Source organism: Corapipo altera, unplaced genomic scaffold (genome assembly GCF_003945725.1).
Source record: "Corapipo altera isolate COAL_440 unplaced genomic scaffold, ASM394572v1 201, whole genome shotgun sequence".
Classification (NCBI taxonomy): Eukaryota; Metazoa; Chordata; class Aves; order Passeriformes; family Pipridae; genus Corapipo; species Corapipo altera.
The window spans coordinates 3,339,421-3,398,716 of record NW_020884940.1 but is presented as its reverse complement, the minus strand read 5'-3'; the positions used below and the strand labels follow the sequence as shown (position 1 = coordinate 3,398,716).

The 59,296-nt window shown below is 52.2% G+C and overlaps 2 protein-coding genes and 1 long non-coding RNA gene across 17 annotated transcripts in view; 1 reads left to right on the top strand and 2 right to left on the bottom strand.

Annotated features, from left to right (window-relative positions):
* The window catches only part of EPB41 (erythrocyte membrane protein band 4.1), an 85,949-nt gene extending 75,650 nt beyond the window's left edge, over positions 1–10,299 (bottom strand). For 3 of the 15 annotated variants that reach the window (XM_027661350.1, XM_027661358.1, XM_027661353.1), the window contains exon 1: positions 10,218–10,286. The gene's annotated coding sequence lies outside the window, so the exon portion shown is untranslated. Of the gene's footprint in view, positions 1–89; positions 171–10,217 lie in introns of those variants that run through there. The other 12 variants (XM_027661351.1, XM_027661355.1, XM_027661357.1 and 9 more) reach the window with 8 other exon arrangements.
* Positions 450–7,273, top strand: LOC113955634. Its single transcript, XR_003530608.1, has 3 exons — positions 450–610; positions 914–5,495; positions 6,756–7,273. It is a non-coding gene; the product is annotated as an uncharacterized LOC113955634 (long non-coding RNA).
* Positions 10,300–21,971: 11,672 nt separating the features above from the next.
* Positions 21,972–36,839, bottom strand: LOC113955631 (connective tissue growth factor-like). The gene is made up of 8 exons (XM_027661338.1): positions 36,422–36,839; positions 36,165–36,213; positions 35,622–35,689; positions 33,056–33,876; positions 27,710–27,923; positions 24,111–24,359; positions 23,022–23,230; positions 21,972–22,835 (listed from the first exon to the last, which is right to left on the bottom strand). Exons 4-8 carry the CDS (start codon positions 33,116–33,118, stop codon positions 22,524–22,526), a joined length of 1,047 nt encoding a protein of 348 aa, XP_027517139.1. The 5' UTR covers positions 33,119–33,876; positions 35,622–35,689; positions 36,165–36,213; positions 36,422–36,839; the 3' UTR covers positions 21,972–22,523.
* Positions 36,840–59,296: the final 22,457 nt, after the last annotated feature.

Below are 59,296 nucleotides of genomic sequence, written 5' to 3'. Positions count from 1 at the left end.
CACGGACCCGCCGCCGGCGGACAGGCGGACACGCAGACACACGGACCCGCCGCGCCAAGGCCGCGCGCGCGCTCCCGCGCAGCACTTACCCGGCCGCCCCCGCGCGCGGCGCCCGCCGCCCCTCTCTCACGCCGGGCCCCGCAGAGCCCCGCGCTGCGGTGCCGGGCCCCTCACCCCGGGGGCCGTGCCGTGCCGTGCCCAGCCCAGCCCAGCCCAGCCCCGCCGCTTCTCTCCTCCTCTCGCCGCGCTCCCCGTCCGGCTCCGCCGCTCTCGCCGCTCCGCGCCCGCCGCCGCCCGCCCGCGGCTCTGCCCCCCCAGCCCCGCGCGGCCCCGCCTCTCCCCCCCCACAACACTGTAGTAAGTTCTCATTGGTCCGGGGCGGTGGGCGGGGCGCCAGCGCAGCCTCGCCATTGGCCGAGGGGAACCCGCGGCCGGCGGGGCGGGCGGGGGGAGCGGGCGCGCGCCCCCTCATGGTTCCCCCCTCCCTTCCCCTCACGTTTCCCTCCCGCGGGCGGCCCTGAGGGACCGCCCGGTCCCGCCTCGCTCAGCCCCGCCATAAACGCACCCCTGCGAGGGGAGGCTGAAATGATGCCGACAACACCCCCCCCCCGTAAACCGATGGTGGAGGGGGGGGGGGCGATGGTTTGGCGCCGCACGGCACCGGTAGGAACGGGGCAAGGAGGGGCCCTGCCCGCCGGTACCACTCCCCCTCCCTCCCTGACCTAGATTTTAAATACAGTTCGCTGTCTCCCAGAGAAAGTTGTAGCCCAGCTCTGCAGGGAGACCCGGGGGAGATGAACGAAGGGGGGCCGGGATGAAGGAGGTGGGAGGGATGAAGAAATCAGCGGGGGCGTTGGGGTGTTCTTTAGGCTATTACTGTATTCTTTAATCCTTTCTTTTTTTTTTTTTTAAGCATAAGGCCATTCAGGTACTGCCTCAGTCCGTGGATGGCGAGCCAAAAAAAAAAGCGATAATTGAAATGGGGAGCACTTGGTCAACAAGAAACCCCCCCAGGAGCCCGGCACAGCCCCGCCGAGGAGCCAGACCTGCCCCTGCCCTGCAATCCCGCACCTACGGCAAGGACTGGCTTTTCCCCACCCACAGCCAAATTATAATCGGTTATTTTTCTCAACCAGAGCTGTCCAGCTCTCCCTGCTACGTACATCGGAGCAAATCGCTGCCCGGCACCATCGGCGCTCCCGCGGGCTCCAGCAAGGCTGCTGCCAGCCTGCCCAGCTCGGGGGGCCAAACCCCCCTCAAACATTTGCACAATCCCAAAGGACGCTTGGCACCGAGGCATCTCTGTTTGTTTCCCGAAGAGAATTAAGCTCTCGGGCACATTATTCTGCTTGGATTAAGAGCAACTGCCCTGCCTCTTCATCAGCAGATAATACCCCGGGCTGATGCACACCCTGGTTGGGACAGCTCCATCCTCCTGCTGAGCCCTCACTGCTACTGACCTAGCAAGGACCACTCACACTGAGGGCACTTGTGCTAAACGGGAGCTAAAACCCCTCAATTTTCTGAAAAATTGACATGCTCCTTGCAGCTGTTTACCCCTTCTCCTTTATATGTCTAGGACACTCAACTCAAAAAGAATGGGGGCAGCTCCCCTTTGCCTCAGTGTTGAGACTGCTTGGAAAAAGCTCTTTAAATGAGAGGGAAGACAGGTATTTTCGCCTCAAATCTGGACTATCTGGTGGTTTCCTTGGACCCAGCTGAGCACATCTGATTAAAAGACACAAGCTGGGAAAGGTCTGGCGGCTGCAAGTTGCTGCTCCTACACTGGGGACAGGCAGTTCCCTTGAAACGTGCCCTGAAGCTGACTTCACTCCCCACAGCAATAAATTAACACGTTTTAATAGCCTGGGCTGTGCACAGGAGGAGCCTCAGATGTCTGGTGCTGACCCACCACAACTGCTGCTGCTCACCCAGGGCTGGGCTGAAAACAGATGAGAAACACGAGCCCAAAGGGCTTGGAGGAGAAAACCACCCAGCAAAGAAAACACAATTTTTGGATGGCAGCAACTTCTTGCAATTAAGAAAAAACAAGCAAACAAGCCCACATCACTTCATCATCAGCTGGTTGCAGATTAAGTGGAGGAGAGACCAGGGCAACAAAAACTTCGCATCAAAGCAGTGATTTAACACCACACAGCTCATCATCCACTGCACTGGGATCACCAGATGATCCCCAACTCCATCTGCCAGCAGCTGAGACCAGAGAGCAGCAGCATTCTGAGCCATTATTTCCCAGGTGAAGCATTTATCCCCAGGGAGCAGCACCAGTGCAAGCTGCAGACACGCTGTGCACGAGGGCAAAGGATGCTGCTGTCACCTCTCCAGGCCCCAAACAAATGGCTGAGAGCTCGAGTGGAAGGAGGAGCTTCAAAGCTAAAGAAAGAGAAACTAAAAACTTGGGCTATCAGGTATGAAAAGAGGAACTTGGTCTGTGCCATGAGAGAGCCTGGAAAATGCTCTGTTGGGGCAGAGGGATTTAAGCCAAAGCTCCTTTTGTAGGAAGCAGAAAATAAGGATAAAAAAGGGGAAAAAAAACCCCAAACCCACCATTATTGTGCACAGGGAAATACACTCATCACCACCACACTTCTGTAAGCCACTGACTTAGCTTCTAACCTTTTCCCTCCTACACAGCCCCAAACTGACCTCTGAAATCCCATAGGAAGTAATGGAAATGTCTTAAATTCTTCCCTATAAGAACAGTTTGCCCCGTGCCAAGCCTGGATTGCAAATATTTAAAGAACTCTCCCAGTTACAGCTGGTTTAAGTTGCTTTACAGGAGTCATTTAGAGACTGGGAATTATTTTAGTAAATCAGGATTTCGTGGTATTCAGCTGCTGGATATAGGAATAAGGAGAGGAATTACATTCATTCATTTTAGGCACGTGTTTGGGGTTGCTGAGGCAGAGGTTGGTCCTTGCAAGCTGAAAGGCCACTGGGAGCGCTCAGATCCTGAGGGATTCAGTCAGTGCAAGTCAACTGGGTCAGGGAGGACGATGCCAAACCCTGCCCTCTGCCTGGTTCATGTGCAGGCACTCACAAGCAGCTCAGCAGGACACACTGGAGCATCCTAAGAGCATCCAGACAGTAGATTAAATCCAGCTCAAGTAAGTTCTTCACAGAACAAATCCTTTGAAAGGTGATCCAGCGCTCTGCAGGCGCCACAGGATGCCCTACTGGTAGGATTTGTTGTGAAGCAGGGCTCCCAGTTTACACCAGTGCCAGGGAATGCCATGCCAGGGGCATTACTGGCACAACAACCAAAGGCACAGAGCTCTCCTCGCTCCTCCAGTGAGGAATTCCCAGTCTAAACAAAGCAATTGTGCATCACGGTGCTCCCTCCCCCAGAGCAAGCGGGATTTAAGGTGAAGAGGAATACTCAGGATTATGCCAAATTCTAGGAAAACAGAGGAATTAAGCTGCTCAGCCGAACCCTTTATCCACTCCTGCTCCCCAGGAGCTGGCTGGGGCTGTGTGATGCACACGTATGTGAACACACAACAGGCACACTCCGTTCCTGTGCCACGTTCACGCACTGCACACGAGTGACAGTCCCCAGCGCAGCAGCAGCCATTTCACGAGAGCAAACCAGGTGGGAGGAGAGCAGGTGGCTCAGTTTTGCCAGCTCCTGGCCCTCTGCCCCTGGCTCCTCTTCCCAGTTTTGCTGTCACCGTCAGCAGTGCTGATCTGGCCGGGAGCAGAAGGCCAGGATGAGGAGGAAAGGAAACTGCCATTGGACTTCTCAAGCTTTGTGTCCCTGTAACACAGTGATCTAGAACTAAGATATTCCAGGTAAATGATTCACCCAGAAGGAAGGGATGCCTCAGCTAATGCTGCATTTCTCGTGTGTCCACCCCTCTCTCCAGCACAGAATTCACTCCTGAAAACACCTCTGAACTGCAAACTCATGGAGTTTTCACAAAGGACTAGAACACTCTGCACTGCTTTGCTACAACATGTGTTTGCACAGTGAAGGCAACCTGGAACATCCCCACTCACCTGGCTCTGTATCAACTATTAACCAAAGATTAAATCTAGTCCAGCCCCATACAACACTCTCCAAAACCAACAATCGATTCGTTGTTGAGGAGTTATTAAAGAGCCAAGCAGCCCCCTCTGTAGTTAAAGAGAATGAGTGATTTGGGCATTGGAATCACACTTGGCATCAGGGCAGTCTGCCTCAAGTTTTGCTAAATCCAAGCTGCCTTTTCCATCCATTTCAGTGTGGTTTTCTACTGGAGAGTTTTCCTTTGTTGGCTGTAATTTGTGTCCTTTGAAGGCCACTGATGCTAAACTAAACCTCTGCATCCTCCCCTGCAGGCAGAAGAATCCATTTTTTGGGCCATTAGGTCTTTTTGGTACTGGGCTGGCTCATGGGGATCCCTTCTGGGGAGATGGGGAAAGCAGAGGGTGTGGCAGGGAACTAAGTCTGCACACCCAGGAATTCCCATCCCACCCGGAATCTGGTAAGTGGATGCAAAAAGCTCCCACCGTGGGTTTCACCAGTTTGTGTGAAGTTGATGTTCACTTGAGTCAGTGTCTTGCAGCACAGCAGACACAGAGCTCCAAGGAGAAAGAGGAATAAAGCAGATGAAGAGGAGCTTCAGCTCTCTGCAGGCTGTGTGCCAGTGCAGGGAAGAACAGCTCCCTGGAAAGTCAGCTTTGTTCCAGGGCTTAGAGTCAGCGTGTAAAGCACATTTCTGCCAAGATGCACCACTGTAGATTAGAGGGGGAGGTCAGCTGCAGCCTGCAGGAGCCAGTGTTCACATGGAGAATATTTCTGCACTGACAGAGAAATACTTTTCCTCTCAAGTGTGGGTAGGAAGTGTCAAACGTACAAGTGGCTGCACCTAACGGATCAAGAAAGTGCTTAAAAAATCCTGGAGAATAAATGACAGGTGATGCTGTGAATGCAGGTAGTGCAGGCTCAGGGAAAGGCAGAATCAGTGTGGCACAAGCCTGAGCTCCAGAAACAACCCCAGGAATGGTCTGAACCATGGAAAGAGCCACTGCAGAAGCCACAGCCTGTCCCACAGCACACTGACCTCCACCACCTTGAGAGCTCACCCTGCTTCCATTAACTCACTAGGATTTCATCCCCTGCTGTCTCAGTGAAAAGATGACACAACTAAAACCAGAGGAGAGGGCTTGACTGCCTCCCCCTCATTAAGGAATTCCAGGAGATGCTGTGGGAACTCCCTGTGTTTGGGCAGTGGGAGGAAGTTGAAGCCCTTGCACCAGCTTCCTAAACCAAGCAGGACCAGGCGGGCTGGCCAGAGAGGCAGCTGTCCCTTCGGCGGGGGACAAGCTCAGCTATGCAGCCTTTGTTGAAACGAACCCAAAAATAACAGTGAGTGCCACCTAGGGACCAGCACTCGGCAGGGAGGCAGCTGAGCCACACCACAGACAGACCATGTCGAGGCACATTTCAAACTGCAGCCAGGAGAGGCTCTGGACTCCTGAAATAACACCAGGTGGGTCAGTTTTGAACAGCAGCTTCTCCCCAGAAAGGCACCAGTTCAGTGAAGGAGATTTGACTCCATATTGTTGTGCTGTTGTACGGGCACAGTGCATCCCTTGGCTTCAAAGCTCTTTGGTTTAGGGAAGGGCATTTTCTAGATCAGGGTTTATTTAGGACCAGTGTGTACCTAGCAGTAAGTCAGAAGTAGATACTTGGCAGAGAGCCCTTGGGTTTGCACTAACACATCCCATGTAATCCAAATTCACCCAAGCCATGGACCCAGCATTAGTCAACAGACAGCAGTTTGTTACTGAGGGCTAGACCTGCACATCAACAAGGGACACCTGGCAGGACCTAACACTTATTTAATTAAAACTTGACCCATGGAGAACAAATACAACTTTAAAGCAGAGCTCCCTTGTTTCTTCCACAAATATGAGCTGAAGCTCTGAATCACCTTCTTCAGCTCTGCCTCCCCTGCCTGACCCCTCTTTGGACCTTGCAGGGTTTGTCTTGAGCTACTCAACTGGATCAGACTTGTCACCCCAAGTCCTGCCTAGGGATGATCCCAAAATCTTATAGGCACAGCCCAGAGTCTGTGCCAGTCTGCCCAGAGGCATTTCTGCAGGTGCACAGTGATTAACTGGTGCACATTTCCATATCACAAATTTTAAAAAAAAAAAAAAAAAAAACAAAAAGAAAAAGACCTCAGCTTGCTTGAAATGCAGCATATTAACCTTTGAAACTGGCAGTCATGGATACCAGCTTCAAAAAGATTAATATCAATAGGACAAAATCCCAGAGGATAGCATCCCATTGCTGCTGGTTTTTCTGGAGCAAAAAATAAGGCATTTTTAGCTTTATTTATTTCTTTATCTTTCTATCCTATTCTATAAAGAAATCCCGAAGTGGTTCATATTTACAGACAGAATCCAAGTACTGGAGGAGGGCAAGGGGAATGAGAAGTTGCCAAGGAGAGCTGTGGGTATGGATGGAGCAATGGGAAGGCAAGGGCAGGAGTCCTGCTGCCGTTGTCACAGTTAATTGCCAAGGCTCTGAAAAAGGTTTGTTACCGAAATAAATAATAACTCTGTTAGTTTAGGGGGTTCTGCAGGTCCACTGAGGCTGCACAACAGTAAATCCTTGGAGCAGGAGATGCAGCAGCAGCTTGGAGATGCTGATCTTATACCCTGCACTCGGCGCAGACCGCGTCAGAAAAAAGCTAATAATCATTAAGCTGCCATCTTTTATTTCTAATTATTTGTCTCCACAGCAGGGTTTCTCCAACCATCAAGCAAAAGGGAAGCAAGTCTCAAAGGAGTAACTGTTTTGAAGCGGGCTCGCAGCTGCCACGGCATGAATGGCTCTCCAAGAACAGTAGCAACCGCTCCACAGTGCCCACGGAGCTGGGAGGGAAAGCATCTCTGTTTGGGCTGGTTTTCAATGTCGGTTTTTAGGTCAACTAAAACAGCCTTTCTTATGCAATAGAAAGCTCACTTGCTTTGGGGTTTTTGCTGTCATTTAATTAGATGGTAATTCCGAGGGCAGCACTGCTGTTCTGAACCCCACAATGAGAACTGTTTCACTGCCTTACAAAGCAACAAAGTGAAAACACTGAGCTAAGCCGGCCCTAGAACTTGACACCGCATTGGGAGTCTGATGGTCTCTTCTGAGGGGGTGGGACAAGTGAAAGGGACACCCTGCTGCCACATTTCTATAGACTCATTTAGGTTGGAAAAGCCCTCCAAGATCATGGAGTCCAACCATTGCCCCAGCACTGCCAAGGCCACCACGAACCCATGTCCCCAAGTGCCACATCCACAGGGCTTTTAAATCCCTCCAGGGATGGGGACTCCACCACTGCCCTGGGCAGCTGTGCCAGGGCTGGACATCCCTTTCCATGAAAAATTTTCCCAGTGTCCAACTTGAACCTCCCCTGGCACAACTTGAGGCCGTTTCCACTTGTCCCATCCCTTCTTCCCTGGGAGCAGAGCCCGACCCCACCCCCTGGCTCCCCCCTCCTGTCAGGGAGTTGCAGAGCCAGAAGGTCCCCCCTGAGCCTCCTTTCCTCCAGGCTGAGCCCCCCCAGCTCCCTCAGCTGCTCCTGCTGCTCCAGCCCCTTCCTCAGCTCTGTTCCCTTCCCTGGACACGCTCCAGCCCCTCAATGTTTTCCTTCTCATGAAGGCCCAGAACTGACCCCAGGTTTCATGGTTTGGCCTCAGCAGTGCCCAGCACAGGGGGACAGTCACTGCTCTGGTCCTGTGGCCACACCATGGCTGGTACAAGCCAGGTGCCCTTGGCCTCCTTGGCCACCTGGGCTCATGTTCAGCTGCTGCTGACCATCGGGAGAGGTCAAAGTAGAAAATCTCACTGAGAGGTTGCAAAAGCAGGAGATCTCATTTGTTCTTTCTCCTTGAGTTACATGTAAACAAGAATTAAGGGGAGACCCAAGTTCACAACACAACAAGCTGCTCAAGGGCTGCATGAAGCAATGCCATTCTCCAGGTGACACAGGAGTTATAGGATAGAAAGAAACAACTTCATGTACAGGTGAACTTTATGATCATAACACGTGTCTCCCAGTCACCAGTGCCAACGTATGGAAACACATATCCCAGCCACAGCCCATGAATGGACACACTGCACTTACCACCACAGACAGGCTTGGATTTCTTGACAGGCTTTAAATAATGGCAACATGTGTGAACCTCAGCTTGAAGGTCAAGAGCAAAACCCCCAACAGAGGCTCTTCCTGCATCTTCAGCATTTTCCTTCGCGGTTGCTGCCCTGCAGCTACTCACAGCTTCCCTTGGGGGAAGCTGCTGGTGTGGTACTTTCAGGACTGATGCCCAACACTTATCAGGTCAGGAGGAGAGATTCTGTTACTACAGCTCCTGTGCATTTTATGTTTACCTATGAGATAAGCCAGGCTTAAAGATGGAGAAGCAATCTGAGCCTGCTGTTTTTGCTGCTGGGTGAAGGTCAGGACTGTCCCTGAGCCAGTGAAACTGTACCACACCACCTTGATCTTTGTCATCACTAACATGGTACCACTTGGCTTTCTGGTTCTCTGACCAAGACTCACACCAGGCCTTCAGCAAGCAGCAAATCTCATCTCATAGCAGGGTCAAAACCCCCAAAGCCTGTAACAAGGAGGACCACTGAAATGCAGCTCTCTGCCCTCTGTGTGGCACGTGGAAGACAACAAAAGTCACAGTGAGACTGCTCTGGGGAGAGCAAACCAGGGATTGTCCAGGTTATTAGTGTTCCCCAAGGAAGAAATTCACCCGTGACCAGAGACTTGTCACACAGCCATAACCAGATGGGCCACTGTCCTGGGGGTCTGCTCAGGCATCGAGGATGAAAATCTGCTCCAGACCACGCTGGCACAGCTACAGCCACTGTGCTGGTACAGGTTTGCCTCTCACTGACCCACCCTGACTCTCACACAAGTACAGATGACTGCTGGGTGTTTGATGGGGTTGGGGCTCAGCACCTCTGATCAAGGCAGGTCCTCTAGTTAATTAACAATCCTGCTTTTAGAGATGTGGCAGCAAAGAGCAGCTCATTCAGATCAGGAGGCAGCAGCACAGCTCCCAAACACAGTCCTGCACTCAGTTCTGGGTAGGAACAACAGGTTTGTGCTTGGTTTTGATTCATCTCTCCTGCCCCCCCCGTGAGGCATCGTATAATGATGTTGAGTTTAAGAATAAAGCAATCTGCTCCCAGCAGCTTCCTCTGCTTTCCCTTCAAGTCTTTCATCAGTGACCAGCAGCACATGGAATGCTCAGGCACGGAGCAGAGCTGCTCTAAATATGCTCAGTCCTTTCCATTACTAGGAGAGGAGAGGATGTTACTGGGGAGGGAAGGTGGTGTACAGCAGGGCACTCTGAATTTTAGAAAAAGAAAGAAAGTAAATTTGAAACTTCTGAAGTTTCCAGAGATCACAACCTCGATGCAAAGGCACCAGTGAATCCAGAGAAACAGCTTCACCAAGCAGATGCCCCTTCCTTCCCTCCACCCCGAGCACACACACCTTATCCTGAGAGGCTTTAACACACAAAGTGCACCTCACAGGTTCAGAGCAGACACCAAACCCCTGCAGGGAAGCCACCAAAATCCACCCTATCAGGGCAATTTTTCCCCCATGCAAAGCAGGATTTCCTTGAACACAAACTGAAAACATCAGTGCCTGATGCACTTCTCCAAACTCGACATGCATTTCCCCTCCTCTCCTGCCAGAAGGGCCTCAGGCTCCTCTCCCTGCCCTGCAAAGCCCCAAATATCTGCAGGATTGCAAAGGGGAAGGTGGCCCAGTGCCCTCAGAGAGCCCCTTACACAACCACAGCACTGACCTGCCACCAACAGCTGCCAGGGGAGGAACAGGGGCCATTGCCTTCCACTCCTAAAAACATTTTCACTTCCATTTGCTCACTTGCTGGCACTTAGTGAGCTTTTATCCCCAGGTCAGTGCTCCACAGCCCAGGCTGGCAATAAAAACTCCCACTGGGGGCTTCTTCATATTATAAACCACAACAATTTCCAGGCCAAGGAAGTGCTTTTCAATATCCAAAATCTTCACACACACACAAACACACAAACACACACAATAAATCCTGCTGTTTGATAACAACCAACACTCCAGAGTTTAAGACAGAATAAACGGGTCAGTTCATTACTTAAGTCCAAGCAACTTAAAATTCAGGCATTTCCATCTGACAAAGCAGGTACTTACCCAGAGATGAGACAGCCGGGCCAACCACGCAGGCGAGGCACCAAAATCCATCACGGGGCAGCAGATAGAAGAGAATGGAGAAGAGACACTGGTTAATAAGCAGTTTCAACCAAACACGAAAAAACCCCCCTCACCCACCAGGAGAAACCCCTGGCGCCACAAAGTCAAGTGCTCACACTTGTATCCACGTGAGCCCGGCAACAACCCAGCGAACTTCAGTGTCTGACTCTCCCCAGGACTGAAGGTGGAACCGGACGTTCACGTTCAGCCACTTCTTAAGAATAAGTAAACACCAAGTGGGGAAGGAAAAAAAAAAAAAAGCCCAAAAAACATCAGCCCGGCATTACCTAACGCTGATAATACGGCGGGTGGTGACGCAGGCGCCCGTGCCTGCCAGCCTGCAGTGAGTACGGACTCCGGGGAGTACGGACTCCACTGAGTAGAGCCCCCCGTGCCGGGGCACTGCCGAGGGCCGGGCAGAGCCGGGCTGGAGGAGCAGCGAGCTCCGTGAGGGCTCCGCACTGGCCCTGAGCACTTCTGCGCCCGTCCCGTCCTCTGGCCTTACATAAGTTCTCGTGCAAACTTGTGGAGGGATGGGCACAGCCCAGCGCCGCCGGCCCCGGCTGCACAGGGCTGCCTGAGCCCTCTAGTGGGGCTTCAAAAACTCCGCGAAACACCCAGAGACTTAATTTAATTAACACTCTGCCAGAGGCCTCTAAACCCTAATCCTCTCAACAAAAGGATCATTAACTAAATGAAGAGATTCAAGAGAGCAGCGGTGCTCCCAGCCGAGGCAGGGCCGGCTCTGTGCTCTGGTGGGCACACGCCGGGGCCAGAAATCCAGCGGGATCCTCAGCCCACACCACAGCCCCACCGAGGGTCCAGGGACCTGCTTGACATGTGGCATGATGCTGGAGTCCTCAAGAATCCCCCTGCCACAGCAGAGAATCACAGAATCATGGAATGGTTTGGGTTGGAAAGGACCTTAAAGCCCATCTCTTGCCCACCCCCTGCCATGGGCAGGGACACCTTCCACTAGCCCAGGTTGCTCCAACCTGGCCTTGGACACTTCCAGGGATCCAGGGGCAGCCACAGCTTCTCTGGGCAACCTGTGCCAGGGCCTCCCCACCCTCACAGGGAAGAATTTCTTCCTAATACCCAATCAAACCTAGACCAGGTGGAGAGATGGGCACAAGCCCACACCCATCCTTTGGGATGCACCACAACGCCAACAGTCCCGGTGCCATCACCTCCATCAAGACTGAACCCCCAAACTGCTGAACAGGGATTGTAGCTGGAGCACCAGTTGTTTTTCAAGTGTTATTATCCACTGATGCCAAGAGGGTGCAAGCAAAGAGCAGCTCTCCTTTCCAGAGGCAGCCTCAGTCCCTCAGCCAAAGTTGGGAGAACATCACCTCACCCAGCCCAGCCAGCACAAACAGCAGGAAGGGTTCTCCTCACCAAGGAGCCAGGGTGTGTATTGGCAGAGGAATTTACATCTTGGCAGGGTGAAGTCAAGGAAAATCCTTTACAGCCAAGGGTTCCCAGCCCACACATCTCACCCCAATGGGACAGGGATGGAGATCCTGCCTTTTGCAGGTGGCTCTCTTGGAAAGTCACCTCTAACTCTGGAGCCATGCAGAGGATCCAGAGCAGCTGCGAGGAGCACATCCATGAGACTGCTCATCAGTGTGGTGAACAGGAGCAGAAGAGCTTAATTACAGGGCAGGGATCGTTCCCTCTGGGTTTGGATGCCAGCAGGAGCCTCGGCGGGGCCGCGCTGCCCCACGGGACAGGCGCTCCTCGACAGCACCCGCAGCCAGTGCCACCTCTGCCCGTGGCACATGCAGAGCCCGTGGCCAGCAGGATCCCAGCTGGGGCTCTGGAGGGGCTGCAGAGCCTCAGGCTCCAAATGTGAGAACCCAAAATGAGGAAGAATTTGGGTGTTGCTTGTGAAAACCTTATCTGCCAGCAACGTCTCTACACAGGGGATGCTACTGCAGCCCACCCAGAGGTACTGGTCCCCCAATTTCAGTACTGTGTGTGAGCACCCCAGTCTCAGCAGCAGCTTCTGGAGGTCAAATTGAGCAGTTCACCAGGGCAGAGGCAGCAGTGGCTGCTGGTGGGGCAGAGCCACAGCCCAGAAGCTGCCACAACCTGGGCAGGGCTTTGGGGTGACCAGGAGGTACTTTAGCCCAGACCAACACTGCCTTCCTCGGGACCTCAGCCCTGCAGGGTGCCAGCCAAGCTGGTCACAGCCCCTCCATGCTTGGGATTGGATGGTAGAAAGCATTTGCAGAGGTTTCCAATTTTGGCAAGTGCCTTTGCCCCCATCTCCTCCCTGCAGATCCTTGGGATGTGCCTCTGGGATAGAGCTGACACACTGTGGCCGAGGCCTCCTTGCCCAAAGATGCAGGAATGACTCTTCCCACAGCTAATGAGGTCATCCTGCTCTGACCCGGGGCAGTTTTTGGCACACACAGAGTAAGCAGCATTCTCCTTGTTCACCTCCTGGGATAAATCCCAAGAGCTCCCATCTCCCCAGCCCAGGCAAGAACACAGATGGTCACGGAGATTAAAACATGCAGAGAATTAACCACCCCGAGCAAATGAGCTTCCTCACCCAGCCCAGCACTGCCAGGTGGTTCCAGGTCCAGTGCTTGGATCTGATCATCACGCTTTGCTGAGCTCCCATAACAGCCTCAGATGGAGCAGGGCAGGGGCCAGGGAGCCGAGCAGGACGAAGGCAGTTTGTAGGGAAAGCAGGATGCAAACTGCCAGAGACCACATTCTCCTCCTGCCGCAGCACGAGGAAAAGCAGCAGCACCGGGAACGAGGCTGGCCAGTGGCAGGGATCGATTCTGCTCTCGGATATCCTGTGTATTCCCACTGAAAGGCAGCTGAGATGGAGCAAACAGCGCTGTCACCCCGATGAGAGCCATCTGCCACCCCAGACACTGCTCACAGGGCACCAGGCACCCGGGGGCTGCCAGCAGGGAGCGAGGAAAACCCACGCCAGCCCCCGCTGCCTTTCCTAGAAGGATGAAGTCTTGGCACCCGGCTGAGGTACAGGATCCACCTGGATGGACCGGAAAGGGGCCACGTGACCATCCCAGGAAAGGCAGGGATTCTCCAGGCTGCCTCCAGGGAGGAGCTTCACCCCAAACCCACCAGCAATATTAAGTCTTATTTTACTTTTACTCAAAACCATGGAATAAAATTCCAACAGGAGTGGATGTCTTGCTCAGCCACCTCCCAGCTGCCAGTGGGGATCCTTAGGGCCGGGTTTCAGGCCGTGCCACGATGCAGATGACCCCATTTGCTATTAAAAGCCTGCACTGTGCACCCGAGGAAATCCCCGAGCAGCGCTGACCCCATCTGCCAGCCCCCGGATTGGCCGGGGCCCATCCCGGCCATACGGCAGAGATTCACCTCCACGTCAGCCACGGCACCTCCAGCACAACAGCAACAACACACGCACAAAGTCACGTTACAGCTCAACGTGGCCCTGGGCCGGGCCAACATCTGCCCTCCCTCCTCATCACTCGAGTTCACCCCGGGGCAAGGAGGTGACTCGGTGCTGCCCTGTCTGACACACGCCCTCAGCGCAGAGAAAGAGCTCCCCCCCCGGGTCTGAAGTGCCCATCTTGCCCCATCTCCAAGGGGTTTGGGAGAGTGGATATAGAAATACAAGCACTTAAAGGCTGGTGGTGTCTGGCAAGCACCTAAACCACCGTGGCACTCGGAGGGATCAGCTCACAGATGCAGCCTGGAACACACCCGCTGCCCTAATGCCCTGGTGATGCTTGGAGGCATCAGCCCACCCCAGCTCCCCACACCGGGTTCTCCAGGCTGTAAACCAGCTCAGAGCTTCCCCACCACTGCCTCGTCTGCAACACTTACAGCACTGCTGTAGTGCCACTGCAGTCAGCTCTGAAGGCTCCCAGCACACGTCAAGCCTCACACCCCCTCCTTAAATCCCCCTCAGGTCAACTGTGGCCAGGTGTAATTACCTACATGAAAGGCACTTGAAGCTGCTAATTTAGCCATCCAATAAGAGGATGTATTTGTGCCATCAGGTTGAGGTTGTTCCTCCTCTTCTGCTGCTTACCAGGGTGCCAAAACCTGCCTCACATTAAGTGGACCAGCAAGAACTTCACCTCATCCCTTGCTACCAAACCTGGCTTTCCCAGGAATGGCAGAAATAGGAGCAGAGAACAAGAACAGGCAGGAATAGGAGCAGAGAACATTTTAACAGGGTTTGTTCATTTAACTGAATTAATGGCTTTATTTGTGTTGGTAAAGGGCTTTGGGGTGAGCCAATGGAGGAGCAAGGGCAGGCCCTACACCCTAAAACACTTCCCAAGGGCCAGAAAATACACTGCTGTTGAGCCCATGGCCATCCACAGGCCAGGATGGGGATGGAGTGGCTCCCACAGCCTCAGTGTCCTCCTGGGGGGATCCCAGCTGCCCCAAATCACCAGGTGTGGGAAGTGACCTCCAGCCTGGGAGACACGGCACAGCAAGGTGCCCCGAGCTCCCTTCCAGCCTCTTCTCCTAAAATCTACCAAAGAGCAGCAGCTTTGGAGCCTTCCCAGAGCCACAGGGTCCGACTCGAGGGGGCTCAGACAGCACAAAGCTGTTCTGACCCTGCACTTCTGCCCCAGCACAGACCCTCAGTGCAGAAGCCCAGATGGTGCCTGTGTGAGCCCTGCCCACGGCGCCCCGTCCTCCTCTGGTAGTCCAGGATTTCCTCGGGGGGCATCAGGAGAGGACTAGACACAAACCATACTAATTGGATAGTCCTGCAGCCCTACAAAGCTGCCAGCAGCTGCTCAGAACCTCTTGTGAACCACAAAAAATAGTTTCATCTAAGGAGCAGGCGTGGATTAAACGCCACAAACGCCCTTTTCTTCCCCCTGTGCAAAGTGCATTTTTCCCCCACACCGCGGTCCCACAACAAAACCCAGCCCGGCAGATCAAACCAGGAAATTTAGCAAACTTTGAGCACGAACAATAGCAGGAGGATTTTCCAGACCTTCAAGCTTGTTTGGCAAGTCCCAGATTATGTAAAGCGCCGCTCTGCCATTGTCGGGGAAGCCGTGCCCGCTGCCGGAGCCAGCTGGCACCTCGCTGCCCGCCCGGCACTGCCTGTACCCAGCAAAGGCAGCGGGGCTTGTGCAACACCACAAACTCCTTCCGAGGCACCTTCCACTGCAGCAGCCACTGCCTTTCGTTTTACGCCTAATTGTTACGTGATTATTCATCTTCCCAGGGTCCAGGTTTGTTTTCCAGCCCATCCTGCTCAGGCATTTGGTGCCCTGGACAAAGAGTCTCCTTTGTGTCTACAGGGCGGTTTTACCGCGGCTGTGCCCAGCGGTGAGGGATCCCTTCCATGGCTTAACTAATCCTTGGCTTTTCTGCCAGTTGGGCCATGCCGGAGGGCTGAAGCGCTTATCGCTGCGCACACATCCTCCGGGAAAACAATACGGAAGGCTGAACTCATTCCACATTCAGCGCCCAGCTGGAAAAACCCCGTCGGCACCCCTGAGGCAGGCGGGATGGGAGCCGGCATCCCTGGTACCCGGCTCCACGCACGATCCATGTCCCCTGGCAATGGCCTCGCACATGGTCCTGCTGTATTTACCTAATTAAGACTTAATGAAGTGGGGAGATCTATTGTGGGCCTGGCAGGGGGAGCAGATGTGCCCCCTGAACCCGGGGAAAGCGCACTGCTGTCTCCAGGGTGAATCAGCAGGAAAAGCTCGGGCTGGGATGCTCAGCCCTGCGAATTCTAAACCCCGCTGCTCTCTCAGAGCAGGGACGGAAAATGCTCTGGTCATCAGCAGCCTCTAGTGGGGAGAGGTGGGCAGCGGGGGCGGCCGCTTCGGCCGGACCCCAGAGCCACAGTCAACCCACCCTGGCTGCCCCCACCACACCCTGGCTGTCCCCACCAGCTCAGAAGGGGATAGCATGGGACAGCCCCGACGCTCTGAAGGACCACAGCCCCGGTGGAATGTCCAGGGCGTGACACTGCTCGTCCCCCCCGCACCGGGTGCTGGTCCCGGGCTAAGCAGGGAGAACCGGTTACAGCCCCTCCCCGTGAATCCCAACTCAGAGACTCGCACAAATCACTGAATAAAAGGGACAAGGGACACATCCCCCTCCTTCCCAGGTAGCTCACTGACAGAGGTCTCCGGGCTGATGGTGAGCTCCCCTCCCCAAATCACACCTCAGCTCCCACACCTTCATCCAGCGTGGCCAAGAGCCAATTATCACCCCAAACTTCCAGCCACCTCGAGCCTCTTCCTGCAGCTAAAACACCGCTCAGCAGAGAAAGGACTATTCCTGCCCCCCCAGGGCAGGGACCACCTGCAGCCTGCCCTGCCCTCCGGGAGGTGTCTGGGGAGGGAGCTCAGGAAAAGCTGTCATATATTAAATCGTGACATAACCTCAGAGTGCCCCGCTCGGGGAAGAGCTGATGTTTTGCCTTTCTTCCAAGCGATCCTCACCCTCTGCTGGCTCCGAAAGGCCCGTGCCCGCCCGGGGGGACGCGCGGTGCGGAGCGATGCGGCTGCAGGCAATTCCAGCAGCTGCCAGGCTGCGCGCCGGGAACAGGGAACCTCATTCCAGCAGCACCGCCGCGGATGAGAAGGCACTTTCTCTCCTCAGCAGGTTCCAAACCCTCTCGGGAAGGCCTGAAGTTTCTCTTAAGGGCGAGGGAAAGCCAAGTGAAGGGACGGGGGAGCCCCGCGCCCGCAGCACGGGCTGAGCACCACCCTGGGAAGCGGTTTGGTGCACGGATCAACTTTTGGCTGCCGCTGACTCGCCGTTACCATCCCCACGGGCAGAAGCGGCGTGTGCCTCACTGCGGGAGAGAAGCTGAGGGGCTGCCAGCGCCAAGAGCTGGGGGAGATTCACATCCACACGGGCCCCGCAGCTGGGGGGATGCAAACCGCTTCACGAGTTTCGGCTGCCTCCTCTCAGGGACAGACACGGGGCAGCTGCATCACCACGGGCACAGTGGGCATGAGCAGGGCAGTGGCATTAAGAAGGATTAAGCCAAACAGGGAACTTGGGTCCCGTGTCACCCCAACTCTGGTGCAGGCGCCGGTTACTCTCGCGGTCTGACCGGGTTACTCCGGCACGAAGAGGACGCGGAGGGGAGTGACCCCGGCCCTCCCAGAGCCACATCCCTGCCAGCCTTAGAGCCTTGGGAAGGGAGGAGCAGGGAGACGGGGAAGTTCTGAGGTGCACCTCGTAAGAACCCAACTTGCTCCCGCGCCCCAGGGCGGCTTCTCTCCCATGAGGAGCAGAGATTCCCCGCACCGTCCGCCTTCCCCATCCCGGCCGTTCGCTCCGGCTCGGCCGGGCCGGTGACAGAGCACGTGTGAGGTGCGACAGTGCCCGGGGCCGACGGTGCTCCCCGAACCTTGTGTCGCCGACGTGAGCTCGGCTCAGCCCCACATTCCCACCGCGGCCGCCCCGCTCGCACAAACCGCGGAGCAGACGCTGGTTTTCCCCGAGCGGGAGCCTCGGCGTAAATCAATCCCCGGGCGAGGAGGCGGCTGCCGGCAGCGCCGAGCCAAGGCACACCCCTCCATTGCAACACAGCCCTAAAGATAGCCCTAAAGATTGTCGCTGTCCCCCGGCCACCCCGCCGGCCGCTTGGACCCCGCCGGGCACCGGGGAAGGCAAACGCCACCGGCACAGCACATGGCAGCGACCTGCCATCGGGTTCAAACCAGGTTTACACCAGCCCCTCGTCCCACCCACCAACCATAGCTGCCAGGAGGGAGAAATTCGGGAAGGGAAAGAGGGATTGCAGGAACCGCCGGGGACGCCGCACACGCCTCTGGGTTGTAACATCAGCGCAAAATGTCCCCGTCGAGGAGGGGACGTGGCGACATCACCCTCCCCCCCATCCCCCCGCACCCGGACCGCACAGGAGTCGATGGGAAGATTTTAGCACTGCCCGGGTGAGCCAGGACAGGGACCGACGGCAGGAGAAGCCCCCGGGACAGGGATGGACAGCAGGAGCAGGGCCCTGGCACCCCCACGTCGGCTTTGGGAACCGTCTCGGTGGGCACAGACGGGTCTGGGGGAGAGGGGACAGAGCTCTCTCGAAGCTCAGGTGGAGCTGCTGCACCCCGGGCACAGTCCCAGCAGCACCAAACCAGGACCAAGAGCTGGACCCGGGTGCCAGAGCAGGAGCTGCCACCTCCCAGGGCGGGACATGGGGGGGGCGGGGGGCACCTCACTCCCCAGGTCTGCACCCACCTGTCCCCCCCACTGCTCCGGTGGGAACAACACCACGGGGGGAAACCCCCTGGTCCTGGGGTTGGCACCCACTGTGGGACAGGGCCCCAGTTGCCTCCTGAGCGTGAGCCCACTGTGGGCCCCGCTGCTGCCCCCCCCAGCTCTGCCACCCCACATCCTCCCCATCAGCCCCACTCAGAGTCCCTGGGACAGCCCCAGTGCACCCCATTCCCCCCACACCCAGCCTGACCCCATTGGGGACCCCCCTACCCCACTTCCCTCCTGCCCCGTACGTTTCCTGACAGCACTGCAGGTGCCTCCGCGGCCTCCCCCAGCCCCTGGACACGCCTAATTTCCCCACAACCCCCCCGCCCCACACCTCACTCACTGCGGGTCCCCCACACCCAGCCTGACCCCCCCCAAAACTCTGAGCACCCTAAAGCACCTCATACCCAGCTTGACCTCTACGGGTGCCCCTGGCTGCCCCAGCCCCAGGTCACCACCCCACACCCAGCCTGACCCCACTGCGGACCCCCCACCCCACAGCACCTTGTGTCCCGCTGCAAGCCCCCAACCCCACAACCAGCCCCCCTATGTGCCCCAAGACCACCCCAAGTCCTCCTATGACGCCGCACCCCACGACCAGACTGACGTACCACGGGCTCCTCCAGGGACCCCCAAATCCCCCGTAACCAGCCTGACCCCTGTACCCCCCTCCCAGAGCTCCCCAGGACCCCCACACCCCCCGCACCCCAAAACTTGCTTGACCCCTACAGCCCCCCCAGACCCGCCTATATCCCTCCAGCACCCCACAACCGTCCTGATCCCCCCCAGGGACCCCCAAATCCCCCCATGTCCCCCCGTCCCCTCCCCACTCACCGGGGCCGCTCCGCGCTGCCTCCACCTGCACCGCCGGCCCCGCCCCCTCTGACGTCACCGCGCCGGCCCCGCCCCACCGCGCGGGCGGCCTCGCCCATTGGCTGCCGTCGCCGCCCGTCAAGCGCGCGCCGGGGAGGGGCGTGGCCGCCCGCGCGCCGCTGCAGTAGGCGGGGCCCGCAGGTGAAGGGGCGTGGCCAGGGATCCCCCCCTCCCAGCGCCCCCCGTGACGTCACCGGCCCATATAAGGAGAAGGAGCCCCCGCGGGGATCCCCACGGGCCGCGGGGGGACCCCGGGCTGGGCCGGGAGAGCCCCAATAGCCCCCCCCAAATAAAAAAAAAGGATCGATGCCTTGGGGGATTTTTTTTTTTTTGCTCGTTTTCACCCACTTTCTTAACTTTTCTCAGGGAAACCCCTTCCCCGCGGGGGCCGGGCCAGCAGGGGGTTCCCCGTCCTGCGCCCACCCCGAGCGGCTGCGGCGTGGCCGGCGCTGATAAAGGGCTTCGGGGTCCCTGAGGTGCCCCAAACCCAGCCCCATCCCCGGGGCCACACCCGGGCTATCGGGGCCGCGCAGGCGGCGACTGCGGAGATAAAGGGGGACAGCGGCTCCTGCGGGACCAGGACAGCCATGGAGGGGGCGGCGGGTTAGAATGCGGTCCCGGTCCCGGCCCGCTCTGCTGTCCTGGCCCTGCGGTGGCACTGCATGCCGGGGTTGGGCTGGAGCGGGTGGGTGCTGCCCCAGGGTCACCCCCAGTCCCCCCAGGGCCAGCCAAGGCCCTGCGCCCCATCGCACCTTGCCCCAGGTCAGAGTGTCCCCCTGGGGACGGTCCCTGGTGCCACCTAATGGCCACCGCCCTGGGGACACCGGCAGCGACTGTCGCCGTGTGTCCGTCACCGCGTGTCCCCCCCTCTGCCTCCACAAGGGCCTTGCCAGCCCCCAGAGAGCCACGGGATGGATCCTGCCCCGGGCTCGGAGCCTCAAAAACCCGCAGCTCAAGTGCAATGAGGGCTCGTCCCCCCATCCCCTGCCCCTCCCTGGGAGCCCTAAGCCTTCCCCGGGGAGGAGGAAGATTTGGGGGGAGGAAGAGCCTCTCACCCCCGCCCCGGTGGGAGGGGAGGGAGCCCCTGGCTAATGTGATGAGAGGGGGATGAATCCATAAGCTGTTAAGCCGCTGCAAAGCCCCTCGCGTTCTGGCCCCGCTATCGCCGACTTCTGCTCACATCTGCTCCCGGGGTTATTTTTAATCGGGTATTAAGGACTTCTGGGTCCTTCAGCAGGCAGAGCAGGGGCTCTGCTTGTCCCCCCCCCCCAAGCAGGAGCTGTGATTTGCGGGGCCTCTGAAGCACCAACACCAGCCCCGCTGCTATTTGGGTGGGGGAAAAGGGACCTTCTGGGATCCCCATCCCCTCCACACCCAGCCATCAGCTCTGCAGAGGGTCCCAGCACTGGTCCCTGCAGGCTGGGAGCACTGGGGAAAGGCTGGAGGGGGAACCAGGCAGTAGCCTCACACGGGATATAAAAGATAAATATATAAACAAACAAATAAATGTATAAAATATATAAAAAATAAAGAGATATTTATTAGCGTTGAGTAAAGTGCAACCTCAGCGTGGTTGGAGGCTCAGCAGCTGAGGGAACGGCAGGAGAGAAGCTCAGAGAGAGGGAATGGCACGAGCAGGGCTGTGCCAATGGGATACAGGAACTGTACAAGGGCCTTAAAAACAGATAAACAACACCAGATAAATTATTTACAGTTCAAATCGATTCAGGAGGCTGAAGGCTCAGGACCTGCTGCAGACAGGGAGAGCAAGAAGAGGGAGTGGGATGGGACACAGGCCCTGAGCTGGTGTGTCAGGGGAGTTTGGGGGTTCGGGGCAGCAGTTGGGGGCAGCTGGGACTGTCCCCTGGCATCAGGCTCTGCTCTGGGGGGAGATGTAGTGGGGTGAAGCCTTGGGCCTGCTGCTTCTGCTGGAACAGGAATTCATTGGGATTTGCACACGGGATGTGATGAACAGGATCGGGCCCTGTGCCTGGATGTCTCTGCTAAAGATCAGCAGAGGTTTTCACACAAGAGCTCAGCAGTTCCATGGAGCTGTGGAGCTGCAGGGGCTGCACTGCTGCTGGACACACCACCAGCACCTTCCTGGGCTGGTGTCCTCTCCTGGAGCTATGGGCTGGCAGCAGGATGTCTTTAATGGCAGAGACTCTGTCAGGGCTGTGACAAGGTGGGAATCCTACTGGAGACCTCAGTGCCAATAGCTCTCTGTGTCACTGTCTAAGTAACTCCAGAGGGGATTTGCTCCATTTACAAATACAACATTTTTTCTTGCCAGTGCCTTAAACTCCCCAGGGAGGCCTGAGCTGAACAGTGCTCCTCCTACTCACAAACATCCATAGCTAAGACTCTGGAGCCAAAACACAGCTTCAGCCCCTCTGTGGATGTGTGAGCTGGTGGGGTCCAGCCTCTCTCCCACCCCAGAGCCATTTCTGAAGAGATCAGGAAGAAATTCCTCCCTGTGAGGGTGGGAAGGCCCTGGCACAGGCTGCCCAGAGAAGCTGTGGCTGCCCCTGGACCCCTGGAAGTGTCCAAGGCCAGGTTGGATGGGGCTTGGAGCAACCTGGGCTGGTGGAAGGTGTCCCTGCCCATGGCAGAGGGTTAGAACAAGATGAGCATTAAGGTCCCTCCCAACCCAAACCATTCTATGGTTCTGTGAAATGCTCATCAAGGCACTAAAAGCTGCCCAGAGCAGCACCCACAGGGGACAGGTTTTGGTCTGGCAGCCTGGCCCACGCCCAGTTCATGCTGGAGGAGCTCCTGGGATCTGAATCAGGAGCTGTACCCACTGTGCTCTGGGCTGGAGACAGGCTGGAGCCACGTGGCTTTGATCCACTCTCCCCTCTGGCCAGTGGGAACAGGGATCAAGTTTGCAGCTCGAGCCTGTGTCTGGTTCCTTCGCTGAGCTCTGCGGCACCGTGGGTGGGGGTCAGAGGGCTGGAGCAGCTGGGGCTGTTCCCCCCCAGCCCTCAGCTCACTGGGACCACTGGTGTGAACAGTGCTGCTCTGGAGAGCATAGCCCCTCACAGAGGGGCAGAGGCTGCATTGTCCTGCGACACAGTCACCAAAGCCCCTCAGATCCCTCCCGACACCTCGGATCCGGCCCGGGGAGGGCTATTGCCGCTCGCTCCTGACGTGGTCCCCGATCATCCGCCTGTGGTAGGTGGCCAGGAAGATGTCGTTGTCCCGGGGGCAGTCATAGTGGCAGGAGCACACCTTGATGAACATCATCTTCCTGTGGAAGGAGTCCCCCTCGGGGCAGTGGAACTCCACGTCTGCGGTGCTGGTCAGGTCGGGGGTGCAGCACCGCCCGTCCGAGCAGCTCCCGCAGAACCGCGGCCGGTACGAGCGGGTGCTGGTGCACCCCGAGAACTCAAAGTGGAGGCTCTGGCGTGGCCTTGGGGTCCTCACACACTTCTTCCCTTTCTGGGGAGAGAGTGGATGGATTAACACAGACAGGAAAGACGCACTGAGGCCTCTGCTCCATCCCTGTCACTGCACAATGGGGCACAGAGACAGCGGAACCACAGAGCAAAGTCCCTGAGCCAGCACCATTCCCAAGGCCTCCCCTGGCATTTGGGGAGCTGCATCCCTCTCTCCCCAAGCCCCTACCTTGGTTTTCTCCATGGGGAAGTCGCAGGGCCGGACCATGCAGAGCCGGGTCTCCTTCTCCAGGCGGCACTGGGGGTTGTCGTTGGTGACGCGGGTGGAGATGCCCATCCCGCAGCTCCGGGAGCACGCGCTCCACGCCGTGGTCTGCACCAGGCAGTTCTCCTGCAGGTTGTTCAGCTCAGGCTTCTGGGCTGGGTCCTCCCTGAACACTGAGCCGTGGGAAAGAGACACAAGGTGAGGCTCAGGGCTCGGGACAAAGCGTGGCAGCTCCACGGCTGCTCCCAATCTGGGCTAACGCTGCAAGAACAGCAGCAAAGGTCTGGCCCATCCCGTGAGCTGCTCGGCCTCTCAGCAGGGGGAGGGTGCAGGGAAGCATTTCCTGCCACAGCACAGCTCCAGCCAGCTCTGCTGTGACACCACAGGGTCTACACAACACCACTGAGCTCTTCCATCAACGACTCTGGTACCCACATGCCAGTGTACAAAACCACGACCAGTTCCAAACCAGTCAATGACCCAATGCACAGGTAGTTTGGATCCTCTCCTATTCCCCAGCAAACAGCTCTTGGCCCCATCCAGGAGCCCCAATCCACAGGTAGTTTGGATCCACCCTAATTCCCTAGCAAACAGGATCCTTATTCCCTGGCAAATAGGATCCTCTCCTATTCCCCAGCAAACAGCTCTTGGCCCCATCCATGAGCCCATATCCATAGGTAGTTTGGATCCACCCTTATTCCGTAGCAAACAGCTCCTGGCTCCATCCTATGTGCCCCAATTCAGAGGTACTTTGGATCCACTTCTCTTCCCCAGGAAACAGCTCCCAGCTCTGTCTCACATACCCCAATCCATAAGTAGTTTGGATCCATCTCTCTTCCCCAACAAACAGCTCCTGGCCCCACCCCACCCACCACAATTCCACAGGTAGCTTGGATCCCACGTACCCCAATCCACAGGTGGTCTGGATCCACTTCTCTTCGCCAGGAAACAGCTCCTGGCCCCATTCCCAGTGCCCCGGTCCACCGGTAGTTTGGATCCAACCCCTATTCCCCAGCCAACAACCCCTGTTCCCATCCCACCCGCCCCACTCACCCGCCATGGCCGTGCCCAGGTCGTTGTCGCTGCCCTCCTCACACACCCACTCCTCACAGCACTTGTTGTGGACCCTGACCCTGCGGGGGTGGGGGCAGTCGGGGGACGGCAGGCGCAGGTCGTCGGAGCAGAGCGGGATGCAGCCGACGGCGCCGTCCAGGCAGATGCACTGCAGTTTGCACGTGGGCTGGAAGCTCTCCCCGTTCAGGTAGATCTTGCCCAGCAGGTCACACGTTGCACCCTCATGAGCTGCGGGAGGAGGAGGAGGAAGAGCAGAGCTGAAGTTCTGCCTCAGGAGGACCTGGGGCTGCCGAGGAGGGACAGAGCCCACCCCACCCTGCTCTGCCATCTCGGTGCTGGACTGTGCAATATTTGCCTCTCTGGATTCAAGGCTGCTCCTGGCATCGATTTTTTGGAACCGCCAACCCTCCCAAAGCTCTCTAGAAAAATTTCTCCTCCATTTGGGTGAGTTACCAAGTGTGACACTGTCTTTGCAGCCCATTCCCCAGTCAGTGCCCAGTCAGTGGTGTCACATCCCTGACACGGCACATGAGCAGCAACTTTGCTCCTCAATACTCCTGGCAGACCAAAAGGCAACATTCTCCCAAGAGCAGCTGGTTCCCACATGGCTGATGGCACCTACAAAGGAAATGACACTTTGGGCTGGTGACCTTTCTGGCCCCTCTGTGATGCAAAAATCTCTTCTTCCTTCCAGCTCCAATTTTTTCTAGTTCTCTCTCTTCTGATCTCCGTGTCTCTCATCTCCAGCCCTCCTACCAGTCTTTCCCTCCCTCCTAATAAAACTTGGGCATAAAAGGAAACACAACAATATCTGACACAGAACAGCAAAACCTTCACTCTGCTCCCCAGCTCTCATATCTGGCTTAGCCAAAAACTTTCCCAGTGGAAGTTTTCCAGCAGAAATCTCTCAATCCTGATTGAGATCAGGAATGGTTTCAATAGGAATCAACTGAAGCATTTCATTTTGATATCAAAGATTTCCTTTGTGTTCAACCAAAATACTTGTGGGACAGTGTCCATAGGGGGAAGTGTTTTGCTCTGCTGATTATTTTAGGCACTATAAAAGATCAAGATGAAATATTTTGATAAAATGGAAGCAGAAAGTTTTGACACAGCCAAATGAGTATTCTAAATAAATAATGAAAAAAAAAATTGAGGGTTTTTTTAACTATATAGATATTTAGATGTATTTTTTATATTTTTTTTTCTATCAGCCTGAAATGAAATGTTGAAATCTCAGAGTTGTTCACGGGACAGAAATCCTGATTTTGGACAGTTCTCAGCAGCTGCTGCTTCCTGCAAAAAACCCATGCAAACCTCTATTGGGAAGTTACCAAAATGAAGGATTCTTGGCTGCTTGTGGAGGCTTCCCAGGAAACCTGCTCTATTTTGTCCTTAGTCCTGCTCACCCAGGGGACACTGTGTCAGACACAAAGTGGTTGGACTAAACAAGGAGTGAGAGCCTCTTTCCATCCCATCCCTTGAGGGGACACAAATCCTTCCGGACTGTTCCAAACCAGAGCTGGATCTTGACTTGCAACTCTTTTCAATGCCACTGGGATAAAAATACTCCTGTGCTCCAACTCAGAAGCTTCAAAGTCCTCACTTTTTCCACCAAAGTGGAAGCCATCCATCCACCCTCCCTCCACACAACCATTCAGACTTATTTTTAAACCCTCTCTCCCTGTTTTTCAGCCCGAGTGCTCTCCCGTCCCGCTGAACGGATCGTGCTGTTCCCTCTCCTCCCTCCCCACCCGAGGAATGGCAGCTCACTCCAGGGGTTGATTATGTTTTCCAAACTCAGTGCCCTTCATTACCCTCCCTGACCTCCCTTTCCCAATGACCTGATCCAATTAAGGCACCGAAAGGACAGCGCCCGCAGAGAGAGGTGGTTCTTTATTCCCTGGCAGTGCCGACCCCAAACACCAACTCCAGCCAAGGAGACTTTTGCCCTTTTCCACAGGGAGTATGTCAGGGCTCAAGGAGCCTCTCCAGCTCCTCTGCCAGGAGAGGAGCCCACCCAGGCCACTCTACCACCGGTAGGAACCCTACTCTAGGGTTACTACAGGATTGTCTCTACCTTTCTGATACTCCAAGGTCTCTGCAGGAAGAGAAGGATTCCTCTGCAATGTGTGGAATGCGATAACATTAAGCAAATACACAATAATTTTCTTTCTGAGGGTTCCCTTCCCATCTCTGCTGATATGGCCCTCGGGCTGGTCCCAGCTCAGATGCCTTTCCCGTGACACTGGAACACCTCAGCTCCTTTCTACTCCCAGAACATCTGTCTTTCTTGGACAAATGGAAGTCACATTGATCCTTCCCCTTCTCTGATTCACCACTCCACCTTCCTTCCCTGCCTCCCCCCTCTTCCAACAGATCCATGTGGACGCCACAAAAACATCACCCAAGGACCTTACGGCTCAAATCCTCAGTTCATTTCAGGGAGATATCCTGCTCTGGGTTCACTGGGAGTTTTGCCATGAAAAGCTTAATTTCTCACTTAAAAGCAGGGAGGATAGTTGTGTCAACAAGTCTGATTTCCTCCCCAGCACGAATTTGGGACTCTTACTCCAAAATGTTCGGATCAAACCTGTTATGTCACGGTGAACACAAAGCACCTTTATCAGAAGGATGTCCAGGCTTTGTGGGGAGACTTGAGAGGAAATCATTCCCGTGATTTCACTACCTTTCCTCCACAAACCCATCCCTCATTCCCAGTGGGAATGATGCAGCCTGCAGCTCACGCTTGCTGGGTGTTATCACACCTACGTTCACCTTATTGAACTTCAGTCCTCAGCTCTCAGGTGTCAATGCCTACAGAAAGTACCAGGAGCTCCCATGGCTCCTAAAGATCCCTAAAAACTGAGTGAGGGAAATGAAACAACTTATATAAACCTTTCAAAATAAAATAAAATAAAAAACAAAAACCAGCTTCTACAAGTTAGATTCGTTTGGACAAGGGCCTGAAGCTCCTGGCAGAGATGTGGCAGAGGAGTCTTGTTTTCAAGCAAACAGGAGATTGAGGAAATACTTGCTTTTTTTTTTTCCTCTTGACCAAAGTCTTTTTTGCCTGTTTTAAAAAGAACCACCAAATAAAAACATAAAATCAAAAATTTTTTTCTTTTCTGGCTGAAAAGAGGCAGGAGGAGAGAAAAGAGTTTCTTGCCTTTGTGTTTACCTGGCTCAGGAATTCTCATGTCCCACACAGACACAACGTAGTGAAGGAGCTGTTCAGCTCTTCCCACCCACACATTCCAGCCAGAAACACACTTTGGGAGCAGCCAAGTGCAGAACACCCATATCCAGTGCAAGGCAGGGGGATTTGGGGTGGGATTTTCCAGGAAAAAGTCCTTTCAGTAAGAGCCCAGGTTGCTGATATTCACCCACAGGGATAGAGGATGTGTCCTAAGGGTGTCCCAGGACACAGGAGGGATCCATAGCCCCACTCACACCTTTGGAGCTGAGGGAAGGAGCTGTGTGTGTGTCAGTGGATTTGTTGGCTCCCAGGGAATTCTGCTGGGTGTTCTGGGAGGTGCCACGGAAAACCACCCAAGAACAGAACATGCAGGTCTCACCTAAGCAGATCCCGCTGCCTCTGTGGGTTTTGGAGAAGTCGCAGTAGAGTCCCTTGTGGTGGTCACAGGGCCTGTGCAGGGAGCAGAGCTCTCCCAGCTGCCTGGCACACACCTTGCAGCAGCCACAGGCATCCAACACGTGGCTGGTGCCAGCAGGGCACTGTAGAGGCTGGGAGGGACACTGGCACGGGAAGGTGCAGGCCTGTGCTTCTCCCTGGAGGGCAAAAACCCACAGAGAGGATGAGTCCGGGCAGGGAAAGGGAAAACACGGCTCTGCCACAAGCACAGACACCCCAGAGAGAGAAGGGAGAGCCCAGGGACTCACAGGACTTTTCTCATCCCTCATTCCTCTGGAGCTCAAGGGGAAAAAGGATGCCTCTGGGAAGCAAAGCCAAAACAAACAGGACAAGCAGTAGCTCGGGGTCCCCTGCACAGCTCACCCTCTGCCTCCCTGGAAGCAATAAAGTGGTAATTATTAACAGCAAGCAATTCCAGCTCTTACACAGGACAAACATCAAAGCCTCTGCAGCAGCAGCAGAATCAGACCCAGCTGGAGCTGGAAAAGGACGTGCACAGGCACAGAACTTGCCCAAAGTCAGGCAGCGGGATTGGAGCAGTACTAAAAACTGACCCAAAGGCTCCCATTTTGTCCCCTGGATCTCACACTTCCTTTGTTATTCCCAGAGATGTGCCCTCTCCTCTCCCCTTTCCAAGGAACACAGCATAACCAGCCTTCCTTGGGACTTTGGGACTCCAGAGCTGCCCCCATTGGCAGCATTTCACTGGCCACCCCTTGAAACCCACCCGTGGATTTATACCCCTCCAGACACTAAACAGAGACCAGGCTATGGCTGAAGGGGGGTTTCCTGCTCTAAAAAACCCAGGATGTGTCCAACACCCCAATCACTGAGTCTGTGCCACCTTTGTCCTGCATCTGCCTGGAGCAGCTACAGCAGCTCAGCTCTGGATGTGCCTAAATTTGGGAGAGGTGACACCCTGAAGTCACACCTGAAGATCCTCTAAAATGTCCTCAGTGCCAGCTCCAGCCTGGTTTTCTGTTCCTACCCACTGGAGTCCTCCCTTGCCCTGCTCCATCACCACTCCAACCTGCTCAGGCACTGCTGGACATGGCTCAGCTCCCACCCGGGGCTGACACGACCTTTGCACGTGGATAATTCCACCAAAACATTCTGGGATCCTGTCCTGCTGTGATCTGGGTGGAGAGGGAAGCACCCAATTGGACAAACCCCTCACAGCTCCACTGGCAACCTGGGAGAGGGGCAGGGACAGAGGTCAGAGAATAAATCTTTCTTTTTTTACAGCTCTGTTTGGACTTGCCACATCCCACCCAGCCCTCCCTTGGGAAACAGCTTCCTTGGATATTGTGTTTGTCACTGACAACAGCAGGAAAACTTTTCCAGCTGTTTTGACTGTTGCTCTGACTTGATCTCATGTGGGGTAGGAAGGTGCCAACTGCTTTCTACGGCTGGAACACCCAGCACAGCCCAGGGCAGGACTGGGAGGGGGCTAAACCTTCCCTCAGAGTCATTATAGAATCATAGAATATGCTGAGCTGGAAGGGACCCACAAGAATCATCCAGTCCAACCCCTGGCCCTGCACAGACACCCCAACAATCCCACCCTGTCCCTCACAGCGTTGTCCAAACCCTCCTGGAGCTCTGGCAGCCTTGGGGCTGTGCCCACTGCCCTGGGGAGCCTGGGCAGTGCCCAACCAGCCTCTGGGGGAAGAACCTTTTGCTGAAATCCAATCCAAACCTCCTCAGACACAAATCTAGCCGTTCCCTAGGGTGCTCCCAAGGGCTGAGTCCTCCCAGAATCTCCCTGCTCAGCAGGAATCAGCCTAATTCTCCTGGATCCCTCCTAGCACAGAGTATTTTGGAGCCAAGCCCCTCCTGCTGCAGCCCAGCTGTTCCCAGCCGGCAGTGCTGGAGCAGCTCGCCAGGAGCTGGCACGTCACAGGGATCAATTCCCAACCACTGAAGTGCATTAAAAGAACTAAAAATACAGAAATCTTCCCTACTGTTTTTCGTGTAGGCAACTGCTGGAGCTGCCAAGGGATGTGTTATCCAGCCCCGGGTGAGTGGGTGGGGGGTACGTGAGCTCACACAAGAGGCAGAGCACTCCTGACACGGGATCTCTGTTGAGATGCAATCCATGCACTTCAGAAAAAATAATGGCAACAAGCATTTTCCAGTGCAGTGTCAGCCACAGGCCATAGAAAAAACACTCTCAAAATAGCTCTGCTGCTGAAATCCAAACCAAAACAACCTCTTGCGGGATGACAGAACACAGTGGAATTAAACTCATCCCTGGAAGTGTTCAAGGCCAGGTTGGACGGGGCTTGAAGCAACCTGGGATAGTGAAAGGTGTCCCTGCCCATGGCAGGGGGTTGGACAAGATGGTTTTTCAGTTCCCTTCCGGCCCAAACCGTTCCATGATTCTATGAGTTCTCTTCCTTGCTCTCATTAATCCTCGCTGGCTCTGGTGATTTCCTTGATAACTCACCCACACAAACCACCTCACCTGGTTTTACCTTCTGCTTTCAGAGCACAGCATCTGGATTCAGATCTCTGGCATGTCAGAGACCTGCTGGGTGACCCTGCACCCACCTCAACTGTGCCTCATTTCCCTCAGCTCAAACCCCCAGTTCATCCTGGTTTTCAGGGCTCTTTCCAACACTCCAAGACATTCCCACCAGTCAGCTCAGACGTGCCTCCCTCCATCACCCAGAGGGTGTGGGAGCTCCTGTTTGCTGGTTTTATCGCAGAGCAAAGTCAACCTGTGCTATTTATAACTCCTGCTGCTCTCCCAGGTCCAGGAGAGGAGGGAATGAGATGGAATTGGGTTTGGCTCACACCCCCCTGACATTGAGAACTGAAAAACTGCCTGACCAGGGGAACCTCTGGAGCTGGGAACAGCTGGGGCAAAGTCAATACTGAACCAACCTCCTGAGTCCTCTGTTACTCAGTTTTCCTTCAGATAGGCTAAACAGTGGATTGTATTGGATTTGCAAGGAGCACCTTCCACCTGCATTCTTTCCAAGGACTGCTTCTAGGAGTTGTTTCAACACAGTGTGGAAACTGCCCCAAGACTGCCCCAAAGAACTCCCCAGCCTGTCCCCAGGAACTGCCAGGACTGGAATCAGGGGCTTTGCTGCAGACCCAAATGTAACACAAAGCCCAGCATTTCCACATAAACTGCCACTGACCTGGGTCCAGAGGGATTCAACTCAGGGAACATTTCACTTTCTTCCCTCTGCAGAAGGGGCTGCCCCAAAACTCACTTTCACTGAGCAGGATCCTGATTTCAGGGTCACTACAGCCTTGCCCTTGTTGCTGCTGAGGTTGGCAGAGCACTTCTGTGAACTCTGAGAGCAGCAGAACACAACCAGTCTCAGGGATCAAGGCTGTGGAGTCAGGGAGGTTCTAAAGCCTGGAATATCAGCTCTCCCTGCTCCTGGCTTTGCTGGCAGCTCTTGCATCCATCACAAACACTGTGTGAGAAGCTGTGGGACTCCCAGGACTCCTGAGTGATGGCCAAGGCACTGTGGGAGTGCCAACACTTGGATAGAAGATTCCCCTGCCTCTGCTCCGTCATGTTCTCCACCTCTTACTCCCAGGTCCCATCCCAGCTGACAAGCCAGAACAAGCTCCCTCCCAACTGCCAGCACTAAACCCAGCTACCTGGGGGTAAGAAAGAGTGAGAACCTTCTTCCTGCTTCATATTCACATAAAACCTCTTCCTCACCTTAGGAGGGCACAAGTTGGGGGACATGAGATCTCACCAGGTCTGTGGCACCCTCGGGATTTCTCATTCCTGATCAAGGTTCATGGGAGCCCAGGGAACCAGCTCAGGGAGCCAAACCAAAGAGGACATTTAAAGTTTGTTTGGGCTCATCACTGCACTCGGAGGGCTGGGAAAGGAGAGTTCTGAACTGAGCCAGGGGTTAATGCTGCAAGGTAGAGGTGAGATAATAAACATCCAACTGGTTCTCCTTGTGCTCCAAGACCAGCAGTAGATAAAGCAGCCAAAACACAGCTATTCATCCTCCAAACACTGGACAGCTGTGGATAATCCCTGCTCTGCCTCTATCACAGGCTCTCAAGGCACCTTCCCGAGGCTGTTGCAGCACTTTTTACAACAACCTGTTAGGGGAGACAAGAACCAGTGATGCCATTCCCAGACAGTGGGGACACAGAGACCTGCCCAGGCTGAGCCTAAACCCAACTCCCAGAAATCCTGGAACTACTCTCACCTCTGAGCACCACCACAGGCAGATTCAGGAGTAAGAGCTCTCATTTCCTGCCTTGATCCACAAAAAATAAATAATTCACAGATTCATTTAGACTGGAAAAGACCTTTGTGGTCATTGAGTTCAACCTAATGCTCAGAGCTCAGAGGTAAAATTTTCATTTCTGAGGCAGGTTTAGGGAAAATGACACATCTCAGAGTGATGTTTGAGGGTCACAGCAGTGGGATTCACTGTTATTGTTTATATGACAAACATGAGGCTGCCAAAGCTGAGCTGGTGCTAGAACCAAGATGCCAACCTGAATGGCAGCAGTTACCCTCAGATCATATCCCAGGGCACATTCCTGGTAGGAGAGGGGCTGGCACACTCCAAGTGCTGCCAGGAGCATCCAACAGACCTCACCAACCAGGAGTTTATTGCCTCTCTCAGCACAACAAACCCTGCAAGTGCTTCTGTGAACCCGATTTCCTGATGTATCCAAAAGGCACTTCCAACAATTTAGAGCCATTAATGACTGCAGGGACCTTCCTGCCAGTCCTGGCACGGGAACAGCACACAAACATCCTAAGAGGAATCAGCTGCTCTGTCAAGCACTTGTGTTAACAGGAAAACAGGCACAAATCCTGCTCTGGAAACTCTGCAGTCTAATTTTCCCCTCAGGATCACTGGTTTGGGAAGCACATGGGTGGATTCAGTGGCAGCTGGGGAAGGATGGGGATGGTAAGGAACTGGGATATGAGACTGTTATTCCTTGCAGTGACATAAACTCAGTGACTGACTTTCCCTCTCTCTGTTCTCTTCTCCCCCTCGTAAACCAGGACTGGCCTTTGACTCCCAGGAAGGGGATGAAACAAAACCCATTCCCATGTGCCAGGAGCTCTGAGATCCGTGGATGACTGGCATTACACGGGGCAGCTCCAAGCCTGGTTTAATTACACAGCACGTTTGTGTCGCTCTGCTCCCAGCCCAGCTTCCCTGGGAAACTCGGGAGCAGGTGGGAAGGGTTTCCCAGCCCAAAGCCCTCTCATGCATCCAAGCAAGAAGCTGCAGAGCCCAGGCAGAGCTGTACGTACCCAGCCAGGGGCGAGGAGCAGCAGGAACAGGGTCCGGGTCGCTGTCCCCAAGTTTCCAGACATCCCGAGCACTGGGAAGGGATCCAGGCTGCCGACTGACTCCCACTCGTTCGGAGTTTCTCGTCTCTTTGGAGCAAGCTGCACATCAGCTTCTCCTTAAATATCCTCTGGAGGGGGCGGGCCCCGCGCTGAGCGACGGGCTGGAACCGAGCCCAGAGGGGTGCAACAAAAACTGCCCAAATTCCAGGGAACAGGAGCGGATTCCTGCGGCCCCCGCGGTTACGGGGCTGCCACTGCCGCCCGCAGCCTGGTTACCTGCCAGGCGGGTGAACCAAACCCCAGTAAGGGCAGGATTGCTGGGTTTTAATTTTTACCTCTTTCCAGCTCCCGGAGTAGGAATCCTGGCACAGCTTTGCTGCCAGAGCCCCCCTTTCCCTGCCTGCAGCCGCCCCTGTTTGGCTGCAGGAGCTGAGGGGTGAACAAGCAGAGCTTTGCGGTGCTCAGCGTTGGAGCGGGAGGGAGGGATGGGAAGTTTGGACCCGTCAGGTGTCACCTCTGTCCCTGCATCGCTTGTGCTTCCAGCTCCCAGAAATTAAAGTTTCATCACTGGAACTCCTGCTTGTAAAACTCCTGTGTGTTTTACAAGGCAACGAATAGCTCCAGGATGAAGAACTTTTGATTAAGGACGGCAGTTCCCTAAAGTGCTTTGTTTGTGCCTCGGGATTGATGCAGGATCTCACACATCTTTACTTTGGGGCAATATCCTTTCTATTTGCTGCTGAAATCCAGCACCAGGCTTCTGTACAGCCAGCACAACAGACCTTTGGAATATGAGAGAGTTGTTTGGTGTATTAAAGAGTCGTTTTGTTTATTCCCAAAGAGGAGGCGGAGCGCTGCCGTGGGAGGAGGAGGAGGAGGAGGAGGAGTGCAGCAGAGGGCACTCTTAGCCCTCGCTGGCCGGGGGTGGGACAGAGCAGCTCGGGTACTGGACAGAAGCCTCTGTGCTGCACATGGAGTGGCCTGAGAAAGATGGAGCTGTGCCTTAGTCTGGGAGCTTTCCCGGGGAGAAGTGGTGCAAGGTCTGGTACTTATTTGGGGCCAGGAGAAAGCAGGGGCTGGAGCTCAGGCACTGCCCCACAGAGCCCAGCACATCCCTGCTCAGTGCTGGGAAGCAGGGCAGAAAATGAGGGAGTGTAGTAGGTCATGAAATCATAGAATGACAGATCTCCTGAGCTGGAAGGGACCCACCAGGATCATCCACTCCAACTCCTGGCCCTGCACAGACACCCCAACAATCCCACCCTGTCTGTGAAAGCATTGTCCAAATGCTTCCTAAACTCAGACAGGCTTGGTACTGTGACCACTGGGGAGCCTGTTCCCAGTGCTCAGCCACCCTTTGGATGGAAAACCTTCTCCTGATATCCAGCTTAAACCTCCCCTGACTCAGCTTCGTGCCGTTAATTTAAATTGCTTTAACTCAATTTAAATTTTAATTCATGCCATCATTTACATTCAGCCTCCTTTCTGTCTGCCTCCAAGGGTAGGGCAGTTTAGCTGGGAATCAAGCCCTGAATTTCATCTGGGTCCTGTCAGGTCCCTGTGCAACAAGATCAGCCTCCACACTCCCCATGTGTCCAAACTGACAATTCCGACTCTTAACTAATTAGCACTTGGAAAGTCCCTTGGGATTCAGGGCTGGAGAGCATTAGTACAGTGCAAACCACCCCAGATGCACCTTCTTCTCCCCTTCTATAAGAGGGATTTCACAATCACTTCCGTAACAGCCACCTCTGCCCGTGTCCCAGCAGAGGATTATGTCTGCACACATTCATGTTCTGGAGGTGGCACAAACACCCAGTGCCCTCAGGCAGCTTGGAGCTCCGGGCATACATTCCTTCCCCTCTTGGAGGGCTTGGCACCCTAAACTATGTTGTCACCTAAAATTAGCTGCTCACATTTCCCAGGACATTCTCCCACTGCTCGTAAATAAGACAGGGATGAAGTGCTGCACACCTCCGTCCTCATCCTCTCACACTGCAGGAATATAAACCCCAGCTGAATCCTAAGCCCTCCTGGGCATCTGGAGATGACACATTTTTGGTTTTTTAGAAGGATCATCACTCTGTGTGATGTGTGGCTCAATCCATCCCTCCTTGTCCAAAAAAAAGACATTCCCCTTTCTCCAGTGATAGGACAAGGAGGAATGGCTTCAGCGGAAAGAGGGCAGGGTTAGATAGGATATTGGGAAGGAATTGTTCCCTGTGAGGGTGGGAAGGCCCTGGCACAGGTTGCCCAGAGAAGCTGTGGCTGCCCCTGGATCCCTGGAAGTGTCCAAGGCCAGGTTGGATGGAGCTTGGAGCCACCTGGGCTGGTGGAAGGTGTCCCTGCCCATGGCAGGGAGTGGAACTGGATGGGCTTTAAGTTCCCTTCACACCCAAACAATTCCATGATTCTATAAGAAGCAGCAGCTGCACTTTGAACCACGATCTTCCAAACTGTGCTTTAACACAAACCTGCTGTGTGACCTGGGATGAACTGTTCAATCACAGTCCTAAGGCTCACCCACCTGTCAGGAGTTTTGTTGGGAACATTCAGCACTAAGCTAGCATTTTGATGGCTGATTGGGTTTTCAACCTACAACAGAAGTAAAGAATAATTTGATTATAAAACATCCTTTCCAAGCTACTGATCATCATCCACCTGAATGCTTCCACCTTCCCAGAGCAGTAAAACACACTGAGTTCAGTCCCACTCATCCTTCAAGCCACCTTAGCTCTTGGAGTACAGGAGCAGTAGGATGTGAAGAGGAAGCATCAGCTGGAGATCCCTGGATTTTGGGAGCTCCCTACACCCAAGTTCCAAGATTTTCCTAGGGCACTGGGACGACCAAAACTACCCCTCATGTGAGGAGCTGTTCACCCCACTGGACACACCCAGAGGGAAAAGAACATGAAGTTGAGTACCTCAGAATGATCAAAGGCAGGAAACACCCAGGTCAGCACCGGTTTGTGTCTCCTCCTTTTGCCTGAGCTGCCTCAAGTGAAGGGATAAAGATGTCAACCCTGCTTAAAATCTCCCCCAAGCAAAGCATAGTGGGTGTTTAATTCACCTTGTTACGTTCTTCTGGGTTCACTCATCCTGCCCAACTGGCACGTTCCCTGGATTCACAGTAATTAAAATAGAAGACATTTAGATAATTGCTAAAAAATCATGTCAGGCCAAGGAATAAAATGAAGGCAAGCACACACACAGGTTTTTTTTGGCTCAGTGGGATTTCTCCCTGCCTGCAGAAGCCAAAACAAAAAGCTGGTACAAGCAGCATGGTACAGAGAATTGTGCTTTTCCAGTCCAGGAGATTGTCCTCACCCAATCTGCAGTGACTTCCAAGCTGTCCCCTGCCCCAGAGCTGCTCAGTCACCCCCAGGACATGCTGGTGGCCCTAAAATTCCTTCTGAGGGTTCCTCCCTGTGTATCAGCTGTGTCACCACGTCAGTGGCTGTCAACTGTCAGAGAAATGCAGCACCAGAGCTCAGCAAAGGCTCAGTTCTACACCCTGTCTAACTCCAGTCAGGGTGCAAAGGCTTCCCTGCTCTAGGGATGGAAAGGGCAGGAAAAATCACCCCTCCTCACTGCAGCACAGCCCTGGGATGAAATCCTGACTGCAGGGAAACACCCTCTGGCTCCAGCAGAGCTGGGATTCCCTCAGCATGCCAGATACCCAGCCCTGAGGCCACTCTGCTGTGCCCACAGGATGTCAGGGAGGGGACAAATTTTGTCCCTGGCTGCAGAGTTCACTTGTGAAATCCACAGTTATATTAGCTCTGGGAGGAACACCCTGCTGTATTTGAGGATTTATTGTGACATCGGAGTCTATCAAGGGATGTGACACTTGGGATGGGTGAGGTGGCTGCTGATGTCCTTGTAAAGGAAGTAAATATATAAAAACAGTCTTGGCATCACCAGTTTGGAAAGAGCCAGTGCTCAGACACAGAGCTGGCCAGGAAAAAGCAGACATTCTCCTCTAGGAAAAAAAAAATGCCCCCTTTGGAGCCTGGTCTTGGCAGGATGCAAAAATCCAGGTCTGCAGCAGCAGAGCATGCAGCCAAGGGCACCCAAGGAAAAGACACTGAACCCAGGGGATGCTCATTTCAGATCAGGTGAACAGTGACAAACAACATTTCCAAGGATATCCCTGCAACAAGGCTGTGGTGTAATAACAGCAGGTGACCTCCTGAGACCCTTAACTGCAAAATTTGGCTGTTCAGATGCAACTGTGAGTCACCATCATGGCCAGGAGCATTTGTGCCAAGGCACGGGCTTGCACAGAACTGCAGGAGAAACAGGCCCTGGGAGGAAACAGCTGCACCCACCTGTGAAATGGATGCTTCCTCGGGTTTTTCCACTTCTTAACTTACTGCATGCTTAATTATCCTGAAGGAAAACTGCAGGGAGGGAGGGCATGTTTAAGGTGGACTCGGGCAGGGTCATTTAAGGAGGCTGCCTGTGCCACAGGACTGCTCTGATGTCTGAGACCAGCACTCCATGTCTCCCGGAGTTTGGTCCTCACCACCTGCACAGAAGGATGTGCTCAAGGGAACAGGGCTTGGGAAAGAGAAGGGACTATAGCTAAGGGTGGGATATGGCATCACATTGCTAATTCTGCCTCCAAACACTGCATTTCCTCATCCCATTTTATGGGCACCAGGATCTGCCACCCCCTGCAGGAGCAGCTGCCCTGCCACGATGACCACGAGCTTCCTCCAGTGCCTGTGTCTACACAGCTGCATCCAAGAGGGTGACAGGGGGAATTTTCCTCTGGATCCCACCCCTCCAAGGACCTCTGGTACCACCCATGCCCTAAAATCCAGGACTCAGACAAAACACCTCTGCTGAAATCCCCGGTTCTTCCCTAATTCCCTGCACATCTCATCAGCCTCAACAGGCAGCAACAGGTCCCTGAGCTCTGCCAGGCTGGGAGGACCTCGAGGGGTGGGTGGCCTACCAGGACTGGTGTGTAGCTCTCATTAGGGATTTGGGATTCCAGCAGGAGCCTGCCCACACCTTTCCCATTCGGGTTTTGGAACGATTCCAGCTCATTACATGGAATCAGTGAATAATGGAGGTTGGAAGGACCCTCAGGTCACCTGGTCCTCCTGCAGCCCCTCCCAAAACAGAGGGTAGAGAAGAGGGGGAGACTTTAGAGACCAAGAAAGGGGGTCAGTGGGGTCCCCCAGTTCCTCCAGGTAGCTCTCCTGACAGCCTTTCCTGTACTAAGGAGTCTCAGCACAGGAATCCTGGATGAGTTTCCAGTCCCCAGGGGCTGTAACTGTGATTCAGCATTACAGAGGGCTGCCACCTTTGGAGAAGCAGGGACTTCTCCCAGCTGAGGGGATTGTTAACCTTGGAATGTGACACAGTCACCTCCAAAATTACCTGTAAACCTGCTGATTAAATAACAGCATTGTCCTCCAAAGGGCTGCACAAAGGAAGTTACAAGCACACATTAAAAATGAAGTGGGAAATGTTAAGTGTGAGACTTTCACTTACATGTTCTTGATTCCTTTTCTTTTTGTCACAAGCATACATCTATGAGGTTGATCTTTCTCTTTTTCTTACCTTTGTTTCCTTACTAATAGGTGTTTTAGAAGTTTCACATCACAAATATATGAGAAAAGACAAGTCTCGAGCTCCACGAAGAGCCTCCTTATAGGAATGGTGCAATTTTACACACACTGATAAGGAAATTGTCTGTGTTTGGAGCCATCATTGCCTTCAGACAGACCAAACTCACCCAAGCTGAGGAAGGTGAAAAGTTTCATCAGGCTGCAACCTTTGTGAGGGCTCTCACAGAGCTTTACATGAGCAGAGGCAGTGCTGGAGTCCTGGGCACTTTAAGTTCAGAGCCTTTGTTTTCAGTTTAGCTTTTGCCACACTGTCTTTTAAATTCCCCATGACTGTAAAGCAAACCCTGAGAAATTATTAAAGCTTTCCAAGTTTAGACCATTTGACCCCAGAGGTGCAATAATAGACGTTTTCAAATCAGTTCCCAAAGCCTCAGTCTGTTGTTGTTGCTGTTTTAAGGAAGTTATTTGAACCAATAATTTTAAGCTCTATATTTTAAATTGTTTCACCCTCAGAAGCCTGATGTCATCTGGCAACAGAGGTGCATGGGATGGGTCTGAAGGCAGACTTGAGGTGAAAAACAGTCACTTGGTTTTTTTCCAGTCTTATCCCTGCAGCACAGCCATGAGCCAGGTAAAAGAAAAGCTGTAGCTGGTTCCATTTCTTTGCCAGGCAAATAGCCCCAAATCATCTTTACTCCAATGCCTCTTCATGCACAGTCATTTCACAATGTTCTCCCTGGTGCATTAGACTGGAAGTTGATGGCCTGCCTGGCAGGGACAGGCCAGTCTGCAAGGTCAGGAGGCTCTGCTAAAAAAGAAACTTACTGGGGGTTCTCAAATTTTTACCATTTTGAGCCCAAGGTGTCCTGACCTCACAGAAAAGGAACAGGGGAAGTGAAAACTGTGGAACCTGGCTGTGTTTCAAGGAGGTAAGGGAAAAAAGGCTTTTCCTACCAGGGCAGATGTTGGTCACTTGGCACCTTGAGACCCCACAGAAATGGTCCTGACTGGCATTAACTGTTCAGGTTCCCTGATAATCCAGGTGGGGGGATAACCAACCAGCTGCATGGACTCACCACTTCCCTGCTGAAACAGTGACACTCTGCCTGGGCAAGTTCCTCTGAATTCCTGATGTTCCTCTTCTGCTCATCTTCCTCCAGAGGAACCAGCAAGGGCCAGGACACAGCTTGAGTCTGTTCCTTCTGCCCCAGACCAGGAGGGCTGGCAGGGCCCTGGGGATCCCTCTCCTAGGACAAAGGAAACACAAAATCACTTCCAGCTTCTCCAATTCTTCTCAAAATAGTATGGCAGCTTAGTCTGTGCTGTTACCCTGTGAAAGGGATCTGGAGAAACAAAGGGAATCAGGCAAACACCCATGTTCACACTGGGGCTGTTCCCTTCACCAGGATGCATGTGGGAAAGATGCTATTTTAAGCCCCAGGTGAATTTTAAGGGGATCTTGGCCAGGCTGTGCTGAGCCAGAGGGGAATCCCATGGACCAACCTCATGACAAGGATATAACCCCCTTTTTCACCCTCCCCAGCAACTAAAATCAAAGTTGAAAGAAAGAATCTTGTGGCAGAAAAATTGCCAACAATGAAAGGACTTCGGGAACAGAAGGATGAGGTGAATTTGACATAAAGAAAGGCAGAACTTCACCCAGAGCATTCCTGTGGCAAGTGCACAGTGATCCTACCAGTCCCTGGTGTCACCAGAGAACCATTTCAGCTGGCACTGGGGCTCAGGTGGTGTGTCCACTGCAGGATAGTCCTCTGAGGTCACCCACAGCACTGGCAGTCACTCCTCCTCTGCTCAGTTTGAGAGCAACTTCATGGACAGTCACCCCACAGCCCCTACAAAGGGTTATGAGGTACATTTACAGCAGCACTGTTGGGATTGGCAACACTGCCATGCTCCCAAAAGATGACTGAAACATTCTGCCTGGTCAGTGCAGCTACTGGTTTAGCTGGAGTGGAAAAGCCAGTATTTTCCTGGAGGGATTTGGGCTTTCCCCAGGACATGGAAGGGAGGATGAAAGCATTTCTCCTGCCCTTTCCCTGCAGAATTGAGGGCCAGCCAGGATCAGCCTCTGCTATTCAGTGAAATAGTCATAAAAGTGTGTGTATGAGAGATATATGAGGATGTGGGGGAGGGTTGGGGCTCTACAGTGCTTGTAACATCCTTCCACATCCTTCACATGAAGATATTCACTCCATAAATATCCTGGGTTATATATCCAGGCTGGAGTTCATGCTGAGTTTAACAGGTTGTGCTGGGGGAGCAGTGTGTGTGTCTGGATGTGTGTGTGATTCTTCTCCCTTCCTGGAGGGAAGCTGGAGGGTTCTCTGGAGTATGGGAGCTCTGCATTTCTCCTGGGGCGAAATCACCACCTCAAAACAGAGCTGGTGTGCTTTAAGGAGGGAAGGAAAGCAAAACCCTCAAGGAATCTGGAGCTTCTTGGTGAGGGCTACAGGAACCTGAGCTCTGGAGAGAGCTACAAACCATTGCCCAGAGGCAGGGCCTGGGAGGACCACACCAGTTCACACCAGTTTACACCAGCTGAGCATCTGACCTCGATTCTCTTTGGGCTCTTGGTGCTCAGGCTGATTCTGGAAACGATTTTTAGCATTTGTCTGCACTGCAGACCCCAAACTATCTCCAGCTCAGCATTGGATCTCAATTTCTTCTGGCAGTTGGGGTTGTTTTGATCAAGGTCCTAGCCTGCCTGAGGACTCAGAGCCAGCAGAGAAGCTGCTGTCAGCATTCCCAAAGCTCAGCTCTCTCCTGTTAGAGCATCCTGCTCCTCCACATTCCTGCTGGATACACCTGGAGCTGCTGTGACCGTGGCAGGATGAATCCCAGTTACCCCACAGCAGGAACTGTCCCTTTGCCACCCCCCGTGGTGGCATCAATCAACACCCTCCCTCCAAGGGCTCCTTCTTTGTTTACAAACTAAAGAAACCCGAATTCTTGCATTACTGAGAATTTCCGCTCAGCTGTGGGTCACATTTTAAGATCCCTCTGTTTTTCTTTCCAAATAACAAATGTTTGTTTTGCTGGAGAAACAGGGAGTGATCCTGTTCCACACGAATGGGTGTAAATGGGGAGTAATTCCACCCAGTCCAAAAGGCCAGGAGCAGGGAAAACCCAGCATGAACAGCATATCCTGCCCCTTTCCATGTGAAATCCACGTTGCTCAACTCCTTTACCCCCCACTGCCTTTGTTCTCTTCCCTCCCTTGCTCAGTCTCCCTGTCAGAAAGAATGTCATGGCTGGGATGTCAGAGCAGTTATCACTGGATGTTTGGCTGTTTTAATAAGTCTGTGATGTTCTCCAGATGCTGAAGAACCCAGAGGATGGTCTCCTCTGCTCTGGTTCACACAGCCATAAATCCCGAGTCACTCCACTTCCTTCTCCAGGCTCGTGCCAGATGCAAACAGAGGAACCAGATCAGCATCCAGGCTGGAGCTACTAAAAGCAAACTTTCTTGGGGAAAGGCTTTTCCAGTGATTAATGACAGACAGCCAGACAAAAGAGGGGCCTTGGGACACATTTCTCTAAGTCACAGCAATTTTCACTTAAGCAACTGGGACTTTTTTTGAAGCCCAAAACAAAAGACAAAACTGTTTACTGCATTCAGCCGACCCAGTTTATTTGTTTTTCTCTTTAGAGGACACAGGCTTAGTGGGAACATGAATGGAAAGGTCCTGTTCACAACTTGGGCTTGACTTTGCCTGTGCTAAAAGTCACTTGGGTTTAAGTCAACATGAGTCAGGAGAAAGGAATGGTTCCCACAGCCCCAGATCAGGAATTTGAGGATTCAGAAGGTCCTTTAGTGCAACTGCTGCTGCTCTCAGGAGCCCAGGCAGAGCCAGAGGGGTTTTTCTAAGCCAGAATCAGGTGTGGCTTTGAGATCCACCTCATAACACAGTTTTTGCCCTCATGGTTCTGCATTTTACTTTGGTTTCAGTGGGCCAGTTGTGGCCCCAGGGGAGGAGTTTGGGGTCTGAGGAGCACTGGTGGGAGAAAGTCTTGCAGGAAAGGCCTCGTGATCTTCCCAAAGCATGGCTGGGAAGCAGATTTCTGTACAGAACCCTCACCTTTTCACACTCATCCAGCTTCTCACAACGGAGAAGTGTTTGGAAAACGCTCTCAGGCACATGGTGGGATTTTCAGGGTGCTCCTGGGCAGGGCCAGGAGTGGGACTCGATGATCCTTCAAACTCAGGGCTTCAAAAAAACTTCAAACTACTATTCCATGAACTGCAAGATCACTTGCACACTTTTCCTGCCTAACTCAGGTCTGACACACAGTAATTCTGTTTATGTCTCCTCTGAGGTGAATCATGGACGTTTGTGTTCTGTTGATCCAAAAGTTATTTAATTCTTCAAATAGTTCCTAGATCCTGTTTACAAATTCTTTGATACTTTGGATCAGCACGAGCCAGGACACCTTTGGTTGCTCTTGTAGTGCAAAGCAGCTGTAAACCCAGTTTAATCAGCCAGTTAAAGTGGATTTACTGGTGCTTTGGACTCGAAGCTGCTCAGAGAGCCAGGGGGTATCAGTGCACGCTGCCTGCATGTGGCACATTTCAGATGGATCCTCACAAAAATGCAGAGAAATGTTTGTGACACTTTATAATCTCATCCTTCTGCAGTTTTATTGAAAACAGCTGGATTTGCACCAGTGTCAAAGAGATGATGGTCTGTGGTGGTGTTGTCCTGACAGTTACAGGTGTCAAAGATGGTCAGTAAAGGACTTTATTCTTTTGCAAGTGTAAAACAGATGTGGGGAAACCCCCCTGCATTTTAGACACACATTCAACCTCTTATATCAGAGTGTCTGGGCACATTAAAATCTTTTTCACATGGCTTAGTGTTTCCTGGTGTCAGGGGTGGACAGCCTTGGAGCAGCTGTTGGGCTCATTAGCTCCCAGACATGGAGAATGTTTGTCCTGGGAACAGTATTTATAACCTTCTGAGGCAAATGGAGCCAGGAGATTTCAAAACAGGGTTTCTATCCCTGCTCCCAGATACCCCACACTGCAAAATTTACTGACCAGTCCCTGGGATTACCGAGGCAGCAGGGAATCCAGAGGAATTCTGGACTTGGCAAAATCTTGCTCTTGGTAAGGGTAAAGAAAGAAAACTTCCCCTGAACTGACAGACCTGTGGTGTTTCCTGGCCAAGGCAAGTTAAGAAAGTTCCCATTCCTCTTCAATGAGAAGGAAGTTGTGCAGAGGGAATGTTAGTACTGACTGTTTCTAACACATTCTTTAATGGAAAGAGTTTAGGGAAGGCCCAGGTGAGGGTTTCTAAAGGGTTTAAGTGCTGCAGGAGCCTATTTCATGGAATCATGGAATGTCCTGAGTTGGGAGGGACCCACAGGGATCATCCAGTCCAACCCATGGCCCTGCACAGACACCCCAACAATCCCTGGGAGCATTGTCCAAACCCTCCTGGAGCTCTGGCAGCCTTGGGGCTGTGCCCACTGCCCTGGGGAGCCTGGGCAGTGCCCAACCAGCCTCTGGGGGAAGAACCTTTCCCTAAAACCCAGCCTGCTGGCACCACTAAAGTCATTCAGATCTCACCTACACAAACTTAGGTGACAAGACAGAGAAGAAAAGGATTTCCTGCAGAACCACATCCTATATTTCCCTTGCCTTCTTTGAGATCCAGGGATTTCAAACCCTACAGCCCAAAGGAGAACTAATTTCAAACAAACTGATAAGTATCTATTTGGAGATCTCCTAGCAAGTTTTACAGTACCCCAGGGTTTCTTAAGAAGCTTTTCCAGTGCCTGAGAGCACGTGTTTTCTTTCCCTGCAGAAAAGCAGCAGCTATTTGACATTCCACTGCTCCAGGTGCAGTTCCTGCTGCACCAACCCCACAGCTCTGGATGATGGATTGCTGTGACCAGCACTATCCAAATAAAGGGAGCTGCCAGGCTTTCCCAGAAATACGAAATGGCCACATCCAGGAGTGAGAAGGCTCAGAAGGCAACATAGCTGTGCCCCAGTGAAACAGGGACAGTGATTTCCATGAGATAATTCCCACTGAGTATTCCTAGCTTGATTTCCAATCACACAAAATGGTCCAGTCCCTTCACCTTGGCCTCACACTCTCTCCTGTTGGTGCTTCTCAACATGTTAACTGCATATGTGACTTTTTAACTCTACTGTGACTTCTCAGGATTAGCAGGAATGGGATCAGATGGGAACAATCTGCTACTACTTCATTAGGAGGGCTCTGAGTTGTGCTGAGTTTGGGACTAGAATGATAAATTATGAAGCAGGCAGATTATAAATTCCAATGAGGGATGCTGGGAAAGCCTCAAGAAGGAATAAAATAAGAAACAGAATAGAAAAGTCTGTTTTGAGAAAGTGCTGGATCCAGCTTGTTGTGTTTCTGGAGCCCACGTGTGGGTCTGTATATTTTCACATCAGCACCTGTCCAGGGTGCCCCATCCCTGTAGATGTTCCTTCCATAGGAAATTTCCACGGACACACAAATTCACAGCTCCATGAAAAATGCCTTGCTGTGTCCCTGGGATGTCCCTAAACCATAAAACAAGATTTCAGAGCATGGTTAGAAAATCTTGTCACTTCCCAGGCTGGCTTGGAGTGCTCAGATGTGACAGGAATGACACGGTTACTTTGCATAGTCCTGCTGAGAATTGCATCCCAGGATTTTACAGGTTTAGGCTTTGCTTAGCAGGTTCATTTTTACTACAGGACAATCAGTTGGTTGCTGTGGGTATGGACAGATCTGAAAGAGGTTTCCATGTTTACAGGGGGAGAAAACAACACCATGCCCTCAGGTCCAAGATTCTCATGGTTTTTCCCACCTCCTGCCTCAGTTTAACTCCTGTGAAAGGAAGGAAGTCCATGAATCCAAGGAAACAAGTATTTCTTTCCTATCTACATGCCATGAGACTTGACAGCAGAAAGGAGCAGGAAGGGAGCACCTTACACAGCACAGACAAGGCACTGCAGCCTGACCTGACTCCTTTCATTCCTTTAGTCCCGAATTCCCTGCCTCCTCCACACAGTGGAACCACACTCAGTTCCTCAGTCCTCCCCTCTTTAGCCCCAGCCACCTCACACAGCCATCACTGAGCCTGAAATACAAATCACCTCATAACAGAGCCAAAAACTGGGCTCACAAAGCAGCAAAACATGAGAAAAGCATTTCATGAGAGAGGCCAATCCTGGTCCATTGTCACCTGTGATCATACCCAGCCCCCTTCTCTCTTTGCATCATTTCTTGTTTTCACTGGTGGCAAAAAAAAAAGTCTTGTAAAGTGAGCTTTGAGCTGAACTTCTCATCCCTCCTCACCTTTAGCTCAGACATAAAGGATCAAATCCATACTGACCATGTACCCACGCTGAACATAGACCCTTCCAGCTGCACCTTGCAAAGTTTACAAGCCTGGCCACGAATCCCCAGGGAAGCAGCTGCCTGTCCTTGACCTCCACACACAACAGAAGGATCTACAGTGTAAAAGAGGCCACACACCACACAGAGCCGAGCCAAGGGCAGCTCTGCTCCCTCCCCTGCCTCGGCAGCCGCTGTGCTTCCATGGGCACGGAAAAGACAGATATTCCAGTGATTTTGGAGAACAGAGGGCCCTCTCTGCACTGCCATGTGTTTGCCTGCTGTCAGTGATTATCCATGGGATTCCCAACAAGGACCTCCAGTCTCTGACAACATCTGCCGCAGGGTTTCTCAGGGGGCTGAGGACGAGCTGTTTTTAGCCTTTTGTTTATTTGGACAAGTTTGTTGCTTGCCAGAAACGCTCCCCCCAAACCCCCCACGCTCTCCCGAGCCAGAGAGCAGGGCCCTTCCATCCCTCACAGGCTGTTCCTCCCTCCTCCCTGGAGCCAGCTGCTAAAAGCAGCGCCGAGATCAGAGGGGAGATTTCACCTCCCACCCAGGCTGGGGAACACCAGGATTGCTGTCCCAAAGCCTGGCAACCCCAGTGGCCTGCTCCTGGCAGCCCACAGCGTGTCAGAGGGATGCCATACCCCTTCCACAGATGCATCTTGCCAGAAACATGTTGCACGAATAAAGGTTTGCCTTCCATGCAGCCAACTGAGCTCCTGCTGTCCAGTTGTGTCCCAAAACTCCCAAATACTGGTTTCAAGTTGCTGTGCTCAGAGTTGAACGAGCTCTTGAGCTTCCACCTGGACCAAAGAGGGCAAAGACCCAAATTCAAAGATGTTGCAGGAGGTTGGAAAAGCCCCAGATCCAGGATGTGCTCGAGAGCAAAGGATCTGTTCTGTCCTGAATTGTGTGGGCACTGTTGTCACACAGAGGCACCTCCAGGCAGGATTCTGAAAGTGTGCTGGACTTCCAGCCCTGTCCACAGTCCAGGACAGAATCCAGCTCTCCTTTCCCATGTAAGAATGTAGGACCAGGCTGAGGCAGAAATAAAAGAGAGCACACAACACCAAGTCAGGCTAAAGGAGATAATTCCTGTCAGAGAAGTGACCATCACCCTGTCTGTCTCCTGTGTGTTTTCACTCTGCTCCAAAGATTGTCTGGTGCTCTCAGGTCTTCACTTCGCTGCAGCAAAGAAATTAATTAAATGACAAAAGAGAAAACTCTGTGCAGCTCTGTGGAAAAACTCAATGGGACATTTCATGGGTCTCCAGGGAACTCAAGAGCCCTGTTTCCCCACTGTCTGTTCACAAATTTAAAGTGGATCCATTCACCTCCACAACTCAACCCTTCTAATCCAGAGGTTTAGCTCCCAGAACAACCTATTTTGGAGATCTGGGGATTTCTTGAGGGGCTGAAGTTGAAGTCCAAACACCTCCAGCTCATTGAACAAACACATGCAGTATTTGTGCAGTAATTCACAATTAGGGAGCACTGCTTTGCCCACACTCCATAGGAGAAGCCTGGCTGCAGTTGGATGTATTCCAGGAATATTCAGGGTTCTGAGCCTCAACATACTGAGTGAGACTTTAACTGCTACCAACAGTTAACTGGGGATAAGCCAACAACAGATGGATCTGAAATCTGACCCCTAAGGAACACTTAGGGGTTCTGGAGGCTTTGATGCTGCCAGTTCATTCCCAGGGACTTCCCAGTCACTCCCAGTGACTTCTGCAGGGATGCTCCGAGGTCAGGGCAGGCTCCAGGGCTGTCAGGGTGTCACAGCAGTGAAGAGTGAACTGAAGGTCAGCAGAGACCTCAGGGGAAAGGAAGCCCTGTTAGGGGCTGAGTTTGGTCCCAGGAGGGACCAAGAAAAAGAGAGATCCAGCCTGCCCATAAGGAAGGAATGTCTCTGACCTCCCCTCTCTCCAGACCAAGGGAGCAGCCCCAGGTTTGCTCACATCCTTCAGGATTACAGGCTCTTGCTCTCACTCTGCACTGGAAACCACACCAGTTTGTGTCCAGGGTGGCCACTCAGAGCTCGTGTGCTGCAGGGGCTGTCGCCCTGCATGACCAACACAAAGCCTGCAGTAAGTGAAATTACGTGTTGGGCTTGTTTTTAAAAGCATTAATGTTTAGGGAAAACTGTGAGCTTGTGCTACTTTGGGGCTAGATCTGAACAACAGAGAAAATAAGTCAGAACAGGCTTCGTGCACGTACTTTCCTGTGAAGAAAGTTGTTTACAATACATGTTATGCTCCAGAATAAATCTGGGGTAAACAAAGTTGAACTTTTACTCTTCTCTGTCCTTCTTCCTGTGAAAAAAAGGCTTTTCGAGAGAGGACCAGCCCACCATCTACTCACTCCATAAGCCCTGTTTAACTCCTTGTGAGGATCAGACGTTGTGGGGGAGAGAATTCTCCCCATCCTGCACGTTACTCAGTTGTGTGAATGTTTCCCAGCACTCCCTGCCTTGCTTTGCTAGACAAAATAGCACCTTTCTCCAAAGAACAGTTGCCTGTGTGCCAGCTACAGATCCCTCCTGGCCAAGCACCAGCAACTCCAGCAGGAAGCAGGAGAAGATGAAATCATTAGTTTGCAGGAAGGGCTTAGCACTTTTAAAACCAGAATTTCCTCTTCCCTGTGTCTGAATCCTTGTACCCCAGAGGTTTTGTGAGAACACCTTTATGAGATCCCCAACTAAAACACTGTCACCTCTTGGACCTTCAGTCAGATACATCCAATATTCCATCTGGGATGATGCCTGGTTCCTTTCCTACATTATTAGCACTTCGTCCTGCCACACAAAGAGGTGCCATTTGAAGAGTGAAAAGTCACACACTACTTTTTGAACTTATTAAAAAGTCACACTCTTGAAATGTAGGAATTCTAGTACTTCTGAACCCTCACATCACCCCTCTTTCCCCTGTAAACCCAGAGCCAGCCTGGGAGCTTGTTGTCCATGGCAGAGCTTTCATGCCCAAGGAATAGCAGCACTTTCTACCCACCAAAGACAAACTGTCTCCTTGGACACCAACACCCAACCACACACTTATGTCTTGCTCACCCCTGCAGCCAAGATTCACTTTGAGGTCCTCATGACTCAAAGAGGAGCACAGGGGAGCTCCTTTTGGTCTGGCTCAGCCTCCAGTTCCACAAATATTGGTTCCAGTTGAAGCACTGGCTTAAGCATCTTCCATATTTCCACCCCTTGTCACCTTCTCACTGTCTCCATGACTTGTTTCTCCATCTGAAATATGGATTAGGGAACTGACCTGAAAGAAAAATATTCTAACAGAATGAAAAAAAAAAAAAGGGAGGGGGAATTGTTCTGTTTTCTTTTGGAATTGAGATCATTCCCCAAGTGGGCCATCACACAGCTGTGCAAATGGGAGGAGAGGGGGACAGTGGTGGTGCAGGAGAGACCAGCCACAGCAAGAAGAACAGGACTGTGTTCTGGAACAATCAGCCACAGCAAGAAGAACAGGACTGTGTTCTGGAACAATCAGCCACAGCAAGAAGAACAGGACTGTGTTCTGGAACAATCAGCCACAGCAAGAAGAACGTGACTCCGACCTGGAAATCCACTGCTGCTGAACAGAAATACTTGTGAAACCCAATCCTGTCCCAGTTTGGAGCTATTTGTTTTGCACTGGAGACTTGAGAGTGCCTGTCCACTGCTGACTGAGAGCCTCCCAGAAAAACAAATCCCACTTGGCTGCCCATTAAGCTCCAAGGGATCATTGTCCTGCGGGACCACCACATTCTTGGGCCCGTCTCCGATGCTTTGAATGAAAACAACCAGAAAGTCCCAACTGGAGAAACAACTTGGTTGACAGAAGAAGCAAAACACAAACGTGTTAATGCGACCAGTGCTATAAATAACCTTTAAAGACCCAGGCTGAGAGCTGGGTAAGGCCCACAGGAAGGCGAGGGGAGAGCTCCAGGTCCTTGTGGTTCAGGAGAATTTCCTGTCCTGTCAGCGCGCGTTTCCTGTGCTCCGGGGAGGGAGGGAGGGATGGTGTCCAAGGCCAGCAGCATTCCTGGTGCTCACAGACCACGGCAGCGGCCGGAGGAAGGGGTGGCTGAACCGCTCTAGCGTTGACAGAAGGTGATTTAGGAACTGAACCACCGGGAAACCCAAGCCAAATCAGATTTGGGGCCTCAGGAATACTGGGGTACTGGGGTAACTCCACTGCTTTCCTGAGGAAGCTGCATCCAGCAGGGCCAGGGGCATTTCTGCCCCGTCCAGAGACCATCCATTGCATGAATCAACTGGGCTGATCATTCCCCACTTGCAATAGAATGTGCAGGGAACGGCTGGAGCTGTGTCAGGGCAGGCTCAGGTTGGATCTCAGGCAAAGGTTCTTCCCCCAGAGGCTGGTTGGGCACTGCCCAGGCTCCCCAGGGCAGTGGGCACAGCCCCAAGGCTGCCAGAGCTCCAGGAGGGTTTGGACAATGCCCTGAGGGACAGGGTGGGATTGTTGGGGTGTCTGTGCAGGGCCAGGAGTTGGACTGGATCATCTTTGTGGGTCCCTTCCAGCTCAGCACATTCCAAGGTTCTGTGCTCCCACCTCAGTGCTGGGAGCAGGAGGAGCCTGTGGAACTGGCCAAGGTAAATGGCAGGATCCCAGCAGGAGGGAGTCCTGTGATCCCTCTGTTTGCACAGTCCAGTGAGAAAACACTCCCCACCATGTCCTTTTCAATAGCAGGCAAACCTCTGGAAATCAGAAATCCAATTAGATGCCCACACGTGGATTTAGGAATCTGGGCAATCAGGTTGGTAAATGTTTAGGGCAGGACTTTTCAAAAGCAGTTAAACACGTCCTTGTGAAAACCCCTCCTCCAGCAGTAACGACCTCAAGGTGCTGTGGAAATGTCCCTTAATTAGTGTGTGCAGTTTGTGAGGTGGAATTGTTTCCTTATTCCCATTTTATGGATGGGAAAGCCAAGGTACAAACGAGGCAGTGCATTTCCCAAGGCTCCGTAGCGTGTTAGTGCCCGAGCCAGGAACAGACCCTACTGCTCCTGACTCCCTGTTCCTGCCCTAATTACCAGAAAATTCCTCTCCTCCATGGCACAGCCAACTGGTTCCAATAATAAATCCAAGCTGTTGCAAAGATCAAGTCCATTTTTTCACCGCTTAACCCAAAAAAACATTTAATTTTCAAAACACAGGTTTGGCTTTTCACCAGAGAAAGGATTTGTTTTTCATTATTCATCTGGGTTTTTTTGTTGGTTAGGGGTTTTTTCTCTCTCTCTCTCTCTCTTTTTAAAAGCCAAACATTCAATCACTCTGTTCAATACAGAGTTCCCAGGCCAGGAGCACTGCAACTATCGTTACCCTATAAATCTTCATTATTCTTACTATAAATACACTCCTGTATTTTTCATTTTGTTATTTTTATGACTAAACATGGCACCTTCAGCAAACCTCAAAATGCTTTCCAGAATTAAGAACCCTGAATCAAATCCTGTAGTCTTGATTTCTGAGAAGAAACACTTGTTTAAAAAAAAATTGTAGCATTCCTTGATATAGATCCAAAGCAGTAACATTGACCTATGGCTTTTCAACACTGCTTTAGTTATGCCAGTCTGTGGTGGTAAAGATAATATTGCTTTCCTTAGACACTGTCAGATTGTTACAATGGTACCTTATGTCACCTACTCCTATAAGGGAATAAGCCAAACTGGGATAAAAATATATGTATTTTTAAACTGTGCCCGCTCTGGATATGTCAGAACAAAAGATTTGTGAAGAAGATTTAATATTAACAGGTACTTCTGGCACGTACAGTAATCACTGCTGGGCTAAAAAAGAAGATAAATGCACATAAAAATGTCATTTGTCCTTTTTTAAAGGCAGCAAGATATTATTTCTAGCTTTTCTTTTCATATGTTTGGTTTCCTAACCTGGAAATTCAGATTCTGTGGAGGCTGCAAGATTCTCAGATGAGTAGAAAGTGACTGAAAATAGTTTTATCACCGAGTTTATGAGTGTAAAGGCTGATCTGTTGAGGGGAAAAGAAAATGCTAATTAGATCCTTAAACTCTGTTTCTCATTCCCCATTTGGCACAAGTGAGTAATTAACACTGTGGGGAAAGGATGCTTTTGCTGAAGAACTAAATCCCACCTTGTCCAAGAACCAGTAAGTCACTGGAAACAGGAAAAGCTACACCACTCCATGGAGAACCAAAGAGCTTTAGGGCTTCCAAGCAGCTCAAAATCGAGCAGAGAGATCAAAACCCTCCACCCTGGGCCAGCTGCAGTGCAGCAGTGGTGGCCCCATTAACCTCCCTGCCACACAAAAGAAGGAAATTAATGATTTTTCCCTGGATGCTCTTTGATATGGACACTAGCTCACTTTCATCAAAGCCAAAGAATACCTGGAAAAGCACTTCAGAGAGTTTGAAATGATCTCAATTTATCTCTGCTGAAAGAGGAGAAAACAGGTTGAAATTTAAAAATAAAAAAAAAAACCAAAACCACAAAACCTTTGCAGTAAAGTTTGAGCCTGTGGAAAACCTGTTGAGCTTTTAGGCTGGAAAAAAAGAGGGAATTTCGACCTTCCCTTCAGTTTGGCAGCATTCACTAAAACAAGAGCAAGCTCAGGAACAATTTTCTTGCTGCATCCCTGTCCCAGAGCCTGCTGGAAACCTCCTGAGCACAAACAAGGAAACTACAATTTACTTCTGGAACCCCAAAGCCAAAGAGTTCACACAGCAAGGCTCTGTCCTCTTTAAACTTAAGAGGAAACTCTTCAAGATTCCCACCCTAATTCCCTGATCTGTGTTTGTTGGAATCACAGAAGCAATCCAAATGTTTGATTTCTCTGATTTATTTTTTTTTTCAGCAACAAACCACCTCTGAGAAAGCAGCTCTTGGTAAACTGGACTGTTGGTGACCAAGGAAATATTCAGGTGGCTACAGGCTCTCTGCTCACCAAAATCATCAGTTCAATTGGCCTCCTTGGGGCAGAATATTCCCCACTGACCTCCAAAATGGGTTGTTCTCCATCAAATCCAGAGAATTTCAGGCATTCACAGCATTTACTGTACCCAGGTATCCTCAGATCAGCCTTACAGATTTAATATACTCTGCACTGTGCAAAAACATGGGTATCCCATCCTGGAAGAGGTGTGGATTTCATCTTCCTCATTTGTTAGGGTTGTTTGGGGTTTTTAAATATAAGGTTCAGATCCTTGGAAAATTCCCTTGAGATCATCTGCCCAGTAACTGTAACTTTGATGGTCTCATTCATAGAAACTGCCAGGTTTTGGTGTTGTTCTGGTTTATTCTGCATAGTTGGTCCCAGTTCTATATTCTCAACATGACAATTTATGGAGTCCTTGGGAGATCTGCAGATGGATGATGGACATTCAAGCCTGCTCCCTGTGTGTGGATACACCTCTCCCACCCTTTCAAATTCCCTGCTCCTCAGTGTCACTGAATCCCATTCCAAGCCCAGAGGAGCAATGTTTCCACCCCCAAAGCAGTGATCCAGTCCCTCCACGTGCATCCCCCAGCACATGGACACCATATTCAGGTGGTCTGCTGAGGTACTGATAGAAACCACACCAATATTCCCATGGGAAGCCTCCTTGCCTAACAAGACAAAACCTGGAAAAACCTCCTTGAAGTGTGTTTGGCTGGAAGTTCAGCACCTTCCCATCCTCCCTACAGCAGAGTCAGAGGAGAACAGATCCAGTCTCTTACCTTCCACCACTGGAAGACTGTCCTCAGCAAAACCTACCCTTCCTCTTCTATTTCTGGATTTATTTAATCTTCCTCCATAGCTCCAGAGTTTTAGTTGTTCCTCTGGGTCTCCTTTGGTCTCCAGTGTGTCCTGCTCTCCCTGGGTGCTCCAAACTGGGAGCACTGATGCCTCCCAGAGTGGCATGGATTAATCACCCTGTGCCTCACGTGACTTTCCTGTTAACACTTGCCAGAACAAAAATAGCCTTTTTTTTTTAACAAAGCACCAACTGTTGAATCATAATCAGCTGTGGTCTCCTAAAACCTCCACATCCTTCTCAGCTGTGCTGCTACTGAGATGATTCCCACCCTTATAAACTCACTCTGGTTGTCCTTGCTGTTGGAATGGTTGTCTAGGAGAAACTTTTTCAGACTTGTGGGGAGAAATGCACCAACAGTAAATGTTAATTCAACTGCACAAGCTGCTGGAGAGACCCAAGAGTTGAGGGAGCCCTGATAGCTCCCTGAGGAGCCTCCTTGGTGGATCTCCAGCAGCATCTGAGCGAGCACATGACTTGTACCTGCTCCAGAGACTGACCCCCGAGTCCCTCACATGTTATTTTTCTGAGCAGTGATCACTTGTGGTACTTTGTGAAGACCTTTCCAGCAATCTGCACTTGCTGCTGTGTTTGCAGCTCAGTTTTAAGGCTGAAGGCAGAGCCAGATGTCACATAACTGGGACCAGATCACCACGTGCTTCTGCTCTGCCACCCCATGCCCAGCTTTGCCATTGGCTTCATGACGTGGGTGTGACACCCACCCAGTGCCAGATTTTTAATTTGCAGAGGGCAAAAGACACACTCAGTGAAGAATAAACTGAACACTTCACACGCTGCTTGGGGCTTGGTAAGACTGGAACTCATAGAAAGTGTCTTTAACTGCATTTTATGAGAGGTATTTAGAGAAACAAACCCTGATTCAGCCCCTTAACTCCAGGCACCTGTTTGAAGTGCTTGGATTAGAAGCCTAAAGTGAAGAGCAGCCCTTCTCCCACATGTCCTGCACTGCTCCACAAACACACACACACACACACACGTGCCCACCTGAGTGCTGGGGGTGCAGCAGAGATTTGTACAAGCTGCTGCAGTGAAAACTCATCAGCTGGTACTGCCACCTTCCAACCCTGCTGTATCCAACAGGGATGCCCTGATGAATCCATCAACTCTCAGCCTCCAGCTTCCCCTCTTTCCCTGCCAGCCTTGTGCCGTGCCTTCCCCTGTGCTGGCTCTGATCAAACAAGGCACTTGCACGACCTCTTGGGTTTTCTGTTGCCTTTAAAATCAATTTGAGCAGACTGGGGCTTGTTTTCAGCCACATCAGAAGTGTTTGCACTGAGCCACGAGCTGAACAGTTTGGGAGTTACACAGAACCTCACTGATGGGGTGGAAAAGCTCATATATATTTATTTTACCTTAAAACATCCCACAGCTGACTGTCTATGGACTACAAACATCCCAGCAGATACCCCAAGAGCTGTCCTCAATCAAATATCCAAGCCCAGGATTAAGTCTGTCCCACGGGATCCCTACAGAGGATGTAAACAAACGAGCCCTGCCAGGTAGTAAATTATTCCTGCAAATATCCAGAACACTCTTATTTGACCAATTGACACGTTCATAAATTCTCTGAGGGTGAATCCCCTGTGTTACCAAGGGAGAAAACAAGAAACAGGCTTCCTTTTGACCCTAAATTACATCCACAATCTGAGGTGGACCTCGGTTGACTCGTGGCTTCGTGAGATACGTCAGCCTCTGATTTGATCCCTGTGGGGATGGGTGAAGCCTCCGAAGCAATTCCCTCTGAGGAGGGAGTAGGGACATCCCTCAGGAAAGATATGAAGTGGATAAAAACTACAGAGGTGCAGGGACTGACTGATGGTGTGGGAATAGGAATGCAAAAGCAGCAAGGGGAGCACATCTGCTCCTAAAGGGGAAAACCGACAGCCCTGGCAATAAACTCCTCTGGCCCCTCTGGCTCGTTGATGTGTGTAGTTATTCCCCACACTGAACTCTGGGTGTTGTTGCTCACAGCTATCGAGCTCAGAAGCCACTCAAGCAGGAAATATATTCCTTTAAAGCAACAGGAATGGAGTGTCCTTGTCCTGTTTGGTCTTGCTTTTGCTGGAGAATATCACAAAACCCACGGGGGAATATGAACATGGGACTGTCACATAAGTGACTTCACTTCTTCTTAAATACAAGGCAAGAGAGGCCATCAGGTCTCTCCCACTGCACTGTGTTGTTATACAACAGATTTGGTCTGAATAAGAAACAAATGTATCAATAATGAGCTTTTACTACCACTTATTTCAAAAATACCACTCAGTCAGAAATTGTTTGCTGTGAGATCACAATAGGAAAAGCAAATCTTATCAATAAATGAATAAGAATGTCAAGTCTGCAATAATTTACAAATACCACATTGAAAATGACCCCAGATCTCCACATCTCTTTGAGCTGCATTGTCTTCATCATATTAAAAAAAATGGGCTTGATCAAATCTTCAGACATACCATCTCATGCAATAATGGAAAACAGATTTCATGGCATATTTTCTCCTGGGTTACTTCAACTACTTTCAGAATCTCAGAAGCTATTCCAAACTCAAACTTTTGATTTATATATAAATTTTTTTCAAATTTTATTTATTATGTCAATTATCCCTGGCCAAAGTCATCCCTGATCTCAGCCCATTGGCTACAGTTGCCTAAGACAAGGGATGGACTTGGCACCTGTAAGACCAACAACAGGGAAGGCTCTAACAAAGTAACATTCAGTACTGAGGGCACAAAAACTATTTGAGACAGTTTCAAGCTGAAGCTAAAACCAGCAGAGTCAAATTAAAAACTCCCAGGCCAGATTCTCATGCTCAAAACCATTAACTTTAAAAGCTGAGACCACTCAGGGCCTCCTCCCAGGAGGTACTGAGTGACCCTTAACTCCAGTCAAAGTTACTGAGGATTAAAGAGCCCTGAAGCTCCCAGGATTGGGCCCTTCAACAGGCTAAAGCTCCCAGTGACCAGCTAAAAAATGGGTTCAGGGATCACCCCTCCAGTGGATTCCAGTAAACACTAACTGGAGTTTACTCAGCAGTTTTCAGGACCAAGCTCCTAGACCCAGAAATCCCTGCTGTCCCAGCAGAGGGAACAGGGGACACAGATGGTTTGGCTGCTGACACCCACACATAGGACAGAGGAATCCCCACATCTTCCTTTTAGGGCCTCTTTGCCAGTTCATGAATCTGGGGGAATAAACAGCTTTTCAGGTAATAACATTCTTCTGGCAGTGTTTTTGCTCTGTCACAAGGTTAGGTGCATAAATAGCAATCACTTCAGATAAACACTGAATACAAACTTCTTATTTTCTCCTGGTCCAACACATTCACATGATCCTGGCTTCCTTCTGCATTTTCCTTGCCCAACATCCATCTCTATGGATTATCCCAGGAAAAGCAAGTTCTGTATTACTCAGCTGGAAGGAAAAATAGAAAGGGGTTATTAAAGGCACTGGACTCACTTCATTAAATGACAAAGAACAAACTACTGGCTTTGAGCAGTTTTAAGTAATAACAGAGGATGAGTGACAGCTTTGTGGGCTCTGCAGAGCTGAGCTTGGGGCTAACCAGTGGATAAATGGCCATGCTGGGAGGGAAAAAACATCCTGGGAGCTGACACTTGAAAGGCAGACTCAGCAGGGACTTCAGAGGGTGAATTTGCAAGAGACCACATTGCCAGTGACATCGAGGCACAGAAAGTGCTACTTGACAACCCAACGTCTTTATTCAGCTGAGTTGTCAGCTGTGGGTCTTGCTGGCTGTCTGATTTCATGCCAGATTTTACAATGCTTTAGAGAAGAGCTTGGAAAAACAACCTGAGCGTGCTCTAGGGACTCAAAAATCAGAAAATAAATCAATGTGTTTTTAATCTTGTGTCTTGCACACCCAAGAGTTGATGTTCCAGAGCAATCAGTCCTGGCCATGCTGCAGCATGATGAGAGCTGCAGATCCTGCTCAGCATGAGGGTGAAGGATTTCCACAGTCTCCTGCAGGAATGGAGGAAGGATCGATGTTCACCACACTTTTCATCTGCAGGGAAAACCACTCCTGGTTGGTTTCACACATTAGTCACCGGAATGGCGATGCTCCGGGGCAAGGTTTAAGCAGACACACCTCACATCGCTTCTGAAGGAGTTTCAGAATTGATGCTGCCCAATTTCAGCACCTAAAGAACCCGTATCCGACACCGGCGGGCTCGTGCTGCCCTCTCATGGGACGGGAACGGCGGAGCCGCAGCCTGGGATCGCCCGGAGCCTGAGCTACGGAGGCAAAAATAACGCGGAGGGTTTGGAGTGTCCCTGTCATCGCCAGCTGGATTTATGGCGGGCACAACCACAGCCCGGCGTTCCCTAAGAGGGCACGGGGCTCACACAGCACAGCTCCCGTGACCAGGAGCGGGTGATCCCAAAATGCCAACCAGCTCTGCCGAGAGCAGCCCGGGAGGACTCGGCTCTGCTCCATCATAACGAGGGGGCTCATTTCTTCCAGGAATTGCCACCCTTGCTGTCAAAGGCCTGCGGGAGTGAACAGGAGAGGAGGGAGGATCACACCATACCCAGATCCAACCCCACGTGCTGGGCTGATGACCCCGAGGATGGATGTCCTGTCTCTGTGAGCAGGCAGCGGTCCAAGCTCAGAGCCCCAGTTTGGTTTTCAGGGCTTCTGATTCATCTTCTGCCCAGTTGGACGGAAGGGAGTCGGGATTTTGGCCTCTCCCAAACTTCATCATCACAAAAAAAAAACCCCACGCTGAATCTTTGGCCTTGCCACAGCACGGAGCTGTGTCAGGGGAGGGTTAGGTTGGATTTTAGGGAAAGGTTCTTCCCCCAGAGGTTGCTTGGGCACTGCCCAGGCTCCCCAGGGCAGTGGGCACAGCCCCAAGGCTGCCAGAGCTCCAGGAGGGTTTGGACAATGCTCTGAGGGACAGGGTGGGATTGTTGGGGTGCCCTGTGCATGGACAGGGGTTGGACTGGATGATCCTTCAGAGTCCCTTCCAGTGCAGAATATTCTGTGATTTTTTCTAATATCTAATCTGAACCTGCCCTGTCTCAGCTTCAGGACATTTCCTCTTGTCACTGCAGATACCGTAGAGGAGACCAGTCCCCACCTCACTAAAACCTTCCTTCAGGTGGTTGTAGTTGCCTCAAACCCTCCTCAAGGGGCCCTGAACCCTCTTCAAGTGTCTCCAAACCCGCATCAAATCACCTCAAACATTCCTAAAGTCACTCCGAACCCTCTTCAAGTTTCCCCAAATCCTCCTCAAGGAGCCCCCAGCCCTCCTCAAACCACCCCAAACCTTTCTCAAATTACCCAAACCCTCTTCAAAGCTCCCCCAGACTCTCCCTAAGGAGCCCCAAACCCCCCCTCAAATCACCCCGAACCCTCCTCAAATCACCCCAAACCCTCCTCAAATCACCCCAAACCC

Coding starts and splice junctions, on each gene's coding strand:
- LOC113955631 (XM_027661338.1), bottom strand. CDS start 33,118: ATGTCTGGAAACTTGGGGACAGCGACCCGGACCCTGTTCCTGCTGCTC. Junction 27,924..33,055: donor TGCTCCTCGCCCCTGGCTGG/GTACGTACAGCT, acceptor TTTGCCCTCCAG/GGAGAAGCACAGGCCTGCAC. Junction 22,836..23,021: donor TCCCCATGGAGAAAACCAAG/GTAGGGGCTTGG, acceptor CTCTCTCCCCAG/AAAGGGAAGAAGTGTGTGAG.